Genomic DNA, 72089 nt, shown 5'->3' with positions numbered 1-72089 from the left:
AACAGCCAGGGCAACCGATCCTACGCGGACCACACCTCGAGCCCCGCTACAACAAGAGCCCTGCTACTTACCCGTGGGAGGGTCTTTTGTACTGCACAGAGGAAGCGGAACCCAGCAGAGTTCACGTGACACCACATGACTCTGCTCCAGTCCTGCTTCCTCTGTGCAGTACCAGAGAACGCAGAGAGAGGCCACGCCCCCTGCTTAAGTCTGTGAGCGGCATCGAGGAGCTGCAGTGCAGGTAAGGGGGTGGAGAGGGTGTTTGAATCAGTATGCGTGATTGAGGGAATTAATCCGTGAATGAATGAGTATATGAATAAATTAGTGTGTGTGTGATAACATGGATGTGTAAGTGCTGGAACCAAGTCTCAGCCAGTACATGCTGAAACCTGGCTAGAGGCCCCCCTTATGTATTGATGCTGCCAGCAGTATGGGGTCTGCACATCACTTACAGCCACCCCGTACCAGCATGTACTGGCTGACTTGGCATGATAGGAGTGTGATTGCTTACAGCAAGCACAGCCCCATCATGCCTAGGTACCAGCATTTGCTGGTTGCCTGGGTATGATGAGCGTGATTGTTGTTAGCAATTACACTCCTATCATGCCAAGTCATATTGCTAATTTTTTTTGTCCAATTGTGGTGTGTTACCTACTTTTATTAAAAATGTGAGGTTTTTATTATAATTTTTAAAGGTAGGGGGTCATTTTTGGTTTTGGCTAAGTGAACCGTGAATGTTTTGGTCCAGAATTTTCATTTTGGTAGATCCTGAAGATAAATAGAACTATTTCATTTTTAATTATCCAGAATCCTGAATTTGTAGTCACAAAACTTTCTAGGCCCAGAAATCAGTGAGAGTAAAAGTAAAGGTTTTGTTTTATTTACTTTATTTTATTCTGCATATTTTATTAAAGGCCATATTTTCTCACAGAGAAAAATGAGTGCAGCCCTCGCACTTATACAATTCTGATGAAGTGGCCCACTGCAGAAAAAACTTGGACGCCCCTGCACTATACACTACAGCGAACACTTTGTTTTTTCTGAATCAGGCAATAACACAAACCAATGTATGTCATCTAAATCCACACAAAGGTTTGACCAATAAACGGTTACATAGTTAGATAGGCTGAAAAAAAAGACATGCGTCCATCAAGTTCAGCCTTTCACATATCTGTTTATTTCTTGCGGTTGATCCAAAAGAAGGCAAAAACACTCAGTTGCGGCTCTTTACAATTTTGCACAAACTAGAGGAAAAAAATCCTTCTTGACCCCAGAATCTTGTGTATTGATGCTGCCAGCAGTATGGGGTCTGCACTTACAGCAATAAGCATTATGGGGCAATAAGTACAGGTAGCATTTTGCTATTTCAAAGCCATTTTTTCCAAATCTGGTAATTCTTCCCCCCCATGTGCCATTTCGGGTATCTTTGAAGCCGGCCAATGCAATTTACCCCATCAAGTCATAGATTTTTGAAAACTAGACAGCCCAGGGTATTCCAAATGCTAGTATTTTAACCCTTTCCAAGCACTAATTCTACCATCAGCCTTTGTGAAACTTTATGGTAGTAATTTTTTTTGCATTTGTTTTTTCACACACATTTTACTTCAGGTATGAATAAACAGGTTCTGGTATATGTCACTATCATAAAACACCCGATATGTGTTCAGCAACATCTCCTGAGTACAGCGATACCTCACATGAATGATTTTGCCTGGCTGTTTGGGGGCAAAAGGGCCACATTTGGGGCATGCGCATTTTCAATATTGAACTTTGGCGTTTGGTGATCAACTGCCCATGCCCTATTTGGTACATCTTTGAGCCGGGCCATTTCAGTGTGCCCAATAAAGCCATATATTTTTTGAAAACTAGACACCCCAGAGTATTTCAAATGCTAGTATTTTAACTCTTTCCATGCACCATATCTACCACCAGTCTTTGTCAAACTTTGTGGTAGTATTCTTTTGTGTGTATTTTTCCCCCCACACACCTACTTTATGTATGAATTTACAGCGCCTGGTATATGCCGCTGTCACACGACACCCCAATATGTGTTCAGCAACATCTCCTGAGTACAGTGATATCCCGCATGCATGGGTTTGTCATTTTTTGGGGGAACTAAAAAGGCCTCTTTCCATGCGAGAATTGTTTTAAGCTAATGTGCTAATTTTAGGACTTGCTCACAAAAATATATTTTTTCTATATATATTTTATTTTTTTTGCCTTTTTAAAAAAAATTTTTTAAAAAAATTTTCAGCTTGAAGGTTCCCCTGATAGTGACATCAGTCAGAAATTATTTTTACATTTTACTGTTTTTTTTTACTATTTTTTTCCCAGGGAGGGGCCAGATCACGGATCGATTTTTTCACCCGTTTTAACAAATGACGGTCCTGGCACGTCGTTTGTCGTAAACGACTTGTTTTTCCGTGACGTGCCCGGACCGGCAATTGTCATCAAGGGGTTAAAGGCCATATTTTCTCTCAGTGAAAAATGAGTGCGGCCCTCGCACGTATACAATTTTGATGAAGTGGCCCACTGCAGAAAAAACTTGGACACCCCTGGATTAGGGTGTAGGTTGCTTGTGCATTCCTTACCCCGAAGTGCATAACTTTGCGTTTATCTACATTAAATTTTGCCTGCCATTTGTATGCTCAGTCCCCCAGTCTAAATCCCTCTGCAGCAAAGTAATATCCTGCTCACAATGTATTACTTTACAGAGTTTAGTGTCATCTGCAAACGCGGAAAGATGACTTTCAACGTCTACTGCAAGGTCATTTACAAATATGATGAATAAAATTGGTCCCAGAACAGAACCCTGAGGGACACCACTTACCACTTGTGTCCAGCTTGAAAATGTACCATTTATGACAACTCTCTGTACTCTATCACATTCTTATAATTATCAATAGTCCTCAAGTCACTTGTGATCTCCACAATGTTTCAGGCTGGTCTCTAGGAGCAGCAGTGCTACATTTTATATTAAAAGTGACCGTGTACAAGTGTGTTCCTACACCTCTCTAAAATAGTTCCTTTTATAACATCAAATGAAAAGAGGTAGTTGCATAAGCTTGTGGGACATCAGAGTTCTCATCCTCATCTAAAGAGTCTTTTGTGACATCTCTTTCAGTGCTGGCACAATAAAGCATCATCTACGATTAAAGATTCTATCTCGGAGCAATGTGGTTATATCCATTTTCACCATTATATAGAATAACTGCTCCTACAACATCAGGAGGATACGTAATGCTCGATTCTGTACACGTGGTACATATTTTCTGTAAATTGACACACACACTTTCACAATACTCGTAATATTCCGAGGCCCAACCGGAGTCTGTTTGGTGCTTTTGAAAAGTCTATACAGTACATTGAGCAATATAAGCTTGGAGGCCTCCAGCCACCCATAAATATGACATGCTCTCTGCAAGTTAATTTAACATGGAATGTCAAGGGGCAACTGTTTTGAGCCATATAGTAAAATAATTCTACACGCCAAATATACGGCCATGTTCAAATAAAATAAAATAATTGTACTGTTCACAGAATTTTGTGTTTTATATGCAAATATAAAAACGTACGCAACAATCGTAATTCAGACACAGCTACCTGGCCTTTTTGAAACCCACTTTTCGTACCTAAATCTAAAAGATATTATTTAGAACCAGGGATATTTTTATAATACTAACCTCTCAAGGTAAGCTGGCCTGAGGTCCACACGAGCTTCATAACATATTGAATCGTTGGTTATTGGCAGTAGATTCTGCATTTGACTACGTACATTTGGACACTGCTCTTATATCGCCATAACCCACGGGCAGCTGGAGCTATAAAGTATTAGTGTCTGTCTATTGTAAGATATTTCTAATTAGGTTTTTTCATTCCAACAGTTACTATATTGACCCCTTCTTTACCGAGGAAGTTTTGTGCCCAAAAATCTGAGACTTTCAGCATCTTACCCCATTTCCTTAGCAATGATACTTCTATGTTTTGTGCATCCACATAAATTATATATAGCTTCTGAAGTAGATAAAACAGTATATAAAAAAAGCTCTAACATGTTTAGTCCAACATTAAGCATTAATAAAACATTTTTTTTGGGGGGGGGCTTTTTCAAATATTTTACTATGAAAATGGTCTCCAAAGCATGTAATGTAAGTGTCCTGAATTTGAGAAAATTAACATTTTTTAAAAAATGTTTTTTGGAGGTTACAGGGCATAAAATGATGCCAAGCTCAAAAATAACTCCCGAAAACGTATGTATTTTTTGGAAAGAAGACCATTGTGCAACCATTTGTTCACCGATCACTAGCAAAGGGAGCCATAACATTAAATTTTCTTCCTTTTTTCCCCAAAACCAGCCATGTTTCTTAGAATTGTTTTTGCAATTGTAGATAACAGAAATACCCGACATGTTTTTGTTTTTTTTTCTTTTTAAATCGGTTTTGCAATATACAGGGCACACTACATGCTACATTTCGATGTGCAACAGAACACAGGGCAAGGTAGGCACACAGAAAATAGAGAATTAATGGACATATTAATTTGGTTGGTGGCCTTTTAATCAAAGTAGTGATATGTTTTGTTTTTTTGTTACCTGACAAGTATCTATGCCTCCACCTTCGAATCCAGCACATATCATATTATTAGTAATAATGCCATTATATGATCTTGTTCCATTACAAACTGATGAAGCAATTAGCTCCGTTTGTGCTTCTTGCAAAATGTCGGCTGCTGGACCTATAATTAATGCGTAAAAGTAGAAATGGAAGCTTAAACCATAAAACGTATAAAATAATAATATAAGGTTCAATGAGTTAAAAGTATTCGTTCTCATTGGTAGAACAGATCTTGGACTCCACCACTAGCAGATTTGGTGGAACACATCGATAGAAGAATAAAAATTACCTCCTTCCATAATTGTGCCCCATCCAGTTATAAAGCACAGTGATAAGGGGTCAACTGATAAGGTTCGTGTTGCTAAACAGATTGGTCGGATATAATCATTGTAGTTTATATAACTCATCAGTTTTAGTATGGCAATGTCATGCTCATGCGTGGATCCATTATAGTTTGCATGAATAACAATATATTCAATAAGGGAGATTACAGATGTACTGCTGGGGTTGAGCAGATCGATAAATCCAAACACAGCTCTCCAATTATTAGGATTGCTAGAAAACAAAATACATTTCAAAACAAGCGTTGCAGGCATACAATATGTATTCTTAAAACAATATTGTTTTGTTTGTGCAAAGATTTTTTCCTACTAATGTAAGCACACACTAGATCAAATAATACATATCTAAGCTATAAAGTAGAGTTAAGGGTATTCAGGGTATTATCGGAATATGCGAGTCAAAATTAAGGAAATCTCACACACAAGTGTATTTTGTGCTATCTAGTACAGGACACACATTTTTTAACCCCTTGGCTGCTAAGCCATTTCCCACCCTGGTGCTAAGCTGGTTTTCGGCATTTTGGTGCATCTCACGTTTAAATGCGTTTAGAAGTAAATTTCTTGGGAATAAACTATACAAACCATATATTGTTTTTTTCAGCACACCCAGCAGATTCCAAATATACCATTTTTATATGTGTATGTCTCATTAGGTTTGAAAAATAAAGCCAAAAATGGGAAAAAAGTGTAATTTTTCACTTCCGACTCAATAAAAACTAGTTTGTAATGTTATTTTTCTAAACTCTAATATCAAGAGCTGTGTTGCTAAATATATGAAGTAGGTAACCGGTCTAAAATAAACAGAAATTGGGAACAGTAGACTGTGTTTTTTTAATATTTTATAGCTAAAAGTTAAATTTATTAGACTATCACAAAAGACATTTTTAAATTTAATGCATGGTTGCCGTCAATTAAACAGCTCTAGCTGCCCGGGATGTTAAAATATGCCAACAAAACTATATATTTTTAGAAACTACACCCCCAGCCGCAGCAAATGAGGTCTTAGTTGTATTTGTATCACAAATCTGACGTGCACAACAAATAAGTGAATATCACACTTCTAAAAATAAAAAAAAATTAAATTAAAAGCGACAAGTTCATTTATGTCTTGCGCACTCCAGTCTTGTGCTACGAATACATGCAGCCCCTCATTTGATGCGCCAAGGGGTGTAGTTTCTGAAAATATATACTTTATGTACCATAATTTAACTTTCCAGCTGTCTAGAGCTGTCTAAATGCAGGCATCACCCCTAAATGTTTTAAGACAATTTTTTGACAAAGATTCTCCAATCTGCCATATCTGAAGTTAAAGTGGTCTAGACATCTGTGAAGTTAAATTAGAGTACATAAAGTACATATGTCAAGAAACTACACCCGTTGGAGCTTCAAATGAGGGGTTACATGTATTTCTAGGACAAAAGTTGAGTGCACAAATAATGATGGAATATGTCGCTTTGGCTAGAAAATGTTTTTTCTAACCATAGCGACATGTTCATTTGTGTCTTGCGCACTCCAGGTTTGTACTAGAAACACATGCAGCCCCTCGTTTGATGCACCAAGGGGTGTAGTTTTTGCAAATATGTACTTTTTGTGCCATAATTTAACTTCTTACGTGAGCAGTAATGCCACGTCAAGGCTTCAACCCTAATTACTGACCATTCACACGCCTTTCATATCTCCATTCACTCGCAGAAGCACACACCATACTTTACATACATTCACTCACAGAAGCACACACACCATTCTTTCTCCTTACAATCCCAAAGAAATGATGGTAAAGGGAGGAAGAAAAAAAAAAAATAAAAAAAAAAATCACTTTTACAGCAAAAATAAGTTTTGCAGTAAAAATGTAAGGCGCTCCAGGGATGAGATGGTTACTCATGTACCGCACAGGCTAAATGGCTGATTTTAATAATATTTGCAGTTCATCAGGATTTCAAAAATTGCCTTCCTCTACCATTGGCTAAATTTAACCCCATGATCAAAGGGATCATGGGGTTAAAATTTAGTATCGGCCATTTTTAAAAAGGGAATGTGACTTTTTCATAGCTATATGATTATATATCCTGTCCTCCGATGACCTTCCGGGTTACGTCAGCAGTGACGCAACCCGGAAGAGAATGCCCGATCGGGCAGTTTACAGTGTAACAGCTTACCGGCTTTCATGCCGGAAGCTGTTACAGGCGATCGGACAGCAGAAAGCCGGCTTCTGCTGTCCAGTGGGGAGTCCAGGCTGTCAAACAGCCTGGTCTCCCGTGCAGCGGCAGGGATGTGTCCCTGACGCTGCACGAAGGGCTGGACGTACCGGGACGTCCATAGGGGTTTCTTTGTGGGCGTTTTTTGGACGTCCCGGTACGTCTATAGGGGAGCGAAGGGGTTAAGCATCCCTAAAATTATGTCATGTGTTATAGTAAACATTACCTTGCAAAGTCCCAAGTAAGAGTTATTTATATGCAGTCTATAAGAACGTGCAACGCCAGGGATACGTAAAGCAAGAGTGTCCAACATTTTTTCAATGGAACGAGGTGCACAATACAATTAGGTACCGTACCTTTTTTGTACAAAGCAGTGTGCGGCTGACAGCACCCACACATTGTGAATTAGAGAGCCGCCACATAAATGCTTATACACAATTAATCGTTTGGAGTACTGCATGCTGACTTGCCACGGCCACGCTCCTAGAAGCGCATCCTGACCACCTACGATTCGCGATCCGGCTGTGTCTACCAAAGGGCGCTCTCCACAAACTAGGGAAAAAAAGACAGAACAAAAGACTTTGTATTCGGTCACCAAAGGGGAGATCAGGCTCATGATTTGCAGAGATCAGTGAAGCAAACAATATTTACTCTTTCCCTTTCTAAGTGATCCACTGTGTTCCTCTCACCCGGAGGCTTCCACCTCATATTTGCTCCTTGACCCATCGTTGCCGTCAGCTCACTAGGCTGCGAGACATGCTAGGGTCCGGGTTCATGCAAAGGGAATGGGATTAGCTAAAAAAGCATAGCGCTTCTCTTCAATTTGGTATAGGGGAGGGAAAATCATTGGTCCTTTTAAAGAGTACTTTCCAACAATCCTTGCATTTTACTAATCACATTCTGTCCAACCCCATAACTCTTGTGGCGCCCATAAAACGTGTGTAGCATTCATTCAAGTGCAACGCCGGAGTAGCACCAACATATACAGAGGCGACATCTCCTGAAAGCTCCTATATTTTACAGCTGGTTATCTGACACCAGCGAATGTATCTTACATCCACCAAACCTATTGCAGCATCATTGATGTTACTTTTATTATACTTTACAGTTGCCATAATGCTCAGCCGCACTCCATTCACTTAACGCTCATAGAAGTGTATCGTGGGAATTGTAGTTTAGCCAGAAATGGGGAACTACATGATTTCTTTTTTTAAAATATATGTATCTCTATAGAACGGCATTAACCAAATGGCTTTATTCGAAAGTAAGGATTTCAAAGCGAGGGAAATATGTATAGCCATAGAACATAAAAAAAAGTTGCATTTACTTTCAGGACCACCAAGGTCTCAAATGAAAGTATATGAAGAGCCCACCTAGGTCCCGCTAGCAAATATATAATTTAAACCCTTAATGACAATTGCCGGTTCTGGCACGACACGGAAAAACAAGTCATTTACGACAAATGACGTGCCAGAACCGGCACGTCTTTAAATGGGTGCAGAAAGGGATCTACGTTCGCTTTCTGCACCCAAACGGCGTTGCTGTAATGCCTCGACCTCAAGGCATTCAGCAACGCCACAATCGGCACCAGGGCATCTCTGGCCCCTCCCAGGGGCGTCAACAACAGCCATACATTGTATGGCGGCGGATGCCCGTTTTAAAAGCGTTTAGGAGGCGATCAACAATCACCTCCTAAACTTAAATGGTGTCGCTGGAATGCCTCGATCAGGAGCCATCCAGCGACACCAAACACTTACCTCTAGATGGACTGTGACCGCTCCGGAGAGGGGTCACAGTCGCAGCTGCCGGTGATCTTCGCCATCTGCAAGATTACGGCGGCCCGGGAAAAAAAATAATAAAGATGAAAAAGTTCGCTAGACGGTCTCCAGACCCTCTAGAGAACTCTGGCTCCACTTGCAGGTTGAATACAGGTACTGCATTCAACCATGCAAGTCAATGGAGCCCAGCTTTCTAATCACAGTGTGATTAGTAAAAATAAAAAATAAAATTAATAATAATTAGAAAAAAATAGTAAAAAAAACAGTAAAATGTAAAAATAATTTCACACTGATGTCACTATCAGGGGAACCTTCAAAATTTTTTACATTTTTTTTTTAAAAAAAAGGCAAAAAAAATAAAATATATAAAAAAAATATATTTTTGTGAGCAAGTCCTAAAATTAGCACATTAGCTTAAAACAATTCTCGCATGGAAAGAGTTAAAATACTGGCATATTAAATGCCCATGGGGTGTCTACTTTTAAAAAATGTATGATTTTATGGGGTAAATTGAATTGTCCGGGTTCAACAATGTCCCAAATAACACGGTGGGAAGGATGGCCACACATCTAATTTCCAATTAGAAAAATGCACACGTACCAAATGTGGCCTTTTAGTTCCCCCCAAAAATGACAAACCCATGCATGTGGGGTATCACTGTACTCAGGAGATGTTGCTGAACACATATTGGGGTGTCGTGTGACAGCGGCATATACCAGGCGCTGTAAATTCATACATAAAGTAGGTGTGTGGGGGGAAAAATACACACAAAAGAATACTACCACAAAGTTTGACAAAGACTGGTGGTAGATATGGTGCATGGAAAGAGTTAAAATACTAGCATTTGAAATACTCTGGGGTGTCTAGTTTTCAAAAATATATGGTTTTGTTGGGCACACTGAAATGGTCCGGCTCAAAGATGTACCAAATAGGGCATGGGCAGTGGATCCCCATATGCCAAAGTTCAACATTGAAAAATGCGCATGTCCCAAATGTGTCCCTTTTGCCCCCAAACAGCCAGGCAAAATCATTCATGTGAGGTATCGCTGTACTCAGGAGATGTTGCTAAACACATATTGGGGTGTTTTATGATAGTGACATATACCAGAACCTGTTTATTCATACCTGAAGTAAAATGTGTGTGAAAAAACAAATGCAAAAAAAATTACTACCATAAAGTTTGACAAAGGCTGATGGTAGAATAAGTGCTTGGAAAGGGTTAAAATACTAGCATTTGGAATACCCTGGGCTGTCTAGTTTTCAAAAATATATGACTTGATGGGTAAATTGCATTGGCCGGCTTCAAAGATACCCGAAATAGCACATGGGGGGGAGAATTACCAGATTTGGAAAAAATGGCTTTGAAATAGCAAGACGCTACCTGTACTTATTGCCCCATAATGTGTAGAAAAAAAGCAAAAAAACATAAAAACATTGGATATTTCTAAACTCAGGACAAATAGTAGAATCTATTTAGCAGGTTTTTTCATTACCTTTTATAGATGAGTAAAAGATTTTTCAACTAAAAGTTAGAAAGTCATTTTTTTCTAAATTTTTCACCATATTTTATACTTTTTTTAACAGTAAATAATAATACAATCAAAACAATGTCATCTAAAGAAAGCCCTTCTTGTCCCGAAAAAAACAATATCTAATGTGTGTGGGTTCAGTAAACGGGAAATTAGAAAATTACAGCTAAACACAAGCAGCGCAGAAATGTTAAAACGGCCATTGTCACGAAGGGTACAAAAAGTAAAATCAGCCTTTGTCACGAAGGGGTTAAAGATGCTTAAAAGGTGATAAACACTGAAACGAAGGGTGTAAACCCGTTATCACCCTACATAGTAAGCTTGAGTACAGCCCTCATTGTTTATAAATTGTTATGTGATGTACCACTTGTTGTTTACATATTATACAGTGCTAAGGTATATGATAGCGCTATATAAAAAAAAAATATAATACAGGGAGTGTAAGTGTGAGGAATCCAAACACCCGCCATCAACCGAATATCCGCAACTTTATTAGCATTACAAAACGCCCATTCCCTCTCCAGCCTAATTATATATAACCGGTAAGGTTTGAAATATGTATATATATATATTTCAAACCTTACCGGTAAGTTAGTGTAACAGCGTAACAAACACGACGTGCTCAGCGAACGCATGAACCCCACACAATTCTTTAGCACGAGTGTCGTGGCATTTAATAAACCACCTCGCCAGCCCGTTATTCATGATAGATATTACGCGCTGTTTGCGAGGTGATGATGGGTTTTTTCTTTGCGTACCTTCAACGGTATGTACAATACCACTCGCCACACAACACAGGAGCAGCGCTGTGCACACCGCCGACTCCATCCGTCAACCTCAGGTCCCATAGGCACCCGGACTAAGCGCACCACGGCAAACAGCCATGTGACGTCACGGGGGGGGGGGGCTGTTCCACTCATCAAGACGTTCGCTAATACACTGAGAACCTGAGGTATATTTTCCCGCCTTATTTATTGTCATTTGGGAAGACGAACAGTAGGAAATTTGTCTGTGTTTAGTGGTTATTTAATACCTTAAAGTGTATGCAATACACTACATAACACAATGACTCACTATATACCCACTGAATAAGGAACAATTTGCTTTTTTCTAACATTTTGGAGGGAAGTCAAAAATTCCTTTCACTGTATGCAATATAAAAGGCATGCATGTATGTATATCTATGTATAGATACATACATGCCTTAAATATGTGTAAGGCCTACCTCTGCAAGCTGACTGCATCGCTTTATGGCCTGAAAAGACAATAATCTAATGTATTGTATGAATGGCTCAGAGCCTCGTCCTTTGGTTCTTAATGATACTCTGCCCTTCACATTAAAACGTTATATTAATTAACCTGAATCTATATATTTTAATGTGATCATTTTACACTGGAATTGTTGGTGTTCCTCCAGAAAAAAATATAGTTTTTGGGAGGATTTTGAACAAAATATGTTTGCAGTACTTTCATAAAAATATTTAAAAAAGATCCATAATCTAGAATTTTTACATGGAAGCAAGCAACTCCCCTTTCATCTTTTAGGATAATTAAATGGTACATTATTATTATTTATTGTTTTATATAGTGCCATCAAATTCTGTAGTGCTGATACATGAGCATATCTGGGAACTCTCCGGGTTTGACTGCCCACCGACGTCAGTGTGCAGTCCTGGCCACGTCCCGCAAGGGATGGCTCCGGGTATGTACATGAGTAATTAGACCAGAAAACAGTACACCGCATATTTAATTATTCTAATACATAAAGGGCCACCTTGTGTTGAAACAGTCACGTAAACTACTGGCGGACCAGCGTTGAGGTGAAAAACGTCACGTGGTCATGTTAAATGCGGCATGAACGGATAGCTCTCCTCTTAGGAGGAATAACTCAGAGGGGTCTCTCATACTCTAGTATGTCTGTTGAAGCTCCGTTCGGGACTGAATATTGAGTCACCCAGCCTCCTGACACTTGTGTTAAACGCATTGCAGGGCACTTACACCCCGCAGCCAGACTGGGTATTAAAATTGTCTCTGGTACTTTAAGGCCAGTGGCCGATAAGTGATGTACACATGGCCGCTGCCTCTGCAATAGAGTTATGTGGGAGATGCCATCGGCCCACCAGGAATTTACCTGGTGTGTTTGATCGCCATTTTGTGCCTGTCCTAGCCCGTCTAGAAATGTGTCGTATGAAAGACACAGATGAGGTGGCAGCTGTGTTCTATACTGAACCTAGCTGCATAGGGACAGCCTAAATTCTTGCTCCGGATCCCTATGGACTCAGCTGCAACGGGAGATTGGGAACTCGTGCTGTCGGCCTGTGCATATAAAACAGCTCCCCGATAGAATGAGTTTAAATTAGAATGCGTTACATGCAGCTGGGGAGGTTACTTACACACTTATGCAACCAGGTTATTGTGAGGGTTTTTTTTTAAATTCCCCCTCTCAAAGATTTCAGCTTGTTTTGCAATTGAATTGTTCACCTTATAGGTCACATTAAAGGTGGAAAAAGTTCTGACATGATTTATCTTTGTCTCATTCTTTAAAATCACAAGAACCTGCCATTTTAACAGGGGTGTGTAGACTTTTTTTATATCCACTGTACATGAAAGACAGAAACATGAGGAAAATACAATAAACAATGTTGGTAAGACTTTGGAGAACTCTTTGGATAATGTTGTAATTCAGCTACAACGAGAGAAATACCTGCTGAATGAGCCGTCAACACCTTCCTTCTGATGTGGAAATATATGGCTGCAGACGACGCATGCATAAAAGGTATAATTAATAGGCTGTGAACCCTAATTATCGACTGGACTTCACAAACATGCCTTAGTCAGTAAGATGCTGTATAAAAAAGTGTGGCTTCTTCTGTGATGTCATATAGGGAGCTTTAATCATCACAAATCATGACAACGCAGCCAGAAACAAGAATGGTGACAGCTGAAGGAATTTAATTAAACTATGTTAAGCCCAAGCATATTAAAAGGGGGCACATCTTTTCACACCATAAGACAAAGGGGTTAACAAAATGCCAGGCGGTCGGGTCTCTTAGAATTGTACTGTTGGGGCCCCCAAATCTGTATATCTGTATATCTGTGTGAATTCATCTCTTCTGTATCTCTGCTATTATTCTATGTTTGCGACTTTGTTGGCTACAGTTTATAGTTTCACTCACTTCTTGCACTTCTAGTTTGAGGATCTGGTCGCTGATGTTTCTGTTTTGACATCAGCAAGGCTTTTTCAATACAAGTTTTTCTGCTCCTTTCATTATTAGACCCTTCACCTAAACCATAGAAAGTGACAGCAGATAAGAACCATTTGGCCCAATGTTTGTCTATAGCCGGTTACCCAAAGTTTACCACCTGGTCCTGACTCCAGAACCTCCTCGTGGCCACTGGGAGGTGAGGTACTGTATGTATGGCATTGGAATACCCAGATTCTTAATTGAAGAGGGAAAGCAGACAGACGATCACCCAACCAGTGACTGTGGACTGTGGTCTTTACCTAAGCGCCTGTTTAGAGACTAGCCATTACAGGCAGGCTGTGCAGACTCTACAGAACTAATTGATAAGAGTTGTTGGTGATGCCTCACAGGCGCTTTCTGAAAAATACATATTCATTATTTAACTCTTTATAGTCACATTGTTTACCAGGTATTTATTGATAAAATTAATATAGTAGTTTTTACGAAGCAGAATATAGTATACATAATTATAGAAGCCAATATGCTTACAGAAGGCTAAAAAGCAAAAATCAACAGTTAAGAAAAAAATAGGCAATGGGATGTGGTTTTTTTTTAATTATTATCATTATTATCTTTTTTATATATATTTTTTATTTTATTTTTTTTAAATGGTTAGAGGCCCTCCCCGCGATTCCCCTGCACCGATAACACTGTGATCTCTATGCAAGTCCCCACAGACTTGCAGAGATCACAGCGTCTGTGCCTCATTGGAGGACAGGATATCCCCTGCAGGGGATATCCTGACTTCCGGGTGACGTCTGCAGTGACGCAAGACCGAAAAATGCCCGCTCACACGATCGGCATTTAAAAATGTTACATCAGATCGGACACTGTCAGGGGAGAGTCCAGGCTGTCAAAGGAGAATGTGTCCCTGCCACTGCAAGGAGGGCAGGACGTACCGGTACGTCCATAGGGAATTCATGGGTATGCGTTTTTTGGACGTACCAGTAGGCCTATAGGGGACTGAAAGGGTTAATCTGCTGCACTTACAGTACAGAAGAAAATGTACGTAAAAATGAGCAACATTTTTGTATAGGTTGTCTTCATCTATTGTCACTAATAATTATGTTTTATGTATTTCTATGATTTTAAAAGAAGGCCCTACTTCTCCTGAACAAAACGATGTATAATTTGTGCGGGTTCATTAAATATGTGAGAGAAATCATGCTTTAGCACACAGATGGAAATGGTGGCGTCCCTCCAACTAAAATTTGTTCTATAAACCTCTGGAAGCTTTGTACAAGGCCACCCGTACATTCAAATTATTTCACAGCATAACCAATTATATGTGGTCGCGCTGGGCTCCATTTGAAAGGAGCAATGATATGACGCAGTTTGACTTCTGAAAATCCAGCATTTTCTAGGAATTTCCACGTTTCCTTAGTAAGTTTACAGCCGTCTCCTATGTATTTCGAGGTTGGTTCCAAGATTTTCTGGAAAAAATAGTACCAAGAGGTAGGATCTGCTATTACATGCTCCAGGAAATAGAATGCTCCACCCTGCAATGAAACATCAAACGATGAGTAGTTCTGAAAGCGACAGATCCGCATTAACGTAGGGTCACCCAATGGTCTATAATCGGGTACATTGAGATGACAAACTAGATTCCAGTTTCGGCCTGGTATAGTATAGTGATGGGAAGTTCGGATCATTAAAGTGAATCGGATCATTTCGATTCGTTCACTGAAATGATCCGATTCATGATCCGGATCTTCGGATCACTCAGTGTGCCTGCACGGAGTTACTGTTTTCCAGTAACTCCGTGCAGGCACACTAACGATTGGCCCCGCCCCTTTCATTATGAATCCTCCCCCCTGCCTCCAGTGATGTCAATGAAGGCAGAGAGTCGTTCAAAGATTCGGATCTTACAGGGATCCGAATCTTACAGTGATCCGGATCCCTGTAAGATCCGGATCTTTGAACGACTCTCTGCCTTCATTGGCATTCTAATCATTCAGAGAATGTCACCATACATTAATAATCACTGCCCCCAGGATTTACATTCCCCTTTACCTGCAACTGCACCTTAAGCTAACTTTATTAAATTAATTAAATTAACCCTCACCATTAAATTAACCCTAAACACCCCATCAACCATGACTGCCCCTAAAATTAACCCTTAACACCCCATTAACCATAACTGCCCCCAAATTAACCCTAAACACCCCATTAAGCATAACTGCCCCTAAATTAACCCTAAACACCCCGTTAAGCATAACTGCCCCCAAATTAACCCTAAACACCTCATTAAGCATAAATGCCCCTAAATTAACACTAAAGACCCCATTAAGCATAACTACCCTCAAATTAACCCTAAACACCTCATTAAGCATAACTGCCCCTAAATTAACATGCAATTAATTTAGGGGCAGTTATGGTTAATGGAGTATTTAGGGTTAATTTCAGGGGCCGTTATGGTTAATGGGATCTTTACGGTTAATTTCAGGGGCAGTTATGGTTGATGGGGTATAAGGGTTAATTTAATAAAGTTAACTGTAGGTGCAGTTATAGGTAAAGGGGGGCAAACTCAGGGGAATCTAAATCCTGGGGGCAGTGTGAACATTATTAATGTATTTATTTATAAAAGTATGGTATCAGTAATATTCTCTGAATGATTCGAATCCCTGTAAGATTCGGATCCCTGTAAGATTCGGATCATTCGACTCTTCGGATCATTCGACTCTTCGGATCATTCGACTCTTCGGATCATTCGACTCTTCGGATCATTCGACTCTTCGGATCATTCGACTCTTCGGATCATTCGACTCTTCGGATCATTCGACTCTTCGGATCATTCGACTCTTCGGATCATTCGACTCTTCGGATCATTCGACTCTTCGGATCATTCGACTCTTCGGATCATTCGACTCTTCGAACGACTCTCTAAGTCATCGTTCCTGTGTGAATTAATGAGCTGTAACCTGACCCCAGAGTCTGTGTCTGAGTGCTCTGCAGATGACTCACAGCTCTAGGATCAGGTTACAGCTGCATGATTCACAGACTGAACCGCTACAAATGAATCGTTCAGTCTAGTGAACCGATTCATCCGGATCACTAAAAAGAACCGGATCAAATGAACGATTCGTTCATGATCCGGACATCACTAGTATAGTATAGTCTAGTCTACCACTCAAGAGGTTTAGATGCTATTCAGATGGTTCCAGATGAACCCAAGTATTTGACTGTATCCAACCTAAACAGGCAGGGTTATTGTGAGAAGGAATCCACAGTAGTCAGCATGCCTCAAATCCTGTGGATCCCAGGTCCGGCAAGGGCAATGCACTAAATAGGAACTACACTTATTATAACACATCATTGCATAGACACGGTTTTAATTATAATGTTACAGTGCAGAATGAAATATGAAGATAAAAACTCTAAGGATCCTGCAATCAGAGTCATAACTGTTTATTATATGTCCCATGAGTGATGGTTGTCGGTTAGAAGTCACTTGGTCAAAAGTGTAAACGCACGCTACATACAGTAAAAAGAGCTCTGTGAAGCTTTTGAGGTTATTTATGCTGCTTTTTTTTCAGGTTCGATTTGCTGATTTGACCATGGTTTGATTCAATGCAGGCATTTTCCTTCCAGTTTGATTTGTTCTAAAAAGTTTATTGGTATGGTCCAAGTACAGAATTCAAATAACTTGGACATTTCATGCGTATTATGGCAGTGGCGCCTTTGCATTTTTTGTTAATTAATCTTTTAATTACAAGTGAAATGAAACACCACATGTACAAAATATGGATTACCCACTAAAACTTATTTTTCCACTGTTCTGCTATGTACAAACCTTATCAGCCCCCTTCAAGAACTACTGGCAAGGTTCTGGTACAACCAACAAACCAATGGAAAAGTAAAAAAAAAAGATGTTAGGGGTGACATGGCTGTTACTTTTTGTTGGTGGTAATCACAGGAATAGTAGGACAGTCTAATAATCCTTTCCATAGGGCGTTGGAAGCACTGACAACAAATAAAATGGCTACTGTTCATCAAGGGGTTAAGTGGTAATTTGAATTTTTTGTGTGTGTGAAATAAACAATTTTAATGTCACTTACTGGTCTTAATACTCTCTTTACTTCTGACAGCACCCCAGCTATGTTGTCCACTGAACACAGCACCAGGGTGCAGACCACCACATCCAAGGAGCCACTGGCCACCTGGGACATGTCCTCCCCAGGGGCCACCAGGAAGCGGTCGAACTTCACATGCTCATTCTCAGCCAGACTCTTGCATAGGAACTTCTTAAAGTTAGGGTTGGGGTCCACACAAGTCACTTTGCACCCTGGAGGGTAAAACTGGAAATTAGCCCCTGTGCCACAGCCAAGTTCAAGGACTTTGAGCTCCCCAAAATTGCCTTTAAAGTCACTCATGTTGCTGAATAGATCTTTCTTCTCTTCTTTCATATGCTTGTTGTAAGTCTTGGTCACCCATTCTACTAAATAAGGAAGCAGCTTCTTGCCTATGGGTTGCCAGAGGCCAAGGAATGCCAGGACGTGTACTGGCAGTGCCACTATAGCAACACATATTTGCAGGAATACTATGTGCAGAGCCATGTCCTGCGACCACAAAGCGTCAGAGCTGCTCAGCCTGCCCAGCCCCAGCAGCGACGTGCAGATCAGGGCGGGTGTGACAGGGAGCGGGGCTGCCTTCCTGGTACTGGGTCAGAGTGCAAGCGATTGTAATCAGCAACCTAAACACCCGTCCATACTGATCACTTCCACCGTCACAACACAGCTTCTTCTAGGGACTACAATTCCCATCACCCCGTGCGAGTACAAAGCGGAAGCTGATAAAGGTTGATGAGTGATGCAGGAACAATTTAACTGTTTATTTCCCGCATGTATTTGGCAGCTGTCATGTTGGGCTGTGAGATGCTGTGTTTGCATAGGATTCACTCATTTAGCTATAAATAATTATTATTATTAATAAATAATCACTGAGCTCAGGGTAAATATTAACTGTGTTATAGTGTATACAACCCAGTATTTGTCCTTTGAGAATCTTATTCAACCATACAGACTCTAGGGAAAGTTACTTTGCTAATTACTTTTACTAACGGGGTGGTAAATAAGTGGAAAAGCCTCCCGTAGAAGTGGTAGAGGCTAATACTGCTAGGGAAATGAACCATGCACAGCATAAGCATATGGTTATCCTAAACACAAAAACACAAGGCCAACGACTCATTCACCCCTTCAGTCCTGGGCGTTCTCATAACCAAAGTGTCCTTTGTCATTCCAGATTTGATGAACCCGCAAATTATACATGATTTTGTTCAGCAGAAGTCAGACCTTGTTGAGAAATCATAGAAATACATAAAACATCATATCTAAGACTCCCGATTTTTTGTTTTGCTAACAGTATGTTATTGTTCACACCTCTTTTTGAATGCAGGCGACTCAATTAAGAATATCTTTAAATAGTCTTTAGGTTTTCATAATGACAGGTATTAGAGCCATTTGTTTAAGACATTTGGTGAGTCACTACATATAATATTCACAATGATCTATTAAAGGGTTAATATTTCAAAAGTCTCAGGATCAGCTCACAGTTATGGAAGGGGGTATCAATTCTTCCAGCGTTATCATTCTTTGCCAGCAGATGGTGATACGATAACGTGTGAACACACAAAAGGGCCTTATATTTGTAGGCATAAATTCTATTAGCAATGCTGCCAATCAGATACATGTCTTGGATATTTCTGAGATGGTGTAAAACAAATAACATAGTGTAATAAACTACCGGTAAGTGGTAATGTGGTGGTTGTATGATGCTTTCCATGGATTTTGTAGAATTTGGGGACCGAGGCATGATATAATTGTTGTTTTTTTAAACAAAATAAAAAAGTAAACTGATTTTTAAATGATCTCCCAGCCCCTAGATCAGTGGTTCTCAACTCATGGGTCGTGACCCAAAAGTGGGTTGTGACCCTGTCTTCAGTGGGTCGTAGAGGGTCAGGGCCGGACTGGAGGCATACTGGGAAAATTTCACTTTCCTGGGGCTGCCTTACACATTCTAGCGGCAATCCGCGAGCAGCAGGCTGTCAGGACCGAGGCCAAAACAATCAGGGCCATCAGGCAGCCTCCGGTCCGGCATGTACTTTAGTATTACTTCCCGACCGCAAAGCAAGTTGCTTGATTGGTTTGCGGTCGCTGTCTGCTCCTAGTGGGAGCTGAATAAAGTTTTTCTCTGATTGCTCCTCCCCTCTTCCTGTTGCAGCCCGCGGACAGCCTTTCCACTCCCTCATCTTTTCTGAGGTTATTTTTGGGTCACGACTTAATGACCAAAGACAAATGTGGGTCCTGAGGATACACGGGTTGAGAACCACTCCTCTAAAGCATATAGTGATCAGGAAGTAGGGCTGACTATTAGGACCTATAGGATCTCTGGGGTCCCTAAAGAGAAAGTTGGCAAGAGATTTTGCAGGAAAGCTGTCATTTCAACAACCCACTTCATTATACATTATAAAAGGATAACCCCTGTGAGCTTCTGCTGTCTGGTCATCCCTGTATACTGTATAGCTAAATAAGAACGATTGCTTCTTTCCTATAAACGTATTTACTATTACAAATGCATTATACAGTGCCGGCTCAGCTAGCTGAAGGAATCTGCCAGTGTGGATCCTTCATAATGACTCCCAGTTGGACTCCCAGTTGCTACCAGTATGTTATGGTTGATATCCCTGCTTGAATGCAGGTGACCCAATTAAGTCTATCTATAAATAATGACTGTCATTTAACACATCTGGCAAGTCATTACATAGAATCTGCATGATGGTCATTAAAGGGTTAATATTTGAAGAGTCTCAGGTTTGGAAGCTTTCCAGGTATTGTTAGACATTATGTATATGTTATTGTGTAACTTTTTCCTTTTGCTGTAATCATTTACCCTGGCTGTGTACTGATTGTAACACTACGTAAATTGAGTCCGTAACGCTCTGTTTTTCCGGAACACTTTATCAGTAGCCGCTAATAAGCTTATTTGGCAACTGCTGCAGATATAACTGGTTCTGGCTTCATGGGTTTAGTCTTCTCTTAATGGAAACACCTTAAGAAGGTAGTGTGTGGCTAGTCATTTTAGTAATATACAACATTGTATGTTGAGCACTGCCTTAGAAGATCTCTAGTTGCTCCAAGTGTCACCTGTAGTCCTCACTGCTGAGTACCAGGTCATATCTTGCACCTACTCCCTAGTAAAAATGGGGTGATCATATATCTCCCATGTGACCAAGTGGCATTGAGGAGCCAAATCACACAGCAGGGTCACTGATTTTGCAACAGAGGGGCTTCTGCTCTCCGCTATCTTGACCTAGACAGGAATACGCCAATGGCAACATCTGTACAATTCTGCACAGCTCCTGTTCCAGGAACTAAACAGTATTTGTTTTCCTCCATCTTAGGACCAGTTTCATACCACTGTTTCTGTGGTTTATCAGAAAATAACTGCTGTCTCTCTTCTACCAAGTTTATTCACTCCATGGGACGCTGAATCCAAGATGGACTTCTTGGTCTACCTTGTCTTAATCCGGACCTGCCTCCAGTGTGCGTCAGCCAGTTTAAATCCAGCTTGTACCCACAGTGTGCTCCAGCCTTGTGCAGTTTTATTTGGGCTAAACTTGTTTTAAATGGTTTCTGGACTGACTTTGTTTTACTGTTTAAGTAATTTAGTATTGATAGAATGACGTATAAAAGGAGGGAGGGGGAGAGAGAGAGAGAGAGATTGCTGCTAAGTTATTGATTGCTGCTACTATATGTAACGGATAAGCCGTCCAACCACAGTTAGTTTGGAGAGCTTTGTTTAGTTAGTGCACATAAGAGCAAGGATTTGGTTTTTTGATTTGCTTTGCTCTTAAAAAATAAAAACAGGCCCAGCCTTTTAGTTAACCCTCCTTGTGTCTGAGCCGTCTCTGCATCTTGGACGACTGTGTGTGAGCAAAGATTCCTGGACAGAATACCAAGTTAAGGGGTATTGATTTCAGATTTAATATATTTAGATTATAATGTACATACAATCATTACCAGACATGAGTAGTTTCAGATAATTAACCCCTCTATTACCAGGCATGAGCAGATTCATAGGATTAACCTCTCTATTGCAAGACATTAAATAGACACACAAACACAGTCACATAAACACATACCTGGTGGTGGCTGCAGCTTACACCGAGCTTGGTGTGAAGGAAGGACCCAGTCTATCAGGCTTCTGAAATCTCAGCCAATCAGGAGAGTTGATCAATTTCTCTTGATTGGTTGATATCGCCTTCATTCTCATTCCGGGCCAACGCATTGTCCCGTATTGAGGATGTCCGGGGCCCATGACTTAAAAGTCCCATTGTGGGACTGTCCTGGGCAATCTGTGACATGTGGTCACCCTATTCCTCATGTCCTACCCCACTGATTAGGTGGATCCAGGCCCGGACTGGCCATCGGGCACACCGGGCGTTTGCCCGGTGGGCCGGGCCACGGCAGGGCCGCATTGATTTAGGGGCTGATGGAGCTGCAGCTCCAGGCCCCTACCCTACCTACGGCCGCATTAACGCAGGGCATAAGGGGCACCTGCCCCTTAAGCCCGCCGCAACTGCGACCGGGTCCGCCACTCTAAGGGGCCGGGAAGTCCCCACCAAGGCCGGCCTTACGGGTCTGCGGCCGCACAGGGTTTAAATTAAAACATCTGGGTTTTTTTACTTTATTTAACATCCTCCATGTTAAATAAAGTTTTTTTTAACTTTATTTAACATGGAGGATGTTAAATAAAGTTGAAAAAAAACCCCGATGTTTTAATTTAAACCCTGTGCGGCCGAAAACCCCTAAGGCCGGCCCTGGTGGGGGCTTCCCGGCCCCTTAGAGCAGGACCGGCCTTTGGGGTGTGCGACCGCACAGGGCGTCACACTCTAGGGGGCGGTCCGCACCGGGTGCCGCTCATCAGGGGGTGCCAACTTGAGGCACCCGGCACCCCTCCAGAGACGGACAGTAATGTCCGCCGCTGGAGGAGCAGGCTCGCAAGGGAGCGGTATCGGAGGTCTTTAACAGACCTCCGGTTCCCTTGAGTGATTTTAAGCCGGGTTCAACCCGGCTTAAAATCACTCAAGGGAGCCGGAGGTCTGCTAAAGACCTCCGATACCGCTCCCTTGTGATCCGCGCGGCAACAGCTGCTGTGCGCCGGGGTTTGTTGTTAGATCCCGGCGCACAACACTGAAGCCGCGCCCACCGCTGTCCGTGCCCTCTAAACCGGAAGAAGACAGAGAAGACAGAAGAACTGAAGAAGAGGAGCGAAGAGGAGGAAAAGGAGCTGTAAGGAGAAAAGAGGAAAGGTAGGAAAATATTCAGTGAGAGTGGATTAGTATATATGTGTGGATTGGTATATATGTGTGGATTGGTATATATGTGTGGATTGGTGTATGTGTGGATTGGTATATATGTGTGGATTGGTATATACGTGTGGATTGGTATATACGTGTGGATTGGTATATACGTGTGGATTGGTATATACGTGTGGATTGGTATATACGTGTGGATTGGTATATAGGTGTGGATTGGTATATATGTGTGGATTGGTAAGTGTGTGAGAGTGATGGGTGTTATGCTGTACCATTTCCAATGTCTTTTTCATGATCTAATTATGCTCTAAAAGTACATCATAACTCCCATCACTCTATACTGTTCCATACAGTGGCAGAGCTGGGAGGCAGAGGCCTTGCACCCTCACCGCAGGACTCCAGAAAGGTAAGTGAACTTCAAAGAGGGAGAAGGTAGATAGTTAGGAGGGGGTAGATAGGGAGAAGGGCGTGAGACGGGGGAAAGGGGGTAGATAGGGGAGAAGGTAGTGAGAAGGGGTAGATGGGGCAGAAGGAGTGAGAAGGGGTAGATAGGGCAATCATACTCCTATCATGCCAAGTCTGCGAGTACATCCTGGAATCTGGGTATGCCTGGGCATGATAGGAATGTGATTGCTGTTAACAATCATATATATATACATATAATATTGTTTTTTAATTGTTTTGTCCTATTTTGGTGTGTTACTTACTTGAAATAAAAGGGTTTTTTTTATGGTGTGGGGAGGTCATATTCGGTTTCGGACAGGTAAATGCTGCATTTTCGGTTTCAGTCCAGAATTCGTTTCGGTGCATCCCTACTACTAAGCCAGACAATGAAGTGGTAGGCCTACACCACAACAATGTTTGGCGTAGTATATAGTGATTGGGGTTATGCTGCACTATTGTCAATGTCTGGCTCAATGTATAGTGATAGGGATTACGCTGTACCACTGTCAATGTGTGCCTCAGTATATAGTGATAGGTGTTATGCTGTACCACCGTCATTGTCTGCCTCAGTATATAGTGGTAGGTGTTATGCTGTACCACCGTCAATTTCTGCCTCAGTATATAGTGATAAGTATTATGCTGTACCACCGTCAATGTCTGCCTCAGTATATAATGATAACAGTGAGAAGAGGCAGAGGTTTTTTGGGATGGGGGGGCACCAGAGGAGTAGTCCGCACAGGGCGCCAGAACACCTAAGGCCGGCAATGCCTTAGAGTGGCGGACCCGGTTGCAGTTGCGGCGGGCTTAAGGGGCTCTGCCTTAATGCGGCCATATAGGCCCAGTCAGTCCGGTCCTGACTGGGCCTATTTTAAGGTAGGAGCCTGGAGCTGCAGCTCCATCAGCCCCTAAGTCAATCCTGCCCTGCCACAGGCGCGGTCGCAGTTGCTGCTTGCTCTGGCAACAAGGTAAATAGGGTGAGGGAAGGGGCTGCAGTGAGAAGGGGCAGAGGGGGGTTAGGTAGTGAGAAAGGGGGAGAGGGGATAGATAGAGGCGGTACATATTGAGAAGTGGGGAAGGGGGTTACATAGTGAAAAGGGGGAACATAGTGAGAAGGGGCAGATAAGATGATGAGAGGGGGTAGTGTGAATGCGTATGAGAATGAATGAATAAATGTGTGGATGAATTGTGTGAATGCGTATGACAATTAATGAATTCATGTGTGGATGAATTGCTTGAATGATTTGTGAGACTGAATTAATGAATGTGTTAATGATTTGTGTGAATGATTAAATGTAAAGATGGTACATGAAGGGTGGGCTTTAACAATAAATAAATAAATAAATATGGGCTGCTCAGGCTTAAATGCCCGGGCCTATTTTTTGTCCCAGTCCGGGCCTGGGTGGATCATTGCTCATCTAAGAAGATTGAGTGCTGGTTTCTGGTGAGCTGCCCTGACAGCCTGCTAACAGAATGCCCGAAAAGATACCACTAGCTAAAGATGAAGAGTTGGAATATCACACAGAAGAGACCAACCATGGCCAAGACAGGCATTTTACACTGAAATGTTATCTGGGTTATTAAGCCATATACACAAAACACTTTTTTTCCTCAACAATTTGCTTATGTTAAAGAGGAACTGTCAAATCTAAGAGAAAACCATATTTGAAAACCAGTTTAGTTATTCTCATTTATGTTTTCCGGCTTTAATATAAATTCTCCATCATTCATTCATTTCCTATGATCCCTTTAAAATATAATTTTAACCATACTGTCAGCCCTAACCAAGAAGCTGTATCATGCTTCCTGCAGCCGTATTCCTTTTAGCAGACTGTGCTTATTAGAGGTTGTTTACAACTGTTTAGTTCCTCTGAATACCTGTTTAGTTCACATATTTTAAGCCAAGGTAAGATTTAAAATACAATGTGTCTGGCAGTCAGCAGTTTATGGTATAGACAACAAAACACTTACATAAAGAAGAACAAAGTGCAATATGCAGTGATGCCCCAGATGCCCCCTCTTCATCTGCCATGCTTACTGCAGAAAGCCAGGATATGTCAACATATCGTGGTGTGTCATAAATGAGAGCAGTGCCTTGTAATCATACCTGGGAACATCCATCCTACAGCTGCCCCGCGCCCCCCCTTTTTGGGATGCAAATAGGTTGTCTGACTTTGGTGGGCAGTTTGGCGTTGGGGTGGGCCATCTGGGGACCTGGAGAAACAATGCTTTACCTGTAGTCTACTGGCGAAACATGGAGAGTTCCTGGATGTGCAACATTTGAATGGGACGATTGGGGAGATCCTACTGATACGTATTGTCAAAAAAACCATTCTCCTAGTGGAGTACATACCCTATTTTGTCTATCCCCTTTCTCCCATATTATGAGCCGGTTAAGGTATTGGAGCATGCCCAGATTCCTTTATTTTAGTGATAATGCCCAATACCCACCTAGAGGTAACCCATATTTTCACTGTTTACATACACTAAGGCCCAGAATGTTTTTTTTGTAATACATGTTGCCCTTATGCTTTGCAGACAGTATATATGGGGTGACGTTTTAGGAAAGTGTCACGGGATATATTATGTCATCTATCAGGGAAAAGACATTTGGATCCCCCCGGCTGCCTAGACTCACTAAGCACAACTAGCAAGATAACATGGCACCTCTTCTTGCCCCATCTGAATAAAGGCTACCACCTCTGGGTAAATAGCTACTATACCAGCCCAGAGTTATTTAGGTTTTTAAATCTTTTTGACACCTTAGCCTGTGGCGCAGTAAGAAAAAAACATTAAGGTTCCCCCAAGAGCACAAGTGCATTGCGCAGTGATGAAATATATGAGATATACTGATAAAAAGGGCGTATATGTTATTTCCTCCGTACACAATGAACAAGTGGTGCATATATATATATATATATATATATATATATATATATATATATATATATATATATATATATGCACCACTTGTTCATAGTGGGTCAGGTAGATGGCAACAGTTTTAGGAACCTCTGCATCACCCTCTCCTCCCATATATATATATATGAGGAGAGGGTGATGCAGAGGTTCCTAAAACTGTTGCCATCTACCTGACCCAGGTTGCCATGTTCAACATGTATGTGCTGTACAAGAAATGTGGAACTCAAAAGTCCTACATTTTCTTGGAATCCCAATTAAGCATTTTACAAGAAATGCTCTTTGAAGCATCCACTCCGAATTTGCAATATTAAGCTGTCCTGCGTCTTACCGGCAGGAATTTTCCCCCTACTGGTGCCAAACAAAGGCAAAAAAAATGATTCGGAATGAGTCGGAATTAGTCACAAGGGAAAAGGGGTATTTTGAATTGACACATAACCTGGACAAAAATCCTATTTTTGCCCTGTAAATTCCAAAAAAACATAAAATAACCTAGGCATATTTGGTAAAAAAAAACAAACAAAAAAAAAACTGCAGGAAATTATTTGTACAGGTAACTTTGGCAGTGATTGGTGGCCAAATGGCTGTATAAAAAGCATCCAAAGGCTAGTGAAATGCCCTAGTCTGCTTTACAGAAATAAATATTTTTTTTAGAGCATGTTGTCCTGGGAGACTGCAAAGCTGCTTCACATATAGCGTAGGCGTAACAAAGCAAGCTGACCCAATATACTGGCATGTTTTAAATTGTTCCCTATAATTTCCAGGAATCATAAGCAAACCTATGCATGTGGGGTATTTCTGAGATCGGGAGATGCAGCTGAACAAGCTTGGCTGGGTTTCTCTGCCATAACACATAACCTGTGCACGAAAAATCCTACCAACACAGCGCAGAAAAGAAATTTAACGGCTACATTTCACAGAGATTGGTGAACAAATGGCTGCGCGAAAAGTGTCCAAACGCTCCTAACGTACTCTGGAAACTCAGCATGTTAAATGTAAAAATTCAACAGTTTTGAAACCATAATGTATACCTTAAAATATCTGCCCTATAACTGCTGGGAAAGTATGAAAATTCTAGATAACTAAGATATTTTAAATATCAGGACACCTGAGTTGTTACATTTTTCTGCGAATTTAACTAATTTTGTGAGGATTTGGTTTTCAGTTTTTCTATTTTTCTCTAGTTTTTACTAAGTTACTCAAACTGCATTTTCGGCTAATCGTGTAACTATCGTATCAAAAGAAAGCTCTATCTATACACCGGTACACTATTCACAGGAAAGGAGAATAATGGTTGAACTGACGTATCGCAAAGATGGCAAAATAGCTCCGATATTTGAGGTACGAAAAACCCCTGGTACTGAAGGGGTTAAAGGGATGCTTTATTAAGATGTACCAGTACATCCTGGAAACATTCAGTTTGAGACATCATTTTTATTACATGCCACTTAAAAATACCTAGAAGCTTTGGATACATTTATCTGCAATATTTCTGGACATATTGTGTAGAACAGTCAATCAAAGTGTAACAGCAGCAAAATTGGTGGTAAATTTGGTCAGAAAATTTTTAAAAAATATTAAAAGATCAGCATCTTAGCATCTAAGAAGGTTACATAAATGACCCACTTATCCATTCTACGTCCACCACACATATTGTATACATTTTGTTCATTTTTGATGGAAACAGAGCCCAATTCACCACCAAAATTCTGCACATACTTATTTCACAGCATATCCAACTACATGAGGGATTATGGGTTTTAAAACACTTGGAGCTTGTATGTGGCGCAGTTTTAGCTCAGAAAACTTGGCATTTTCAAGGTCTTTCCAAGTTGTCTTTCTTAGGCTACATCCATCAAAACACAGCCTCCACGTAGGGTTCAGAACTTTCTGGAGGAAGCTAATCCAACTGGAATCATCCTGTGCGGCTACGTGCTCCAAGAAGTAGAAGGCTCCACCCTAGAAAGTGAAAGATACCAGAGAATCAAAAATAATCCATTCGCATTGTTAAATGTCTATATATTTTATGTAAAGGTGAATATCAAGTCACTCGTTCCCTTTCTCCGACTTTGGCACCCAGCCTCCTATATGATGCAAAGTGCACTTTGCAGGAACGTTACACCAGGTTGAACTTGAGTCTGTCTTCATAGCTGTGACAAAGATTTTGGTACATACTCCGTCCAATTGAAATATGGGCAGCCTCCCAGTGGAAGACCTGGAGCTTTCTCTGTGTATGCTATGGGCCAATGAATCCTGTTATTTGCAACTGTGTACAGGATTGCACCTTACCTTTACCTATCATTAGCCTCCCGAATCACCTAGTATAACCAGATAATGGAAGAGGACAGGCAGCTATGCAGAATATTACAGAAAATATTTATACTAAGTGATGAGTGCCCTTTGTCATAAAGTGGTTAAATTCCAGTACTCATCCTTTACTAGCTCTGCCAGAAGGCTGTACCATCTACCAACCTCTCAGTAAAAAAACAAAAAAATCCTTATATACCGTAATGTGTAAGCCTCTGGCCCTCTAATTACATACTTGCCAACCTTTGCTTCAGGGGTCCCAGGAAATAAAGGGAGGGGAACCTAAAGTAAACAGGGTTATGTGGCCGCTGTGTGGCTCTATTTACTTTAAGCACAACCTCCTTATGTCCCCAACTGTCTGGAGCTCATTTACCAGCATTTAGGCTCTGAAACATACACAGCAATGCTGCCGGTGCACAGTGTAATGCATTGTGCATAGGCAGTATTTTTACGCCGGGACAGACCCAAATTTGGTGGAAGAAACAACAAAACGGGACTGTCTCTGCAAATTCAGGACTGTTGGCAGATATGTAGTTATAGACTAACAGCTTCTTCAAGCATTTCTCCTCCTTTGAAATCTACTTCCCTCTTGAAAATTCCAGCATATTTCTCTCTGGTGAAACATTACATAAACATCTATTAAAAAGAAACAAAAGGGTTAATGTGAATTCCTGCTTAGCTACTAGCAGAAGGCACAAGAAGAATATGAAGTCTTGTCTGGTGCCAGAATCCTGTAATAACTTTTGGCAACAGCACAGCAGTGCAATGACCGATCCCTCTTGAGCCAAAACAGTACAGAAGGACAAATTGCAAAGCCCCATCACCAGGTTCTTGCACTTTACCTTTAACCCTTTGAGTGCCATGGATCAACATTAAAAACTGCTTACATATTAACTAGGGAAACTTTTATTTTTTAAACTTCTAGCAATATAGGTAGATGTTTAAACTATTTATAGATACCTAGTTTGAGGGAATCTTGCATCTCATCACATTGTAATTGTAAAACTACCAAACAAAATGATAAAATAATAAATACTTTTATTAAATGTTCCGGTAGTGAATTTAACAATTACATGTAGATTCACATACGCGCACAAAGTCCATATAGGCGACAGTATGCACCATATTGCAGTTTGGCACACATAAGAAGGGGTTAAATTACGGTAAAGAAACAATATGGGTAAAAAAAAAAAATACCCCTTTCCATAACTATGCCATTCTATTTGCACCCCTAGTACACTACCATTTGTAGGCTTTTACTGCCATCATAATCCTTCTGGTTCAGAGTGATGGGAATTATTTATCATAACAGTTAATCAGTTTACCTTTTTATTTTATATATATATATATATATATATATATATATATATATATATATATATATATAAAATGTTCCTGTGTTTATTTTTTGTGTAATGGGGGAATGTGTGACATCACAGTAACCTATCTGGCAGGGGCAGTTAACAGAGATCAGACATATTACTTTCCAGGAAGCTTACAAGCTGGCTACACGCTGCCTTTTTTCCCTGTTAAATACATTTGTTTTCATGGTAGCAAGAAGCCATACTAGGCCCCACGGACAGATATCTGCCTATGAAAAGCTATTGAGAATAGACATGATATGTTATAAACAGGTTTTTGTTGCGTTGTATTTTGTTATAAATAAAGTTATTTGTTTCCGAGGATTAGAGTAGATACATGTATCACCCCCTCCCCCAGACACGACGTGGGCCTTTGTCCAGCCCTACTTAACTCTTTCCGAGACTCCTGCACTTCGCACAAATCAGTCATATATGATTCCTGAAAATAGGTACTCAGGACGTGTCTTATTATTTTAATGCAGGAAGCTGTTGGAGAGAATAAATACGTTTGTTCAAAGTCAGAGACCGGCAGCCACAGTTCAAGGACAAAGCACTTTAACAGCTTATATTGCAGTGCATCCTGTGGATTAACCGCTCCAAGTCAACAATACATTTTACACGGCAGCAGATTGCGTGAGACTTACTGGTCTGAGCACCCTCTGCACTTCCTTCAGCACTTTTGGCGTGTTTGGCACCGAGCACACCAACAAGGTACAGACAACCACATCCATAGAGTTATCAGCCACTTGGCTCATGTTGTCCGCGGACGCTACCAGAAAACGATCAAATTTAAGGTGATCACACTTTGCTTGGCTTTCACTCAAAAACGACTGGAAATTTGGGTTAAGGTCCATACAGGTCACTCTACAGCCATCTGGGTAGAATTTGAAGTTGGCCCCAGTACCGCAGCCAATCTCAAGTAGTGTGAGTTCCTTCAAAGAACTGGCGAAATCACTGACATTACTGAAGAGGTCCTTTTTAATTTGTTCCATAGATTTGTTATACATATCAGTTAGTTTACACAGCAAGTAAGGAAATATCTTCTTGACCATCTTGTCCCAAATCCCAAGACAGTTAAGGACATAGATTGGCAACGCCAGGAGAAATAGGCACGACTGTAAAAGGAGTATGGCCACAGCCATTGTTCTGCGACCGCTGCTTGCAGTGACTATAGAGACTGACCGCGTTACTTCGAGTGTTAAGTTCAGGGAGAGTTCTCTAATTAAGATCCTCCCACCCTCAGGGTAGAGCCAACATGCAAGGATCGGTTTACAAGGAGTTTGCTGCAAACAATGTGGCTGCATGTTTATCCATTGGCGTGACCACGGGGGTCGCAGCCTCTATGGGGCCCGGTGCAACCCCTTCTTCCTGTCTCCTCGTGCCGGTATAACATTGTTTAGAAAGGGCCCTTCCGACCCAGGCAGCACCGATCCAGGTCGGAAGGGCCTTTTCTAAACTATTTTGAACTGGCACGGTGAGACAGGAGCGTATCGGGGGTCATGTGACCCCGCGGTGAAACAGGCAGCTCGCACAGTAAGCCTCAGGAGCGGTGAGAGGTAAGCGGGGGCGTTAGGGAGGTGGGATGTATGTATACACATGGGTGTGTGTGTGTGTGTGTGCGCGCGCGCGTGTGTGTGAGCATACATGGATGTGTACTTGTGTGTGTGAGAGCATACATGGATGTTTACTTGTGTGTGTGTGTGAGCGAGCATGACATGTGTACTTGTGTGTATGAGAGCATGGATGTGTACTTGTGTGTGTGAGCATACATGGATGTATATTTGTGTGTGTGAGCGAGCATGGATGTGTACTTGTGTGTGTGAGCATACATGGATGTATATTTGTGTGTGTGAGCGAGCATGGATATGTACTTGTGTGCGTGTGAGCATAGATGTGTACTTGTGTGTGTGTGAGCATAGATGTGTACTGTGTGTACGTATGGATGTGTAAGTGGGGTGAGATGGAGTGTGTGTTAGTATGAGTAAGTGTGTGCAATTTGTGCGTTTAAATATGTTTTATGTTGGAAGGAGGGGGGGCAAGGTTCAAAGAAGGCACAGACTAGCTGTTAAAGTTGGGGCCCCCTGGGGTTTGCGGTAACTGGAATGAGTCCTTTACATCGCTGTGGAGGAATTTCAGCCCACTCTTTATGGAAGAATTGTTTTAATTTAACCACATTATAGATTTTTGAGCAAGAACTGACTAGGCCACTCCAAACCCAGAGTTCTGTTTCTTTTGAGCCATTGAGTGGTGGACTTGCTTGTGTGCTTCGGATGATTGTCCTGCTGCGTAACCCAACTGCGCTTAAGCTTTAGGTCACAGACTGATGGCCGGACATTCCCCTTCAGCATTTTCTGGTAGAGAGCAGAAATAATGGTTCTATTAAATATTTCAAGTCACTTAGGTCCTTGTGGGTTCTTCGTTGACCTCCTGGATAAGTCTTCGATGTAGGTCGTCCATTCCTGGGAAGGTTCACCACTGTTCCAATTTTTCTCCATTTCTAGATAATGGCTCTGACTGTGGTTTGCTGGAGACCCAGAGCCTTAGAAATGGCTTTAAACTCCAGACTGATAGATGTTAATGACTGTTTCTCATCGGTTCTTGAATTTCTTTGAATCGTTGCATCATGAGTTGCATTTTCACTTTGGAAGTCAGGTTCTATTTAATTGATGTTTAGATTCAGCAGAGCTGGCAGTAAACATAGCTGGGTTTGTATAGTGAAATGTAATCTAAGTACCAATTACATTTGGTTAATTGGTTGATTTAGGAGGCAATTACTTTTTAAAATAGGGCCAGGTAGGGTTGGATAGCATCTTATCCTTCTATACATGAAATCATAATTTAAAAACTGCATTGGTTGTTTACTATGGTTATCTTTTAATATTGAAATAAGTTTAATGATCTGAAGCACTTAAGCGTGACAAATTTGCAAAAAGTAGAATATATATATATGTGTGTGTGTAAAATGCATTGCCTGAATTTGTATGCACGCTATTTGAACAAAAGTATTGGGACACCTGGCCAGGGACTTTTATGACATCGCATCTTAAATACATAGACATTAATATGCAGTTGCCCCCCATTTGCAGCTATAACAGCTTCCACTCTTCTGGGAAGGCTTTCCACAAGATTTGGGAGTGTTTCTTTCAGCTGCATAATTTTACATAAAATATTAATACAATATGTATTAAATAATATGCAAGGTTACATACATATTAACCTGTTAAAACCTTCATGACATTCTATGCCAGGGCCCACCGCTACCCAACAGTTCCCAGTTCCTTGTAAACCGGCATTTATATTCCACGCACCGGAAGTCTGAGATCAAGCGAGACTTCCATTATGAATGGATTCCTTGCATTCTTAATGAACGTGAGGCTCGTGTTTTGAGTATTATCTAACAGCTGGCTGGATCGCTGTGAAGGATGGTTTCCCATGCAGGGGACTGCCATTCATACTCCCCCACATCTTAACATGGCAACGTTATCTTGCAAGATTTTCTTTATGAATGGATGCCTCGCGTTCTCAATGAACACAATGGTGCATTCATGCCTCAGAAAAAGTAAAATAAATTAAATAATAAAATAAGCTTAAAAAATGTACCAACAGGTTGACATCTGATCTATATATAAGCTGGCTGGCACACTGAAAAATGGATCCCTGCTGTCATGCAGGGATCAGAAATTATTGCACAGCGGGGGCGTGGCTAGCACTCGATGGAACTGCACGTGTAGCTGCTGAGCTCCGAGGCTTTCTTTCTTTTAAACTCCTAAAAGGGTGCCGATTTCCAGCATGGGCAAGCAATCGAGGACCGCGTCTACTCCTAAACCCTCCGGGACTAAGGAGAAGCACTCTAACACCTCGGTCCGGTCGTTTTTCAACACTTTTACGGAGGCAGACAATCGGGGCCTACCTGACAAGATGGCGTCGCCGCCGCTGAGTCCGCGGAGTGCTCGCTCCGGATCGCCCTCCGTGGCCGATTCAGATACCCTACTGCCCTCGCAAGTACATACCTCATGGCAGGATGCGGTGAAGGATCTGCCTACTAAAGCGGAGATGTCTGATTTGTTCCGCTCGGCACTTTCTGGTGTCCGCGAAGACCTGCATGATATAAAAGAAAACCTTTCGCAACTTGGCGACCGCGTGGTCGCTTTGGAGGACGAGCGGGAGAAAGTTCACACTACACTAGATGAGATCTCAGCAACGGTCTCCCATCAGCACGACACAATTTCGAGGCTGCTACGACAGATGGAAGACCTTGAAAGACAGGGGCCGGAGGTCTAACCTTCGTATCAGGGGCCTCCCGGAGTCTTCTTCCTGCGGACATAATGTCCACGCTCACATCCATTTTCAACAAGCTTCTGGACAGATCGGAGGACTCTGCAATTGTGCTTGACCGGGCTCATAGGGCGCTCCGACCCAGAGGCCCTGACGCACAACCGCCACGAGACATAATTTGTTGCTTCCATGAATATCGTACCAAGGAGCTGATTCTCCAAAAATGCAGATCGAAGACACCTATCCAGTATGAGGGCCATAACATCTCTATTTTCCAGGATTTATCACCCATCACACTACAGACGAGACGGATGTTGCGCCCACTTACCTCCCTGCTCCACGAAGGGTCCATTCCTTATCAGTGGGGATTTCCTTTCGCCCTGATAGCCCGTAAGGGTACTCAGACGGTGATCTTACGCCATCCTGTGGATTTACCCGGCTTCCTGACCTCGCAGGACCTCCCTCCTCTGGACCTGCCGGAGTGGTCGTCTTCACTGCGTGGACCGTCCATCTCGCTGCTGCCGAAATCCGGCTGGTCATCTCTGCCGCAACGCCGCCAACATCGCAGAAGGGTCTCCCAGATGGACGGGGGAAAGGACTGACCGCTGCTGCCTGTGTTAGCTGGTATTTTTGCTTCCCTGTGCCAGGCGGCTTGACCCGCTGTCGCTCCTCCATGAGGACTGTTGAGTATTCTCTGCTGAACTTTCCGACGCCTTTTCGTTTTGCTTTGAGTGTTCGTTTGCCCTTTTTTTTTTTTTTTTTTTTTTGTTCAAGGGTCTGTGGGCTCATGCCCTATCATGCACTTACTCCGTGCCTTATGGTCACTTACCTTACACACTCCTACACACATTCACTTAGGATTCGTTCGACCCTATAGCTACTCACCCTTCTTTCGTGTTTTTTTTTTCACTCGAAAGCCTCCCTCGGGGCGCACGTATCTTTGCACCACTACATCTTTTTATTGTTTTCTAATACACCGTTTTGTTATTTTACTGATATCTGATGAAGATGCATGTTTTGTGGTTTGGTAGTCTCCCCCCAGAGCCTACCACACAGGGCTCCTTTGGACCCTGCTGTGTGGTCTATGTCCATTTTGTTGGTCATGTTGCTCATTGGTCGATGCTACAGCATCCAGCTCTTATTATCTTAATAAGAGATTGTTTTCGTTTATTACTTGTTGATTTGTTTTTTGCTCCAATACTATTGCTCCTGCTGCTCTTTACTATTGGTTATCTTGTGATGCTCTTACCCTTCCACGGTCCTGCCAGTCTCAATACATATGGCGCTTGATCCTATTACATTGATTTCCCTCAATATTAGGGGCCTTAACAAACCCGAACAGAGGTCCAAACTATTTGCTGAACTCCGTCGCACTAAATCCAGAATAGCTTTTATTCAAGAAACACATTTCAAGGTCACTAAGGAACCCAAATTGACTAACAATCACTTCACCACCTCATTTACATCTAGTAGCCCGGATTCTAAATCCAAAGGGGTGGCTATCCTCTTGCACAAACACTTGCCCTTTCGCATGTTGGATCGCTGGCAGGACTCTGAAGGCAGGTGTATTTTTATTAAGGGGTTTTTGGGTACTCATAAGGTTACCTTCGCAAACATTTATGCCCCGAATTGTTGCCAATCTAAATTTATGGTTCTGGTCTTGAAGAAATTGATGGACTTCCAGGAGGGTTTGACGGTTTTAGGGGGCGACTTCAACATGACTTTCCTCCCGTTACTTGACAATTCCTCTGGTACTTCGTCTATCCCCCATACTCAGATTAACCGGGTCAAGCGGCTGTTACATATGGCGCAGCTTATTGACGCTTGGCGGACACAACACCCTACTACTAGGGACTACACATATTATTCTGCCCTACATGACCGTTATACCCGTATTGACTCCCTTTTCCTCTCCCATCACCACCTCCCCACCCTTCACACCACATCTATTGGCCCTCGTGTGCTCAGCGATCATGCAGATCGTTATGACCATTAAACTGGCTTCGTTCCCTGTTCGGCCCTGGTTGTGGCGTCTGAACGAAAATATTCTTTCTGACCCGGCGCTTTCCTCGGAGGTGGCTGACCATTTACGCCTTTATTTTTCCGAAAACTCTACCCCTGGGATGCCCTTGCCCACCATCTGGGAAGCCCATAAGGCCGTGGTGCGTGGGAAGTTTATACAACTCGGCTCTCGGCTTAAAAGGAACGCGTTAGCCGCCACTCTTGACTTAATTAGGAAAATAGCGGAGCTAGAAACACTGCATAAGTCCCTTCGTGACCCCGCTCTTCTGACCCAACTTGATTCTCTGCGGGCCCAATTGGCTTCTCTTACAAATCATCGCCTTAAGCGGCAGTTTCTTTTGACTAAGCGGCATTTCTATGAATACGGGGATAAGCCCGGAAAGCTGTTGGCTAGGGCGCTTAGAGTGCAGACTGCTAAACATTTTATAGCTCGGGTACGCACGTCCGCTGGTACTCATGTTTCCTCCACACCTGAGATCGCGGAATGCTTCCGCAAGTATTACCAGGATCTCTACAATTTGCCTTCCGTCCGGGACTCCTGTCCTGACTTTCAGACGGTCCTTGATAGTTATTTAGATAAACACTTACCGTGCCCCTTACGTCCAGAGGAATCAGACCTTCTCAACTCTCCTATTACACTGGAAGAGGTCAGGGTTGCTATTAAGTCTACCAAGCAAGGTAGATGTCCGGGACAGGATGGCTTGCCGATTACTTATTATAAAAAATTTCTCCCTATCCTAGGCCCGCATTTGGTAACTACATTTAACTCCCTTACTTCGGGCTCCCACTTTGATCCTCGGTCTAACATGGCGCATATTTCTCTGATTCTGAAGCCAAATAAACCCGCTGACGCCTGTGGTAGCTATCGCCCCATTTCATTACTTAACTCAGATGTTAAATTACTGGCAAAAATCTTGGCAATGCGGTTGTCGCCCTACGTGCCCCGCTTTATTCATAGGGATCAGGTGGGCTTCGTCCCCGGGAGGGAGGCCAGGGATAACACCACAAAGGTCATTGACCTTATTAATTTCGCTAACCGTAATAATCTCCCTCTTACCCTGGCTTCGCTCGACGCCGAGAAAGCTTTCGACAGGGTGTCCTGGCCTTACCTCTTTCGTGTCCTGGAACGTCTGAGACTTGGCGTCACTTTCTCGGTTGGGTTAGGGCCCTATATCATGACCCTACGGCGTTGATTAAGGTTAACGGGCTCGTGTCACGCCAGGTCACTCTGTCGAATGGCACTAGGCAGGGCTGCCCACTCTCGCCTCTGCTCTTTGTGCTGGGGATGGAGCCCTTGGCAAACGCTATCCGGGCAAACGCTTCCATCTCGGGCGTTTCTGTGGCTGGGGTTCAACATAAACTGGCAGTTTACGCAGACGATATGCTGTGTATCAATACTGACCCTATGGCTTCCCTCTCCCACTTGCTACAGGAGTTGCGAACCTTTGGTTCGCTCTCCAATTATAAAATCAATCTCGCTAAATCGGAGATGCTGTGTTGCAATGTCCCGGCGGACTTGCTGGCGGATTTGTCGCATCATTTTCCGTTCAGGGTGTGTGCCCGTGCCCTTCTTACCTGGGTTTGCAGATTCCTGGGGACCTTTCCCTTCTTTTTTCGCTGAACTTTGCCCCTTTACTTACCTCTGTTTCGTCCGACATGCGGAGGTGGGATTACACACACGTCTCTTGGTTCGGTAGGGTGGCCGTTGTTAAAATGAATATTCTCCCCAGATTCCTATACCTCTTCCAGACCCTGCCCATTTTTCTCCCTCGTTCGTTTTTTAAGACCTGTCACCAGGTTTTTCGCTCTTATGTTTGGTGCTCTTGGTCTCCTAGACTCTCCCATGCCCACTTAATTAGACCAAAACTCAAAGGGGGTTTGGGGTTGCCGGATTTGGAGAAATATTGGCAGGCGGCCCACCTCCGCAGGATTGTGGAGTGGTCCCTTACGGTGCCTAAACAATGGCTGGAGATTGAGGAGTCGTTGGTGGGTATCTCTCTTTCTTGCCTTCCTTGGTTGCTAGATCCCAAAAAGCATTTTGTGGCTGGGGTGTCGCTTGCTGTCGGCGCTACTCTGCGAGTGTTTACCAGGATTTTGAAGGAGGGCGGTTTGTCCTCCAATCCTGGTCCCCTCTATCCGATTGTCCCTAACCCTGACTTTCCTCTCAGTATGTCTGTCCACCGGTCCCCTTTGCAGCCCTCCCTCCCGTGGTGTGATGTGGGTGGCAGGTTTGTATCCGCCGAGATTTTTTATGGTAAACAATCACTATCTCCGGCCGAACTCCTGTTTTATATTCAAGCCCGCCACTTTGTGTTGTCTATCCCCAAGACTCCCCTTTTGTCCCGGCCGTTGTCTGCTTTCGAGACACTTTGCACCTCCTCTAAAGAAGCCCCGCACCTGCTTTCTGTACTCTATGCCTTGCTGTTGGACTCGGCCTCCAGATCGAAACCCTATTTTTTGAGCTTGTGGGAGGGGGATCTTTCGGTTGCGCCATCCCCCCAAGACTGGGATGGGGTTTTTTTTGCCACTCATCGGGGCTCCATCTCCAGCAGAATACAGGAGTGTTCATACAAGCTTTTAACGAGGTGGTATAGGACTCCCGTGGACCTTCACAGGTTCTTCCCCTCAGTCTCTGACGTTTGTTGGAGGTGCGGTTCCGACAGGGGGACGTTGTACCACATATGGTGGCTGTGTCCAGCGATTCAACCCTTCTGGCAGGTGGTGTTACGGGTAGTGGAGCGTGTGGGTGGCATGGATCTGTTGGCTAAGCCGGAAGCAGCCCTGTTGCATCTTACCTCGCTCTCACCGCAGGCTTATAAACGCACACTCACCGTACATCTCCTCAATGCGGCCAAGGCCGTGATACCCGTATTTTGGCGTACCCCCACCCCTCCTTCGATCGCGTTGTGGCTCCAGAGGGTGCAGTTTCTTGAACACATGGAGGACTTGGTGTGGTCATCCAGGGGTAGGGGTTACCAGCATGCCCGGCGTTGGTTTTGGTGGCATGAATTTGTTGCCTCCGCAGACTTTAGGGTCATTCTGGGTCAGTGCCTTCCAGCTACTCCTCCCCCCCAGTTCTCCTCCCTAGTGTCTGTTCCCTTCCATTGCCATGGTGACAGGTAGGGCTGGTTGACGTTTTGGGGTCCCGGGTTTACTTTTCGGTTTCTTTCTTTCTACACGGAATATCTTCTCTCGGTCTTCATGTGTTCTAGATAACGGCAAGTCAGTTCCACATTGTTTCTGCTGTCCCACTGTGCTATGGTTTTGTCGCCTCCTCGCTTTAGGTGCATATACTTACCCAGAGCAACTGTTTGCGGAGCTGTTTGGTTTGGTTTGAATTTGTTTTCTCTCTGTATTTTTTCTTTTCCTTGGCTCCGTTTCTTCGATGTCCTTAACTCATATTGCCACCTATTCTTATGCCTTGTTTTACGCACCGCTCTACCTCTGGTTGCTGAGCTGGACATGCCAGGTGGCACCCCTGCTTTTCTCTATTCAGAATCGGAGAACTCCTGTTACGGTCTAGTCTGTATCATTTGCGCCACTTTAATGTTTTTACTGTGAACCTTTGTACCTTTGCGTGGTGCGCTACTTACTGTCATTTATTGTATATGCTTGTGTATCGTACATGTTCTCTGTATTTTACACTGTTTAATAAACGGAGAATGGTTAAGAAATTATTGCACAGCCAGCCAACCCCCCTCCACCTGCAGGAAAAATCAATACAATAAATCACAAATAAAACACAAATAAGAAAAAGTACCCCACACCCACATTTTCTTTAAGAAATAGGCTGATGAATGGGAATTACAACTCACATCACCCTCAGCCAAACTGATAAGGGGGTTGGGAGCTATGGCTCACAAAAGTGAGTCCGAGAGAAAAGCAAAAGGCTGGCATACTTGTATCTTTTTCCTCTAAACTGTGTTTGTATAGTATATCATCATTGAACTGTGCTGTCGCGAGTGAAATGAGCGCGTCATATAAAAAAAACAACTATATAAAAACCTATGCATGTGGGTTATTTCTGTAATCTAGAGTTGCAGCAGAATACATTTTGTTTGGTTTTTCTGCAGTTACATGTAATCTATGCAAACAATCCTATATTAAACTGTATATGATGGCTAAGGTGTCCCTTTAAGTGTGTCACTAAGACCAAACTAAAAGGCCATTTAATTGCTCCCAGGGTCCAGTTAGTCTCTTAAGACAAATTACAGAATTGTACAACATATTACCCACAGACTGATTTTCTTTTTGTGAACATATACACCGTAAATCTTGGTGTGGCAACCCTTGTGTGATGGCGTCCTGCTGCAGCGGTTATGGTTTTATTTTCTGAGGGGCCCCTTGGACTAATGGTAGATTATATAACGTAATAATGCGGAGTTCATGCTGTGAATTACAATATGGGATATTCCTTATTCCCGGATAAAAAGATTGCCTGTTCCATTCATAGACTCAATGCTTACTTCTGTTCTGCTTTTTTGAATTTAACCATTTGGAACTCTGTGGGCTGAAGTATCTGGATGTTAAAGAAAAAATATCAAAGAAGAATAACATGAGTTCGCAAGGCAACAGATGGTATAAAACTTACCGGTCTGAGCACTCTTTGTACTTCCTCCAACACCTTTGGTGTGTTTGGCACTGAGCATACCAACAAGGTACAGACAACCACATCCACGGAGTTATCTGCCACTTGGCTCATGTCGTCCGCGGACGCTACCAGAAAACGATCAAACTTAAGGTGATCACACTTTGCCTGGCTTTTGCTCAGAAACGACTGGAAATTTGGATTCAGGTCCACGCAGGTCACTCTACATCCATCTGGATAGAATTTGAAGTTAGCACCAGTACCGCAGCCAATCTCAAGAAGAGTGAGCTTCTTTGAGGAGCTTGAGAAGTCACTAAGGTTACTGAAGAGGTCCTTTTTAATCTCCTCGGTGGATTTGTTATACAAGTCAGTAAACCAAGCCATAAAATAAGGAAACATTTTCTTAACTATGGATTCCCAAATTCCGAGACAGTTAAGGACATAGATAGGCAATGCCAGAAGAAATACCAAGAGCTGTAGAAGGAGTATAGCTACAGACATGGTTTTGGGAGGCAGGTACCGCTGCTTGCGGTGACTTGGCAGACTGATCACAGATCTGTTTATCGAGTAGATTCTTTTTTCCAGTTCTCTGTGGAGGATCCACCCACACGCTAACGTATTGCAGAGAAGAGCAAAAGTTTTAAAAAATAGTAACCCTGTAGTTACTACAGGGCCCTCTTCTCCTTTTGTACCAATTTGTCTTTGTTATTTTAAATTTATCCTACCGACTCCGATTGTTGGGGCTACATAAATAAATGTAATGTAATTGCTGTTGAATTCTACGTTTCTGTGTTTTTAATAATCAAGCCTCTTGAGCACACATTCATACGTGCAAATACATGTGTATAAAAACATATCATATGCAGTTATTATGTAATGTATTACATGTAATGTATTTCATTTGTTTTTAGGTGAAAAATAGAGTTATGGGCATAGATGTATATGCACATACACAACACGTGTAAGCATTTACACATGTACAAACTATAGCCAAATACACATATATATGAGCATATGCATGCATACAAATACACGTATGGATGCATATATGATGCACCTAATAGTATTGACACAGAACAGATTCTTGGAAACTGTCACAGTTATCAGATAACCTAACACATAGGGTGTGCAAGGGTTAACAATATCACTCACTAACACTCCACAAATACCACACCAGACTGGTAATACGCTTCCACCACCAAGCAGGGGAGGGCTGGCTGCCTACGCCCTGGGGGGCAAGTCTAGTCAGGTGGCCCATTGCGCCACCGAATCAGCCCGCCATCCATGCCCATCTTTTCCTAATTTCCTAACACATGTTGATGTGATGGGATTGGGAGTACGTCAGTACACTAAAAAAAAGTAATCATACACGGGACGCCTGAAGCCACAATTTAACACAACTAATCCTTTTTAATAAAATATGCAGATTGAAATAGATTAAATAACACAAAACCTTCACTTTTCTGCTGACTGATTTCTGGGCCTAGAAAATTTTGTGACTATAGTTCAATTTATTCCTACAGAAAGTAAAGTGCGAGGAAACAGATGATCAAATACACACCAGGACAGGCTCTGCCACACCGACACCCAAACACACACACACCAGTACAAGCTCTGCCATACCGACACACCAAACACACACACCAGGACAGGCTCTGCCACACCGACACCCAAACACACACACACACACACACACACCAGGACAGGCTCTGCCACACCGACACCTGAACACACACATACCAGGACAGGCTCTGCCACACCGACACCCAAACACACACCCACAACAGGACAGGCTCTGACACACCGACACACATATACACACCAGGACAGGCCCTGTCACACTGATACCCAGACACACACACCAGGACAGGCTCTGACACCCATCAGACGGGCTAAGCTACAACAATAATAAAAAAAAGTATTTTCCACACTGCTTTGTCATTGACCCACCTTTTAGTGTTTTTGCCCCGTTTTGTGTAAAGGCCCAGTTGCTACCCTTGTGTATTGATGACACCAGGATAGAAAAAATGCTGCCCTGCAGTATGGGGGATGTATATCTGACTAGTTTGTTCCTTCCATGAGTCTATAAATCCCCCATACTGCAGGGCAGCATTTTATCTGGGCGGGTCAGCAGAATCTAAAAGCTATATGCGTTCTGGAAAACATGGCCAATGCAGTCACCTTAATGCGCCCACACCCTTGGTATTGCCCCCAGCTAGCCCCACATTGTATATGTATCCCACCGCCCAGCCCCCCCTTCAGTTTAGATTTATGTGATGCCCCCAGCCAGCACCCTCTCGTGAATTAATGCCCCCCCCTTAGCACCCAGATTCCACTCACAGGATCTGCCCAACACCCATAATGGAAGCATAGGACTTCCCACCTTTGCCCCCAAACAACCTGCCTGTGGTATCCTCAAACAGCCTCCCTGTGCAATGCTTTCCCTCCACTTACACATCCATGCAATCACACACGTATTCATTAATTATTCACATTAATTAATTTCCTCATTTACAGATGCTAATAATTTAGAGATACTCATTCATTCACTCATTGACAGATACTAATTCATTTCCTCAATCACGCATTCTTATTCATACCACCTCCCCCACCCCTTTACATGAACTGCAGATCACTCTGTGACTCTGCTGGTTTCCTGCGTGTCCTTGGTGGAACAAGAGACGCTGCTCGCACAGCGAGCAACGCACAGGTAAGTGCCAGGGCCCCTGTGCAAGTGATCGCGGGGGTTGCGACCCCTGCGATCACGGTTAATGCAGGCTTTTGTCCTGCAACGTTTTATTAACATTTAGGGCGGCCTGGGGGGCAATTGCCCCCGGCCCAGCCCGGCCCTGAGCATGGATGTGTAAGTGGGGTGAGATGGAGTGTGTGTTAATGAGCATGAGTAAGTGTGTGGCACAGACTAGCTGTTGAAGTTGGGGGCCCGGGTAATTTTTGCATCTAGTTACGCCCCTTCATTCATCCACTCTATAATGTCTGTTAAGCAACTTTTGATGAGGTATGTCTGGTCTATAGTATCTGGGGCAAAGAGAGATGTAGAGTTGTGTGTCATCTGCGTAGCAATGATATCTTATGCTATGTCGCCTAATGACGCCCCTTAGTGGTAGCAAGTAGATTGCGAATAGCATGGGAGACAAGATGTAACTTTTTAGAACTTCTGCAGGCTAATTCTTTTGGAACCGATGAGCATGATCCAGATGTTGCTCTCTGTAATCTATCAGTGTGGAAAGATTTAAATCAGTTGACTGTGACTCTTGCACCACAGATGTAGTTTAAGCGCTCTATTACAATCCCATGGTCAATGATGTGTATCTGTTTTATCAATCGTTAATTAAAAAACACATTGATGATTCAATTTAGTTTCTTATTAACTATTAAAATTGATCATTTCTGGTAAGAAATGCTTCAATTTGTACTGATTTGTTATTTGTTCTATATGTTTGCATATTTTTCCTTTTCTTCCAAAAGTAAAAAAGCCATTCTGCATCTCTCGGTTTTTGTATTTCATAGTTTTCTGTGTGTGATTGGCCACTGTCAAGATGTTGTCCTTTAAAAGGTATATGAATTTAGATTTCTTTTTGTTAGATTTTTGTAGGCCAGTTTTTTTCTGCACAAAATATGTTCAGCTATGCCAGTACGTTTTCTGCTTACTCACTCACACTAAGCAGTTGTATTTGCACTAAGTGACATGCTGAAACACGATTATCAAGCAATAAAAAATATTCTGAATGTTTGTCTTAAAGGGACAGTCTGATGTCCCATACAGCTCCTCCAATGAAAGATGCATATTAAAGTACATTGCAAATACCTTAATATGCATTTGTTAACCTGTAAAAAAATAAATAAAAACACTTATCTTTAGGAGGATCATCTAAAGGGCTACAGCTCACCTCCTCATTCAGAGCTTAACCCTTTCAGTATGAGGATTTTTTCCGTACTTCAAATACCAGAGCAATTTTACTACCGTGTTTCCCCGATAGTAAGACACCCCCGATTGTAAGACGTATCGGGAGTTTCAGAGGGGTCGGCTAATATAAGCCGTACCCCGAAAGTAAGACATATGTCTTACTTTCGGGGAAACACGGGGGATTTGCCTACGGCCTACGGCCGCATTAACGCAGGGCATAAGGGGCGCCTGCCCCTTAGGCCCGCCGCACCTGCGACCGGGTCCGCCACTCTAAGGGGCCGGGAAGTCCCCACCAAGGCCGGCCTTACGTGTCTGCGGCCGCACAGGATTTAAATTAAAACATCGGGGTTTTTTTTTAACTTTATTTAACATCCTCCATGTTAAATAAAGTTAAAAAAACTTTATTTAACATGGAGGATGTTAAATAAAGTTTTTTTTAACTTTATTTAACATGGAGGATGTTAAATAAAGTTGAAAAAAACCCCCGATGTTTTTATTTAAACCCTGTGCGGCCGCAGACCCCTAAGGCCGGCCCCTTAGAGCAGGGCCGACCTTTGGGGTGTGCGACCGCACAGGGCGCCACACTCCAGGGGGTGCCAACCTGCGGCACCCGGCACCCCTCCAGAGACGGACAGTAATGTCCGCCGCTGGAGGAGCAGGCTCGCAAGGGAGCGGTATCGGAGGTCTTTAACAGACCTCCGGCTCCCTTGAGTGATTTTAAGCCGGGTTCAACCCGGCTTAAGATCACTCAAGGGAGCCGGAGGTCTGTTAATGACCTCCGATACCGCTCCCTTGTGATCACCGCGGCAACAGCTGTTGTGCGCCGGGGTTTCTTGTCAGATCCCGGCGCACAACACTGAAGCCGCGCCCACCGCTGTCCGTGCCCTCTGACCCGGAAGGAGACAAGAACTGAAGAAGAGGAGCGAAGAGGAGGAAAAGAAGCTGAAAGAAGAAAGGAAAGGTAGGAAAGCATTAAGTGAGAGTGGATTGGTGTATATGTGTGTGGATTAGTGTATATGTGTGTGGATTAGTGTATATGTGTGTGGATTTGTGTATACGTGTGGATTGGTGTATATGTTAATTTTATGGTTAAAAAAAAAATTGGACAATTTTTTCCCAATATAGGACATACCCCGAAAGTAAGACATAGTGGGGCTTTTAGGGATAAAAAGAAAGTAAGACACTGTCTTACTTTCGGGGAAACACGGTATATTTAGGTTCCTGTGTATAGTGTACCCATGTAAACGATATATTGTTTTTTTCAAGGAGACATTGACTTTTGATACCATAGTTACACGCTTAGCCTAAAATGTTCTATGAGTTATTTGGTATAAACTAGTAAAACAGAAAAAAATCCATATTTTTCATATATTTTCTTCTGAAAAATAGTTAAATTGGCAGAAAATATAAAAATTCAGGTGTTTTGAATATTCCTTAGTTATATACAATTTTCATACTTCCTTATGAATTGTAAATTACAGTTTCAGAACTGTTGAATTTTTACATTTAGTATGCTGAGTTTGCAACTCCAATTGTGAACCAAAAACCCCAAAAATAATACCCACAAAAGTATATATTTTTGTAAAGCAGAGAACGCAGGGTATTTCATCAGGAGCATTTGGACACTAATCACTGCCAGAGATGGCCACAGAAATATTTTGGGGCGCTTTTTTTTTTTTTTTTTTATACACACTGTTCTGCTCAGGATTTTTTGCATAGGTTATGTGTTATGGCAGAGGAATCCAGCCTAATTCGTTCAGCTGTATATTAATATCAACAAATATAAAATATGAATAAGACATGTCAAAAGTGAGAGACCGCATGTGACATAATAAAAGGCAGAAATGTCAATATATTAATCCTTGTTTTCCTACTATTAACAATAAAATAACCAATTAAATATAAACATATTAGACTAATAGATTTAAATATGTGCAAATGACAGCCTTAAATCAGTGTCAAATTAAACACCATCTTTATTCAACTTAACTTACCCACCAGAAATTGGCCAGGATGCCTCCATATGAGGCGACAGCTAAATTAATGCCCAGGACAACAGAAAAGGAATGGCTGAATTACCTCCCAAGTTTTTTTTTTGCCAGTTTTGTTAGCAAAGTTTCAATTTGTCATAGGGGCCACGATGCAAAAAAACCTAATTTTCTAAAATAAAACCTACCAAGACACGCAATTTTAGGCTGCCATTTTGTTTGTGTAGTTTAGGCACCCACTTGATCACTAATGCTCTACGGAGTCTCCAGTTGAAGATATCATATGGAAATTGAGACACATAAGCTTTTGAGACCTCATATGTTTCTTCTTCAGATGAAATAGTACACCCCCCCCACCAAACACACTAATATATCCCAGGCCCATGGCCAGTCTTAGACCAAGTGGCATAAAACAAAGATGCAGAGAAAACAATCCAACACTGCAGGGAACGAAACTGCCAAACTGAACACAGCCTCTGATTAAGAGCCACAACCCTCGAAATGTGTTAGGCAAGTCTTCCACACCCTGCTGATTGCCCCCCCATGTTTGTTGCTACCTAGTCCTTTTTGCTAATGGATTCTTGTTGCATAGACTGTGTTCAGCTTGGTGGCCTCGTTCACTGCAGCGTTGGATCATTTTCCCCACATCTTTTTTCTTTATTGCTTTTGGCTTGGACGCTAGATCCTAAGTCTGATGATCGCATAAGCCTGCCCCCCTGTATTTGGAGCTATATACATTGTTTTACATAGCTTGCTACTGTGTTTTTTTTAAGTCTGTGGCACCTCAGCCCCTACTCTATGTAGCTTCTTCGCTGCTCAGTGCTCTGCTGCCTGCACGTCACTCTGCAAACACTACCTCCCTGGTTCATACTGTCAGAACTGTGCTGGGAGCGTATGGCAGAGACTGCAGTCACCCAGAGTCAGGTAGTTCATAAGCCACAAGCAAAGTCAATAATCTGTCCAGAGGGTCAACGCAGACAGAACAGGTTAACAAGCCAGAGCAGGTGACAGGATAATCGATAGAGCAAAGGTAAAAATTCCGGGAGATCAAACAAGGTCAGCAAGCTGTGGCAAGTTCCACAAGGGAGAATAATGACATTCTAAGACATCACAGCTTTGCAATGCACAAGCCCAGACTTTGGTGAGTGCAGGGTTTATATAGGGCTGTACGCTTGAAGCCTCTCCAACTCCCACCAGAGTGCTACCTCCCTCAGAGACTCAGAGCAGGTCTGTCATGATCTAACCCCCCTCCTCAACACCCGGGATCCTCACATCATATGGAAACACACATTCTAACACCATACAATACATTCTGTTTGTGGACATTCCACCCAATCTCATTCTGTATACTGACAAACACATTCATCATAACACCATACATTGACACCCAACAGTCTTACACTATCCACTGATACCCTTCATACAGGCTCAAACACCGTACACCAACACGCCACACTGTGCACTAATACACACTCACTCGAACACCGTGTTAGCCTCCCTCCCAGGACCCTTACACACTGCCTTTACACACATCTGCCCATAAAGACTGCCTTTACACACCCCTGCCCATAAACACACAAATACACATACATTGCCTTTACACACGCCTGTCCATACACACTGCCTTTACACACACCTGCCCATAAACACACATATTGTCAGACACTTGCTGGTGTCTGTATTAGCAGGGTAGAAGGAGCCCAGAATGCAGGAATACTGGAGGTAACAGGAACAGTCCAGAGTAGTAGAGATAGGGCACGATAACTAAATCAGGTAGAGGCAGGACGCCAAATAGCGTAGACAGGTCACAGGCAAGGGTCAGGTCCAGGCAGCAATCAAATAGCGTAATCAGGTCACAGGCAAGGGTCAGGTCCAGGCAGCAATCAAATAGCGTAATCAGGTCACAGGCAAGGGTCAGGTAACAGCTCAATCAGGATACAAATAGGTAGAGGAACACAGTACTGGGGACGCTGAGTAGGGCACAGAGCGTCTCAGAATATCTGAGCGCCGACATAAGGGAGCTTGAGGGTTTTATAGAGATCCCAGACGTGGCGTCGGACGTCACGTCTAGATCTCCACCCACTGTTCCGCCCCCAACCACCTCTTCCCTGTGAGACGGCACAAGAGGTGCCGCCCCTCCAGGGGAAGCCTCTACCCCCACTCCTCCCCCTCCCTCCTGCACACCGTTAGCAGGAGGAGAGGAACTTAGGGCGGCGTGCTGGAGCACCGCCCCCTTCATGGGGACCTGAATTGCGTCGCCGGCGTGTTCCCCGGCTCCCCGCGTGGACGCGGGGAGTGAAGAACACACCGCCCGAGACGGCGGCAGGAACTGGGAACCTGCCGCGAGCAGACGCGGTCTGCCACGGAAGGTAAGTCCCGGACCTCGAACGGCACGTACCGTACGCCGGACGGTACGTGCCTTACACATATACACATACACTGCCCTTACATACACTTGCCCATAAACACACCTATACACATACATTGCCCTTACACACACACATATATACACATACACTGCCCTTACACACACACACACACACACACACATATACACGTGCGCTGCCCTTACACGCACATATATACACGTTCACTGCCCTTACACACACACGTACACTTATACACACACCTGCCTTTATACACATACACAGCCTTTACACACACATATACACATACGCTGCCTTTTCACACAAATATATACACATACACTGTCCTTACACACACCTGCCTTTACACACATACATATACACATACACTGCCTTTACACACACCTGCCTTTACACACACATACACTGCCCTTACACACTAGCTTACAAATACCTATACTGCAGTTACACACACCTGCCCATACATACACACAAGCTTACAAACACACACATACACTGCCCTTACACCCCTTTCTCCTCATCTCTTACCTTTCCTCCATCCTGTCATGGGAGCGTGAGGTCTGACCTCGCTTTACTGCTCCCTCATCACTACGCGCCAGGCTTTTGATAAAGAGCGCGGTACGACGTCATATCTCCGCGCTCGGCATTATTTGCTGGCGGGTTGTGATTAGAGAGCAGTAAAGCGAGGTCTTAAGTGACAGACCTCGTGTTCCCTAATTTTGAGCCGACTAGAGGGAGATTGTGATCTCCTAACTAGTCCTGCTGGCTGCAGCTGCTGATCAGGCGGCTGTGCGCCCCCTGGCAGCTGTGCGTCCGAGGTGAGTACTGCTCTCGCTTTACCCTACCTCTGCCCCTGCAAATCGGGACAGAGGTAGGGATAGGCGGGACAGAGTCCCAAAATCGGCACTGTCCCGCTCAAATTGGGACAGTTGGGGGGCATGCTCTTACCTTTTTCCCTCGCCTTTTGCTTCTTCAATACGGTGGCAGGAGGATGATGATGTTGAGTGTTTTTTTTTTTTGAACTCTGCTTAAGTGTTCCCTTCCTGTGCGCGCAGCTTTAATCACCGGCACACAGTGCTATGGCGAATTGAAGAAGAGGTCTGAAGAGACAAACTTCTGTGCTCCCTTATTTGAGCCGTTTAGAAGGAGATCCATGATCTCTCCTAACCGATGATTTCTCGGGACATGTACCAGTACACTAAAAGTATCCAAACAAGCTCACAAATTCTTAGACTGCGGGTCATTTAGTATTACCTATCGCTGCCAAAACGTTACGCGTTATGGCAGGAAATCTAGCCAGACTTGTTTGGCTGCATATTTAGATTATGGAAATACCCCACATGCATAGGTTTTCTTTAGTTTTCTGGACATTGCAGAGTCCTTCCTGATACCTTTGTTATAGCAGACTATGCATCTTTTTTGTGACTCTTGTTTGGCAGTAAGGGGAATTGTGCAAGAACAATGCCTGCCAGTAAATTACAGGTTATTTAAAGGCAAATTTGGAGTGGACGCCTCAATTAGTATTCCTCCTAAGATTTTTAATTGGAATAGCAAGAAGTGTAGGTTCTTGTAGAGCATGTACCCAAGAGCCAGAATTTGATCATTGCGCAAAGCACTAGTTGTGCCAAGCACTTATTGTTTGGAGAAAACCTTTACATTTTTTTTGCGTACTGTGCTACAAACGGAGATCTCAAAAATATATAGAAACCTAAGTATCTGGATTGCTATAGTTGTTATATAGCCAGAGGAGGTAATCTTTATTCAGCTGGGGCAAGAAGTCCCACACTATCTTGCTACTTGTTGTTAACGAGTCTGGGCAGCCAGATAACAATAGACAAGCCAGATATTGGCTCAATATCTGATGCTGTAAGTGTGGCTTCTTTTCCTAAGCTACACTGACCCCAATTCTCCCTAACCACCCACCAGTCTAAAACTAAACTGCAGCTAAAATGATTTATTTTTTGGAGTGGGGTTGCTGTGGGTGGAAGGGTAAAAACTAGACTTGTGATTTCGTCTTCGGGCGAACATGAAAACGAACACGAAGTGTGCGTTTTCGTGTTCGTTCCGAAGACAGCGGCGGTAAAACGTAGGCGAAGACGAAGACACACACCACGAAGATCTTCGTGATCGTCTTCGTCTACCACTCTCCCCGGTCCCTTTCCCTTCTAGCTTACCTTGGCATCGCGGCAGTTCACGGGAGTGGAAATCCGCAGGTTCGCCGTCACGGGTTACAGGGCAGTGCGAATGAGCCTATTGGTCGCCTACAGGGACCTCCTCTGGCATCAACCAAGACCCTGCAGGTGACCAATAGGCTCACTCGCACGGCCTTTGTAACCCCTGACAGCGAACCTATGGATTTCCGCTCCATAGGTTAAAGGGCCGTGCAAGCAACCAATAGGCTCACTCGCACGGCCCCTTAACCCCTTAAGGTGCAACAAGTGCACCAGGAGCCTAAAAGTCTGTACGAGCGACCAACAGAGTTGCTCGTACAGACTTTAAAAAGTTAACCCCTAATGAAGCAACTTGTCCGGCAGATCCCACTGGTCTCCCTGTTCTATCAGTTAAATGTCCGTACGAGCGACTTTATTGGTGGCTCGTACGGGCATTTAACTGATAGAACAGGGAGACCAGTGGGATGTGCCGGGTAAGTTGCAGCGTTGCGGTTTTAAAAGTCTGTACGAGCGACTCTGTTGGTCGCTCGTACAGACTTTTAAAACCCCAATGCTGCATGATAGAATGATAGAACAGGGAGACCAATGGTATCTGCCGGACAAGTTACGGCACCAGGATTTTAACAGTCTGTACGAGCGACCCTATTGGTCGCCAGCAGGGGGCTCGTCTGCCATCAACCAATGGCAGATGAGCCCCCTGCTGACGACCAATAGAGTTGCTCATACGGACATTTAAACTCCTGGCGCCAGAGCTGCTTCGGTACGCGTTAACCCCGTATTAACCCCTTAACCGGAAAAAACGAAGAAAAATTGAACACGAAGAATGTCCACGAATATTTGCCCGAAGAGAAGACAGGAACAGGCAAATATCCGCGGAATACGAAGATTTTTTTTCCCCCCGAAGACGAGCACGAAGACGAACACGAAGAGCCCGCTGGTGCCCAAGTCTAGTAAAAACGGAGAATGAGATATATATAACACGACTCCTCCGTCAACTTCTTGCTTCTTGCAGGACTGCCTCAATTGTGAGGCGTTCCTGTGCAGCGAGAACAAGCCCGGTGCAGTGTGCATCGGAGCATGCCTCTGTATTTTTTATAAAACACACTGGTATGTCCAATATCTTTTGTGGATGTACTGGTACCTCCATAGGGTAAGGGATGGGTTGAAGCAGCCAATCACTGGCAAGAAAGCACTTCCATTAAAATCAAGTTGAGATACTTTCTGCGCATGCATATGAGATTCTTGCTAGACCACTTGGTAGTCTCCCAAGAGCCAGTGCTGTTATTGGAGGTAGGGAAGGTGAGCAGGACGTAGGAACACTGAGACAGATGGGAATAAGGAAGGTGGGCAGGAATTGGGAAACACAAGCATGTGGATGGGTATTAGGGAAACGCAGGCAGCTGAGGAATCATCAAAGGGTATACAAAACGGAACAGTAAAAAGGGTTCCAATTTAAATATTTTAGAGCTTGCACATGCTCCAGTATGGGTTCATAGAAGATGCTGTGACTGCTGGAGCCACTAGGGGGAGAGCTATCTGTAGCTGCCTTGGCATCCAGGCAGTGCCCATGTGCCTGCCACTATCTGCCAGTGGACTGGTGAGACACGTGGGACAGAGACCTATTGGGCAGTGGGTAAGGGTTTAGGGTTCCAGTGTGACTAATTGTGCCTCACCCCTATACAGCTTGAAAATAGCACAGATTGACTTTGCTATGCATTTTACATACTGGGATATAGTAGGAAGATGAGAGTATAGTTCTGTGATTGTCATCTCAGGCATTCATGCCAAAGGTAACGCCAGACAGTGCAGAGGCCATAAGCTAATCAATCTAGACAAGGAAGTTGCTGATATATTGATGTGAATGTGATTCACATTCACTTGATTAAGCAAGTGAAATTTGTGTTTTTGTAGAAAAGTATTTATATTAGGCCTGGACATAGGAAACTTGGGGGTAGGGGATTCACCTCTCCCATTTTCGTAGGGAACCCAGAGTTCCCTCCTATGTTCAAACCTCAGCTACAGAAAGAGTAGAAACTATTTCTTGTTGATGGCGAACTGAAAATAATTCAGATCAGGGCATACATTACTACAGATCTGCCAGGACCTAAAAGCAGAACATGTACAGCACTGCAGAATAGGATGGTGTTATCTAAAAAAAAAATCAATAATGATAATAATGCACTGGAATTAGAGTTTCTTAAGGACAAATCTATTGTTTAGATGCGCCAATACATATAGTATTACCTTGCAGTGTGTGGAATCTTAAAACTCACAGAAGAAAGTTTGGATACTTTCAGGTCTTTACAGCCCCCTAATGCTGTGGATCACTTGTTTGTCAGCTTTAACAAATGCAATACATAGGGCTGAATTATTACTTTACTTACCACTGGTGACCAAGAAGCTACTGCTCAATCAATTCAAAGTAATGGTTGCCATACCAAGGGTTTAACACAAGGTACACACCATTGGTAAGCCACAAGTATAAGAAGAACAGGTTAGACTTTGCTAGAAAATCATTTAATATGCCTGTCCAGTTCTGGAACAATATTCTTTGGAGACATTAGCCTACACCAGAATGATGAGAGGAGAAGAGTATAGCGAAGGGAAGGAACGGCTCATGGTTTGTAGCATACTACGAAGATATTGTTTAACCCCTTAACGTCCATTGCCAGGTCAGGCACGTCATGCAAAAACGGTCACTTAACGACCTATGACGTGCCTGACACGTCATCAGACTTAAACAAGCTTAGAAGGTGATCAACGATCACTTTCTAAGCTTAAACGGTGTTGCTGTAATGCCTGTAATTCAGCAACACCGAGATCGGCATGATGGGCCATCTCTGGCCCCTCCCCGGGGCGTCAACATCCGCCATACATTGTATGGTGGCGGACGCCCGTTTTAAAAGCGTTTAGGAGGCGATCAACGATCACCTCCTAAACTTCAATGGTGTCGCTGGAATGCCTCGATCAGGAGGCATCCAGCGACACTAAATACTTACCCCAGGGCGGGCTGTGACCGCTCCGGAGAGCGGTCACAGCCGCAGCTGCACGCAGTCTTCGCCATCCGCAAGATGGCGGCGGCCCGGGAAAAAAAATAATAAAGTTGAAAAAGTTCGCTAGACGGTCTCCAGACCCTCTAGAGAACTATGGCTCCACTTGCAGGTTGAATACAGGTACTGCATTCAAACATACAAGTCAATGGAGCCCAGCTTTCTAATCACTATGTGATTAGTAAAATATATAAAAAAAAAAAAAAAAAATTTAAAAAAAAAAAGGAAAAAAGAAAAAGCTTAAAAAAAACATGGTAACATTTAAAAATTATTATGCTTTAGAGGAACTATCCAGTTCCAGCAAAATGTAAAAAAAAAAAGTCCAAAAAGAGTAAAATAAATAAAATAAAAAAATAAAGTTTATTATTATGAGCAAGTGCTAAAATTAGCGCTGTATCTTCCCAAAAATCCTGACGTGGAAAAATTTAAATAAAAGCATTTCAAATACCCAAGGGGTGTCTAATTTAAAAAAATGAATGGTTTGATGGGGTAAATTGGAGTGGCCGGGCTCAAAGATAGGGCATAGGCACAGACTGACCGAAATGGGGGAAAAAAAAGCGCACTTCCAAAATGTGGCATTTTAACCCCAAACAGCAGTCAAACCCATGCATGGGTGGTATCACTGTACTCGAGAGATGTTGTTGAACACATATTAGGGTGTTGTTTGATAGTGACGTATACCTGGAGCTATAAATGTATACCCAAAGTACAATTTGTGTAAAAAAAAATACTAACACAAAGTGTGGCAAAGGCTGGTGGTAGAATCTCATGCATGGAAAGGGTTAAAATACTAGCATTTGAAATACCTTGGGGTGTCTAGTTTTCAAAAATATATGGTTTGATGGGGTAAATTGAATTAGCCGGCTTAAAAAATGGTCCTATTAGGACATGGGGGCAGAATGACCAGATGTAAAAGTTCCAAGTTAAAAAATGTGCACTTCCTAAATGTGGCGTTTTACCTCCCAAACAACCCGACAAACCCATGCATGGGGGGTATGACTGTACTCGGGAGATGTTGCTGAACACATATTGGGGTGTTGTTTGAAAGTGTTGTATAACAGGAGCTGTAAATCCATACCTGAAGAGCAATTTTATCGATAAAAAACACAAAATAAATTACTGCCACAAAGTTTGACAAAGACTGGTGGTAGAATTAGTGCATGGAAAGAGTTAAAATTCTAGCATTTGAAATACCTTGGGGTGTCTAGTTTTCAAAAATATATGATTTGATGGGGTAAATTGCATTGGCCGGCTTCAAAGATACCCGAAATGGCACATGGGGGGAAGAATTACCAGATTTGGAAAAAATGGCTTTGAAATAGCAAAACGCTACTTGTACTTAATGCTCCATAACGTGCAGAAAAAAGCAAAAAAACATAAAAACATTGGGTATTTCTAAACTCAGGACAAATAGTAGAATATATTTAGTAGGTTTTTTCATTACCTTTTATAGATGAGTAAAAGATTTTTCAACTAAAAGTTAGAAACAGTCATTTTTTTCTAATTTTTTTACCATATTTTATACTTTTTTTAATAGTAAATAATATGATACAATCAAAACAATGTCATCTAAAGAAAGCCCTTCTTGTCCTGAAAAAAACAATATCTAATGTGTGTGGGTTCAGTAAACGGGAAAGAAGAAAATTACAACTAAACACGAGCAGCGCAGAAATGTTAAAACGGCCATTGTCACGAAGGGTACAAAAAGTAAAATCAGCCTTTGTCACGAAGGGGTTAAAGGTAAAAATAAAAAAGTCACCTTTATGGTTTTTATAATGCCATTCACTGTACACAAAAATGTTTACACTGTTTTATAGCACAAAAAAAGACAATTGCAATGGACATTGGGCTTTGTCTACTTCTATCATAAGAATTCCCAAAAACATTTTTGCAGATTGAAGAAAAGTTTCACAATTATACAGTAATACACAGCAATGATTTCCTCAACGCTATGTAAATATAGTTCCAAATGTGACAGGTCACTGCTGTAGGAATCAAGTCATGATTAAATAGCTGTATAATGTGCAGTGCAAATTGTTACCACTAGATGGCAAACTATTCTTTCCTTTGTCAACTTCCCCTCTGCTTCTTGCCACAAGTTTTAAGGTTGTACAGGTACCTAAAGGGACGTTTAATGGGTTTAATTGAATGGTTATGTATGGTTTATTTCTTTATTTCAACACTTATTTAAACAGAAGTTTAGTTTGGGAGCTGTCCCAGGGCCTGCCGATGTTTCCCCAGTTTTCTGTTTTGGGGGTCGTGTCCCTGCCTCTGTTTGGGGCAGAGATTTTATTACAAGTGGTTTGTCAATATCCAAGCCATGGAGTCATTGCCTTTGTTTGGGACGGTGATTAAATTATTTAATACTTTGGAACAGCAGTGTCTATTATACTCACTGAAACGCCATGTTGAGGAAGGCTCACAGCTAAGCCTAAGTGTTGGGATATATATAAAGGTTTGTCTTTTCACCTCTGTACTCATTTGGACTTTGGTTTGGATGTTCCTGGCCAGGGTCATGTTTTTGAAGATAGAGTAAGTGAGACATTGTGTTGCTATTATTGCAATTACTTCTGTGGGTTTTTTATTATATTTATTATTGTTGGCACTTTTCGTGGAATCTGTATTTACCGTATTTGCTCGATTATAAGATGAGGTTTTTTTCAGAGCAAATGCTTTAAAAAATAATGACCGTCTTTTATTCAAGGTCTTATAATCAGACCTCAGATAGAGGTCTGACTACAAGACAAAGATCCAGATCCCTGCAGTGCCAGCATCACATGACTTTACGGTGCTCAGTCATAGAAGCCCCGGTGGACGTTCCGGCATCAGCGGAGGTTGTCTGCGCGCATCTCGCAGACCTCCAACGGCTGCCCCCACTACACACCAAGGAATCTGAAGCATGGGGGACAAGCCTAGGGATGCACTGGTAAGTGGCATATAGGGAAGCAGAGTGGCATATAGGGGGGTATAAGGCATATCTGGGGGGCAGATGTGCATAACTGGGGGCAGGTTGGCAAATAAAAGGAAATAAAAACAAAACCTTTTTTTTCATAGTTCTTATTAAATATGAAAAAATAGTTTACATTAGAATAATAATAATAATAGAATTAATATTTACTAATAAAACTTTTTTTCTTATAGGGTAGTCCTAAATTAATATTCAAATTTTGGGGGGGTCGTCTTATAATCAAGCAAATACTTAAATATGTATTCATTGTTTGCATATATTTAAGATACTGGTATCTCAATCAGCTTGTGATTTTTTGATATGATGACATTTTATAATGAAATGCAATAAAATATATAATAATAATTTTTATTTATATTGAGTCACAATATTTTTTTTTTATAAGAACATTTTTATTGAAGAGAGATAGATCACAATATATAGATAGATGTGCCGTGGATCTTCCAGACATAAGCAAACAAGGATAGAGCACAAAACAGGTTAACAGACATAAAACTTCAACAACATTGTATAAACTGAGGGAATATCCTTGGCATTCACCGTCAAACGTGTGATCCCTCAAATGGTATTTAAGTATAAGTTCTCTCTTACATTTTTATCTGTACATAACAAATAGAAAAGAACAGCAACAGGAGATGAATTAGTGCATATGAATTATAGCAGGTTACAGCATAGAACCAACAATAGAAATCTCATAAACCAAAACCAAAAATGCAGACCACCTTCCAACTGAGAAGCCAGGATAACGTAGAACTAGAACGTCCAAAATTGAAGATACAGAAAAAGCACAATAGCTTTGCATTGGGTACAATAGCTTTGTTTTCAAAACGACAGGGTAGGAGGCGTGGGGGGGCATTGTGATACAAGTCTGCCCCTGGGGACCCACACTTACTGCAACGTTCATCAGATTTAAACTCCATCTTGTATAATCTTGCAAGAGAGTAATGGGCAATTTTAAGACATATATCAGAATACATGGAAGTTGGCAGAGCTCGACAAGTGGCACTCACTGCCTCATAGACATCAGCGATCTCCAGGCATATGTTGAATCCACTTCTTAACCCCTTCTGTTAAGTCAGGTAAGTATTTGTCTTTCCTCAACAACTTATATAAAATCACAGTGGAATGACGTTCCCCATGTGTGGTTCAGATTAGAAAGTCTAGGGGGTTCTCCCAGTCCTGAGTCATAAACCCCTGAACTTGTGAGGCGGCATAACTACAGGCCTGCAAATAAGTAAAGTGTTTTACATGTAGGTCAGGGAAAACCTACTGAAAGTCCGCCAAGGTCACCAAAGATCTGGCGGATTTATTCAGTAGCACATCTATAGTGTGTACATGGGACCTGCTCCAGTGCTTAAACACCTGACCAGCCCTACCACCCTAAAAGCCTGGGTTATCAATCCATGGTTGAAACGGTGAAATATCCCGTTGTAACCGAAGACGCAGCCTCGCCTGTTTTCACGCCTGTTATAAAGAAGCAACAGACCGCAAAGCAATAAAAAAGGAAACCATATATTAGGTCTTGATGTAGAAAAGGCCTTCAATAGGCTAGATTGGAGATACTTGAGAGTGGTCTTAGATGCTTTTGGCCTACAAGGCCCTTTTAAAACTTGCTTATTGGCTTTATAAACTACGCCTCAGGCAAAAGTAACTGTCCCTTCTTTGAATTCTGAATTTTTTAATATTCAGAATGGGACGAGACAAGGTTGCCCCTCAGCTCTGATCTTATATGTGCTTTCTATAGGACCACTAGCTGCATGGATTTGAGCTTCCACTAGGACAAACGTTGGGGAAAAGAAAAACATAAGATCATTGAAGAATTTAGTAACTACTCTAATTATAAGTTAAACTTGAAAAAAACCCACGAGTAATTTCCTCATATTTGGCTACCAAGTAGGGCAGAATTCTTTCCAGTAAAAATAAGCAATATGTATAAATTTAGGAAAAAAATTCAAGGTCGGACATTTCATTACTACAGCTTCCCCACTAGAGGTTTTAAAATTTTACATCAGAGGCCTAAACCTTGCACATTTGAAATCCCTAATGCTTAATTAATATTTCAGATCTCAATGAGAATATTATTGCTTTAACCTTCCCAGATATCCAACTAAAATATGAAGTCTTACTTATTTTATAGAATTAAAAATTACTTGAGACATTATGAGCCTGTATGCCATTCTTTATTAGATGATTTTATTTACAAACATTTTAATCAGAAATTGATGTCCAATGTAATAAATCTCTTAAATTGTCTTACCAAGAATGATAAGACTACTTCAATGATTAAATGAGAGAACGATATAGGCAAAACCTTTTCTCTAGATATGTGGTTTCAATCTTGTTTGATACAAAGAAAGCTATCCACTGTGTTAAGTTACAAGAACATTTCTTTAAACTCCTTAATCGCTGGTATATGGTCCCCACTCAGGTCAATACATTTTATCCGCTGGTATCGGAGTCCTGCTGGAAATACCATAAACGCGAAGGTTCCATGTTCCTTATTTGTTGGGAGTGCAATAAATTACAAGAAATTAAGAATAGCATAATAGATATCTTTAAAAAATATCTTTCTTTTCAACTTGATTTTGTTTAAAAAGACAGATCACAATATCAATACTATATGGAAAGATACTTTTTTAAATCAGAATTCAGCTCTAGATAAATACTAAGAAAAATCTAGAAAAATACTATCTGCACACCTGCATATCTTTAACGTCTATGGCAACCCAAAATCATCTTCATAGACGAGGGAATGTTACATCATCTAAAGTTTAAACCCAATGGGATTTTCCCTATAATGTCCATTTTTGAAACCTGATCCTGATCCAATTTTTCTATAGAACCATAACTAGGCTGTCTATATACACTCACTGGCCACTTTATTAGGTACACCTTGCTAGTACAGTGTTGGATCTTGTTTTGCCTTCATTCTTTGTGGCATATTTTCTACAAGGTGCTGGAAACATTCCTCAGAGATTTTGGTCCATATGGACATGATGGCATCACGCAGTTGCTGCAGATTTGTCGACTGATCTGTGTTTGAATTTAATGTTTAGTTTATTAGTAATTCAGTAAGCAGGGTTTAGCGTTAGGACCCACCGAATATTGGAGTACTTTGGCGTAGTGGTGGGCTAAGCATACTATGCCTCTCTCTCCTCCCCATGTCCCAGTTAAGATGTTCTATCCTTGCTTAAAGGAGAAGCGTCTGAGAATTCTGGCTCCTCACTCCATCCCCTGTGTTCCTTGCCTTGTTCCCTGTCCTTTGTTGTGCCCTGTATCATGTATGTCTTGTCTGGTTATGTTCCTTGCTTGGTCTCCCTGTTCCTTGCTTGGTCTCCCTTGCTTGCTCTGTCCTCCTTGCTTGCTATGTTTCCGTTATATACTCTGCTTAGCTTTCTGTACATGCCTGCTACAGGGTCCCTGCAGGATACCTCCAAGTTCTGCTTTGTTCTGGACCACATCAGCTGCTATGTCGGGGTGCTGGTATGTGGCTGCACAACCGTAGATGCCCACCTGGGTGAGTGCAGTCGCCCTGCACCAAGCCCTGTCCAACTCCACTACTGCGCAATTACTCCTGCACTCCATCTTTGGGCGCTCTGGGTCATTACAGTCGTCTGTATGGACCCAGTTCCTGACATGCACAAATTATAGAAGACCATGCCTGCTTTTATCCTTGGACCACCTGCACTACATTTTCCTGATGAATTCATCTCAGCAACCAAAATTCTCTATAATTTTTTGATCTGGTTTTCTTTCCAAGCCTTTCCAGATTACAAATGGCACAAGACAAGGATGTCCATTATCACCCCCTTGTGTTTGCGCTTGTGATGGAACCATTAAGCACAACCCTGACATACAAGGCTTTCACATGCATACCATGGAGACCAAAATTTGTCTTCGTGCGGATGACATCATGATGACAAAGACTAACCCGATCACAACTCTCCCGAACATACACTCAGGATGGAGGCTTTTGGTCGCATATCTTATCTTATTACAAGGTCAACTGGAGTAAATCACAAGCATTAAACATAGGTCACGTGGCCCCAACAATTGAAGCTATTTGTTCTTCCTTTAATTATAAGTGGAGGAGAGATTCTATCACTTATCTTTTTTGCATCACAAAATCACCAGCACTACTGTTTAAAACAAATTATCATCATATGTGGGCCAAAATTTGTAAAGACATGAGCAGATGGTCCAAGTATGAGATTTTCTGGCTCAGGAGGATCGCATCTTTCAAGATGAACTCTCTACCTAAGTTATTATATCTTTTCTGTACGTTACCGATAGGTATACCAAATTCTTGTTCACGTCCAGTCACGTTTGAAGAGGGTTTGGTTTTATAAACATCGAAGGTTGTCCTTGAAGCTATTACAGCATCCAAAACTGGGTGTTCCCAGCATAAAGAGCTACTATCTGGCAGCATATCCCGTCCAAACCCTCACGCTGTTTTCTGACCGCCGCCTGGTGTCCTGGGTAGACCAAGAGAACCTTTTTGCGCATTCACATCTTTTCCTAGATTTTCTATGGCTGCCACAGGATCATAGCCCCAAACTGCCTTCATTTTTGCAAACAACTAAACTTGCGCTGAAAATCTGGGACAAACACCACATCATGATGGTATTCATTCTCTGTTCTAGACCTACACCATGGCATACCAAATCTCTCAGTACCTGCTGAACCCCCCTCCTTCTTTTCTTTCTCTCCTGTCTCTTTCTCGTGCCTACTCTTCTTTCTGACTTTTCTTCCTTTAATGCACTTTTGGAGGCCTACTCCCTGTAGTTCTATTGATATACACATGTGAAAACAATCTTTTTGAGGTGTCCTGTAACCAGGGGAGGGCTAGCAGCCTAAGGCCCGGGGGGCAAGTCGAGTGAAGTGGCCCATTGTGCCACGAATTCCTGATTTTCCTGAACGCATATTCATTATAAAAATACAAATATGATTCAAATGTGGTTCAACATAAGTAAATTTAATAGCAACAAAGGATGGTGGAAAAAAAGCAAAACCTAATGTCCCCCTGGTGCTCAGCCAGTTAAAGGCCCCCATGATACTGGCTGGGGATTATGGGAAGTACAGTACACAGCAGCAGGAAAATTGTAAAGGCTAATATGAGTACCCTACCAGGATCATACCTTAAAGTGGGCTGATTGGGGACAGGGGGACAGAGCTGACACTGAAGAGCTGAATGGGGACAGAGGTGACACTGGAAGGGTCTGATTGTGGACAGAGGTGACACTGGGAGGAGCTGATTGGGGACAGAGGTGGCACTGTAGAGCTGAATGGGGACAGCAATGACATGGGGGCTGAAATGGGGACAGTGGTGACACTGGGAGGGTCTGATTGGGGACAGAGGTGACACTGGGGAGCTGAATGGGGACAGCAATGACATGGGGGGTCGAAAGGGACAGAGGTGACACTGGGAGGAGCTGATTGGGGACAGAAGTGACACTGGGGAGCTGAGCTTGTGAACACATACAGACACAGAGATTTCTTTTTTTTGTTTAATAATTTAAAAAAAGCATTATGTTGTTTGTCCCCCACGGACACACTTACACACACACATACCTATTTTTTTGTTTTTAACGAATACAAAAAAAATATTACATAGCTTGGGGGGTTTCGTCTAGACCTCCTGTCACCCGCTCCCGTGGATCCGCTGTCCCCCGTCGTCCTGCGTCCGTCCGGCTCCCGGCTCACCGCTACACTTACCTCGTGGCGAGGTCAGGAGGAAGCATCGGCCGGGTGTTCGGCATTGCGGTCGTGCTCCCCCTGCTGGACACGCGCGTTACTGCAGCTAGGTTTAGCCGCAGCTGCCGCGTTTTGGCAGGTAGGGGGCGCGTGTGACGTCAGCGTTGGGGGCGTCGTGGCTACCTGCGCCAAATTTAAAAATCCGGAAGCCCTGTTACCGGTACCCTGGTGTGGTCTTTTGCTGGTTACCTGTCTAGTGCGTTCTATGAGTTATCTGACCCTTTGGCTTGTCCTGACTACCCTCTGCTCTGCGATTTGGCTGTGTTTGTTCCTCTACGTGTATGACCTGGATCGTCTGACTACCCGTCTTGGATCTGACCCACCTTCTGGCTGACTACCAGTCCTGTGTATGACCTGGATCGTCTGACTACCCACTTTGGATCTGACCCACCTTCTGGCTGACTACCCGTCCCGTGTATGACCCCTGGCTCGTCTGTCTCTGCGTTTGTTTTGCTCTCCTCCTACACTATTTCGGTGGAGATCTCTCCAGCTGTACCCAGAGACTATCTACCTCTCCATATCTACCTACTCCGGGGCCTCCTCACTGTTGGGATCATCGAATACCTGGGGGTTGCGTCTCTGCGCACTCCTCCAGGAGAAGAACTTCCGCGGTGAGTGCTCTGGCTTGTGGTAGACGTGACATTACACCAGGGTCATGGATCCCTCTGAGTACGGCAAGGTCCTCTCTGCCCAGGGGCAGGCGATTCAAGCTCACGAAGCACATCCGTATAGTCCTTCAGCGTCTTCGGCAGAATAACTTATATGCTAAACTCGAGAAATGTCAATTTGCAGTTCCACGCATCTCGTTTCTGGGATACATTATTTCTGCTTCAGGGTTCGAGATGGATCCAGCTAAGCTCTCAGCCATAGCAGAATGGCCCCAACCGGCGGCCTTAAAACCTCTACAACGTTTTTTAAATTCATAAAAATTTTTTCCAAGATCGTCGCTCCCCTTACCACCCTTACCAAGAAAGGGGCCAATTGTAAAATTTGGTCCGAAGATGCCGAACGGGCGTTTTCTCTCCTGAAACAGGCATTTTCCTTTGCTCCTGTGTTAGTACACCCAGACGTCACTAAACCCTTTATTATCGAAGTCGATGCCTCCGAGATCGGGGTTGGGGCTGTACTTTCACAACGCAAAGAATTTCACAGTCGTCTACAACCCTGCGCCTATTTTTCCCGGAAATTCTCCCCTACCGAAGCTAATTATGACGTCGGTAACTGGGAGTTGCCTGGTATTATTTGGGCTCTACAAGAATGGCCACATCTTCTCGAGGGGGCTCGTAATCCCATCACTATCCTCACTGATCATAGGAACCTGGAATATCTCAGCACGGCGAAACGCCTAAACCCTAGACAAGCCCGATGGACTCTGTTCTTGTCTAGGTTTAATTTTATTATCTCCTACAGACCGGGATCTAAAAATGTTAAGGCCGACGCACTTTCCAGACAGTTTATTTCTACCTCTGAGGACAATCTGGCTCCTGAACCCATTATCCCTCCAGCTCGTATAATTTCTGCTATTACCACGCAACTCGATTCTTCATTGACGAAGCGCATATTGAAGGCTCAGTCTTGTTCTCCGGTTCACAGTGCTTGGCCCATGGGTACTCTATTTGTACCTGAATCCGAAAGGCGTAAAGTGCTATACTGGGCTCATTCATCACTTACTGCTGGACATCCCAATGCTCGGCGCACGGCAGACATCATCTCTAGGGACTTTTGGTGGCCTGAGCTTCGATCCGACTGTCATGATTTTGTAATCACGTGTCTTCAATGTACTACTGCCAAAGCTTCTCACTCCCGTCCTGCCGGATTGTTACTCCCTCTGCCTGTTCCTGTTCGTCCTTGGTCCCATATCGCTATGGATTTTATGGTGGACTTACCTGTTTCTGAAGGTTGTACCGTTATTTTTGTCGTCGTTGATAGGTTTTCGAAGATGGCACATTTCATCCCTTTGCCCAAACTCCACTCTGCACCCGAATTGGTACCTGTTTTTGTACGAGAAATCGTTAGACTACATGGTCTCCCGACGCAGATTGTGTCTGATAGAGGAGTTCAGTTCACTGCCACCTTCTGGAGAACATTCTGTAAAGCACTAGGGATTTCTCTAGCCCTCTCATCTGCTTACCATCCTCAAACTAATGGGTGCACCGAGAGAACCAATCAATCCCTAGAACAGATCCTTCGCTGTTTTATTGGAGACCATCACTCCGACTGGGCCAGATTGCTCCCGTGGGCTGAATTTGCGAGAAATAATGTCACGCATGAAGCCTCTAAAGTTTCTCCTTTTTTTTGCAACTACGGCTTTCACCCTGCCACCTTGCCCTCAGTGTTTCCAGAGACTCCTATTCCCGCTGTTGATCATTATTTACTTCAACTCCCTTCCATTTGGGCCAAGGCACGTCAATGTTTATCTACAGCGTCTGAAACCTATAAACGCCAGGTCAATGGGCATCGTCGGTTGGGTCCGTCTTATATGGCAGGAGATCGTGTCTGGCTTTCCACAAAGAACATCAAGCTCAAAGTCGCCTCCTCCAAACTGGCTCCTCGTTTTATTGGTCCGTTTCGTGTTCTTCGGAGAATTAATCCTGTTGCTTATGAACTTCAACTTCCCGCTAGTCTTCGCATTCCTAGAGTTTTTCATGTATCCTTACTAAAGCCCCTTGTTTGCAATCGCTATGCCAAGAGTATCCCGCGTCCTCGTCCTGTATTAATTGATACTCACCTTGAATATGAGATCCAATCGATCCTGGATTCTGGTAGATTCCGGAATACTATTCAATTAAGGGGGTGTCAGAAGGGGTCAAGGAAGGTAGTTAAAAGGATAGATTGGAAAATTTATAGGTCGTTTTGTTACATAATTTATTTTCTGCTGATCGTCCTAGGTCTAGGGTTTCAGCCTAGGTTTTCTTTTAGTAATTCTAATAAAAGTTATGGGGGTTTTTTATATTTTAGGGAGATAGGGTTATTTTGTTCAGTCTCATATGCTAGTGAAGAAGGGCTTTCATATCTTTATTACTGTATCTCTATTAATCATTTTAGAAGGACACATTTCCAGTAGTACATTGGGTCTTCATCAAGAATATCACTCAATCATTCAAGGGAAATATTATGTGAAATTTTATGAGCTGTTTAATTTTAAAGTAAATCTATTGCTATAAAGGGTTGTAGACACTACTAATTTCTTGCTTAATATCTTGTATAGGGACTGGAATGTTCTCCATTAGACCTTTCACCTCCCCATAATCTGGTATACCTGTATGTGTTAGATGTTTTGGCCATCCCAGCATTGTACTGATGTACAAATCAAAATATTGTATATTTCATTATTATTATTTTTTATTTATATAGCACCAACAATTTACGCAGTTCTTCTTACAATACTCAAGGGGTATGACAAGACTATAATTGACAGTCTAAGACAAACTGATACATTAGTTAGAGACGGCCCTGCTTGCAAACTTGCAATCTACAGGGAATGGGGTGAGGAAAACATGACTGTTATTGGGAAAAAAACAAGGATTCATTTTTAATTGATTTAATTCTAGATAGTGGGTATGCATTCTGTTTGGTGCTTTGAAGATTCGGGTTTTGAAGTATATTCGAATATAATGCGCACATAGGTTTTACATGAGCTTAAAATAAATAAAAAAATTGTTGTCTTAAGGCAAGGGGAATGGAACATAATCATAAGGTATGCCAGTCAACAGAGAAAACAGATGTGAGAGAATTTACAAGACGGTATTAGTTAACCAATCATTCCCAATATGACCACTATGATTTCAACCCCTTGCTATTGCTGACTTTCTGGTGACATCTCTACCTCCAAAAATGCAGTATTTATTGTAAAATCCATAAATATAGTTACCATCATACTGTGTGGATAAACATCTTACAGACTCAATAAAGTACAGCAGATGGTAAAAGACCTAATGTACACAGTCCTCCAGAACAATAGTTCATGGTTATGTAACATGTTAAAATAGGCATGCTAAGTAGTAATGGATCTGGACAAAGCTGCATAGTTGTACAAAGCTGCTAGATTTGTCAATAGCTAGGGATTACATCATGCATAGCAGTAATGACATGTGTAGCTTAAACGTTAGTCATTGCCATCTTTAATGTACCTAATAACCAGGAGAAAGCTCATGATTTGCCTATGAATGTTGAGAATGAAGGCATTTGGGTGGTTCTAGTGGAGTGCTTTGTTAGGAAGGTAGAGAAATCCACTCTTATATCATTAGATTTACCAGTACTGATACAAAATCAGATGTTTCACACTATGCAATATTTATGTTACTAATGTATCCATGGGCAGACTATATTTCATTGGGCTGTGCATCTGAAACAGCTAGGAAGTTCCCAGGAGGATTTTAATTGTACATTGAGTAGATGCCTGTATAGAAATGCACTACAGTTCAAAGAAAAAAAGATCAGAATCCAGGGTAGATAGTTATTACATTATGTCCCAATATGAAAAGTCAGCACTTTTACCTATATCCCGTCTTGCAGCCCAGATGTGAAGTGAGTTTTATGATTTAACATAGTCAAAGAAATCCTACCAGCAATTCACCATATACAGTGTTGAGAAAAAGTATTTGCCCCTTCCTGTTTTCTTTTTATTTCTGCTTATTTGTCACACTTAAATGTTTCAGATCAACCAACTAATTTTAATATTGGACAAAGATAACCCGAGTAAACACAAAATGCAGTTCTTAAATTAATTCTACCTGGCCTCCTTAAACTTGTCCTGAATTGGAGCACATCCTATATGCTCAGAATTTGTATCTATTTTGGTTGTTATAGGAAAAATATTACAAGTTCTGCATCAGTTTTTTAAAACTCCATTGGTGGTCCAATTGTGTTCACAGATATCAAAACCACCCCATAGAACCATATGTTGATGCAAACAAGACCCTGGGGTATTTTACTAGGGCCATTTTGACACTTTTTAGGAGACTGTATCTCTTTCAAAGTTAGCAGTAACTCTATTTGTTCCGGTTTTCACTCATTCTTCTTAATTATGTTTTTTATTCTGGTGTTTTATGTCAGGTAAGATACCCTAAGTTAGTTAACTGCACCCCGATTCTAACTATTCTATTCAAAATTTTTGGAAATTTTTGTGGGAAAAATAAAAAATTTTGAAAAATTGAAATGATGAGGAGTGGAGTAAAATGCAGTGTATATAAAAGTTTTATGCTTGAAACAAGAGTACAGCTTTTTCAATACATAATAAACTAAATTTGCTTTTTAAAACTTTATTTTTTGTTACAAATGGAAGAAGTTCTATATATAATAAGAACATTTAAACTATACATGAAAACAGGATGTTGGTCTCACCATTCAACTGTGAATTTTTATTACCAAATGTACTTAAAGGCCTGAATGAGCAATCGGGATCTTCACAAGCAACTTTTTAAAGTTTGTCAACTTCCATTTCCATTTGGTTATATGCGCCTCTCCTCTTGGTCATGAACACAGCCTGTCCTCAACTCTGCTTTTCTCTGCTATTTGCTAGTAGCCACCCTGCAACACCTTTTCCAATATAGAAATGACTATTATATAGATATTAACATATAGTAACTGTGTCACAAGTGTTTGCAGTACTTCAGTATCCGATCTTTCTTTCAAATTTATTGAAGCTGTTTTACAAAGTGGGAACTAAAACACGGCATAATCTGTTAGCACTAGATAAACAGTAATAATAATTTTTCTGAGAGTGGGTAAATTAGTGGTGATCAATTAATTCTTAAAGTGTGCTGTTTGTTCCACATAGGTAGGCTTGTGGTACTGTGTTAAGCCATGATGGCGACAAGGAGTTCATGCTGTGGATCATGGCTAGCAGGGGCGTACCTAGAGTATTTGGCACCTGTATGTGGCACCCCCCCCCCGGATAGCTTCTATCATTATATACTGGCACAGACACTGATGGTGGTACAGCAAGACTGTTATCATTATATACTGAGGCAGACATTGACAGGGGTACAGCATAACACCCATCACTATATACTGAAGCAAACATTGACGGTGGTACAGCGTAATCCCTATCACTATACGTTACGCCAGGCATTAACATTAATGCAGCATAACCCCTATCACTATACACTAAGCCAAACATGAATGTGGTGTAGGCCTACCACTTCAGTGTCTGGCTTAGTATATAGTAGGGATCCACTTAAATGAAAATTCTGGACCGAAACTGAAAATTCAGCATTCAGTAGGCCAAAACCGAAAATGACCCCTACCTTTAAAAAACAAACAAAAAACACTTTTATTAAAAGTAACACACCAAAATCAGACCAAAAAATTCAATAACAATATTAACATATATATATGCTATTGTTATCAACACTCACACTCCTACCATGCCCAGGCATACCCATATTCCAGCACGTACTAGCTGACTTGGCATGATAGGAGTGTGATTGCTGTGATTGAATTTATTTATCCAATTTTGGTGTGTTATTTACTTTTAATAAAAGTGTGGTTAACACACCAAAATTGGACAAAAAAATTAATAACAATATTACCGTATTGGCTCGAATATAGGCCGCACTTTTTTCCCTCACTTTAAGTCTTTAAAGTGGGGGTGCGGCCTATATTCGGGGTCTAGCGCCCGACGCCCGGGACATGCAGTTCCGGGCGCAGGGCAAGCAGCAGGGTTAGGATACAGATCCCCCGCAGCGGCGCAGGGGACCTGCATCCTACTCTCTGATACGCTCAGACAGCCTCCCCTGCCAGCACTTTCAATGGGGGGAGTGCCCGCACGGGAGGTTGTCTAAGCGCATCGTGCAGACGTTCACCGGCAGCGGTGATGCGCGTAAACAGCCTCCGCTGCCGGCACGTCTGCACAATGTGCTTTAACAATCTCCCTTGCCGGGAATTCCCACGGGATTGTTAAAGCACATTGTGCAGACGTGCCAGCAGCGAGAGGTTGTTAACGCTTGCATCGCCGCAGCCGGTGAACATCTGCGCGATGTACGCTAACAATCTTCCTTGCTGGCACTTCCCACGGCAGAAGTGCCAGCACAGGAAGTTGAATAAGCGTACTGCGTAGATGTCCCCCGCCGGCCCTGCAAGTGTTTTTTTTTTTTTACTAAGAAATTTTTTTCTTTAAAAAAGCACCTAACTTTTAGGGTGCGGCCTATATTCGGGTGCAACCTATATTCGAGCCAATACAGTATATATATATATATATATATATATATATAATTGCTAACAGCAATTAAACTCCTATCATGCCCAGGTAGCCAGTACATGCTGGAGTCTGGGCATGATAGGAGTGTGATTACAGCCTCCCTATGCCATGCAAGCCCCCCTTACACATCCATGCTATCACACACACACACTCATTCACAAACATTCATTCACTCATTCATATACTCATACTCATTGTCACAGTCCCGGGTCCCGGCAAGCACGGGCAAGCTAATGCCCGTGCGCGAAGGGCACCACGAGGTGGAGACCCCCAGAGACAAGTACTTACCCGATCTCGGCACATCCATGGTTCCTGAGTAGAAGACGGGGGCGTGTCGTCACAGCATAGCTGGGGGCGTGGTCTTGATGACAGGCTGAAGCTGCATCAGTGACGTCATCCAGTGGGCGGAGCTTAGGTCTGGCACAGGATTTAAAAATCCGGAAATCCTCCTCCCAGTTACCCTGTTGTGGTCTTTGCTGTGTGCACCGTGCTGTTTAGTCTCCTGAGTATTTTGACCCTTTGCTTGCCTGACGTCTCTCTTGCCTGACGTCTCTCTTGCCTGCTGATTTTGTACTGCTACCTTCTCTGATTTGGCTACCGATTTGGCTCGTCTGACTACCCTCTCTGGATTTTGACCCCGGCTTGTTCGACTACCCTCTCTGGATTTTGACCACGGCTTGTATGACTACCCGATTTTGGTGCTCTGACCCAGCTTTCCTGACTACCGTTTTGGCATCATCTCCACCCTGCAGGAACCTTTACCAGATCCTTCTACGCTTTACCAATACCTTGTTGATCCAACTCCGTTCCAATATTACCTACCTCTACCTGGCCTCCATACTGTTGGGATCCTCTAAATCCTGGGGTGCTGCTGCCGGGGGCTTCTCCTTCAGCAGTAGTACTTTGGGTAGAAAAACTTCTGCGGTAAGTGCCAGTGTGGTGGTGGTCGTGACACTCATGTAATGTCTGGCATAGTATATAGTGATGAGAGTTATGATGTACTTTAGCATAACTCCCATAATTATATAATGAATAAGACATTTGCTAATCCACTCTCACTGAATGTTTTCTTATCTTTCCTCTGTCACTGTCACTTTTCCTGCTACAGCTCCTTTTCCTCCTGCTCCTCTTCGTTCTTCATCTTGGCTCTTCTTCTTCTTCTTCTGTCTCCTCCCCAACCCAGCTTGCTCCTCTAGAGATGGACATTACTGTCCGTCTCTGGAGAGGTGCCGGCGTGGTGGCACCCCCCTAATGTTTGGCACCTGGGCGAAACCACCCCCGCCCCCCGCTAGGTATGCTACTGATGGCTAGCGTTCCATTTGCCCCAGTAGATAATCAGAGAAAGTCTTATCTTGCCCCATTGGGATGAGCCTTTCTTGTTCCACTAGGATATGAGGTTAATGTGTCTCTGGAGACATATGCCCAAATGACATTGTGACGGAGACCCGTACTCAGACTGAGTAGCTCCACCGTAAAGATCTTCCTGGAAACATGGAGCTTCCACAGACATCCTACACAGGATCATCCTATGTTCCAGTTTAACTTTGTGGCATCTTCCTTAATGTTCTGCTTTGTTCATCATACATTGTTTCCTTGACTGCTTTCCAGGGTATTTACCCTCGTAATGTCCATCCTGTGTCTTTGCAAAATCCTCAGTCTATAAACATCTCATTCACTGCATTTTCTAATGGCATCATATTTTCTATAGGATATAT

General features: G+C 42.6%; 3 protein-coding genes across 5 annotated transcripts; all 3 read right to left on the bottom strand.

Moving 5' to 3' along the window:
• Positions 1-14963: 14963 nt before the first annotated feature.
• LOC149285259 (thiol S-methyltransferase TMT1B-like) lies at positions 14964-18257 on the bottom strand. 2 transcript variants are annotated; one of them, XM_089495649.1, is made up of 3 exons: positions 17742-18257; positions 15715-15720; positions 14964-15200 (listed from the first exon to the last, which is right to left on the bottom strand). In XM_089495649.1, the coding sequence occupies exons 1-3, from the start codon at positions 18255-18257 to the stop codon at positions 14964-14966; spliced, it is 759 nt and encodes a 252-aa protein (XP_089351775.1). The 2 variants fall into 2 exon arrangements, with proteins under 2 accessions (XP_089351775.1, XP_089351776.1); XM_089495650.1 differs by lacking the exon at positions 15715-15720 and having other exon boundaries at positions 17760-18257.
• A 9839-nt stretch (positions 18258-28096) lies between these two features.
• LOC149285258 (thiol S-methyltransferase TMT1A-like) lies at positions 28097-31187 on the bottom strand. Of its 2 annotated transcripts, none has more exons than XM_089495651.1 (2): positions 30666-31187; positions 28097-28336 (listed from the first exon to the last, which is right to left on the bottom strand). In XM_089495651.1, the coding sequence occupies exons 1-2, from the start codon at positions 31185-31187 to the stop codon at positions 28097-28099; spliced, it is 762 nt and encodes a 253-aa protein (XP_089351777.1). The 2 variants fall into 2 exon arrangements, with proteins under 2 accessions (XP_089351777.1, XP_089351778.1); XM_089495652.1 differs by having other exon boundaries at positions 30690-31187.
• A 6368-nt stretch (positions 31188-37555) lies between these two features.
• On the bottom strand, positions 37556-41431 carry LOC149285257 (thiol S-methyltransferase TMT1B-like). Its single transcript, XM_089495611.1, has 2 exons — positions 40934-41431; positions 37556-37702 (listed from the first exon to the last, which is right to left on the bottom strand). Exons 1-2 carry the CDS (start codon positions 41429-41431, stop codon positions 37556-37558), a joined length of 645 nt encoding a protein of 214 aa, XP_089351737.1.
• Between the last annotated feature and the right edge of the window lie 30658 nt (positions 41432-72089).

The sequence above is a fragment of the Sceloporus occidentalis genome, unplaced genomic scaffold (genome assembly GCF_023333645.1).
Source record: "Sceloporus occidentalis isolate IW3139 unplaced genomic scaffold, rSceOcc1.0.p SCAF_82, whole genome shotgun sequence".
Classification (NCBI taxonomy): Eukaryota; Metazoa; Chordata; class Lepidosauria; order Squamata; family Phrynosomatidae; genus Sceloporus; species Sceloporus occidentalis.
This window is presented reverse-complemented; position numbering and strand designations above follow the sequence as displayed.

Excerpts from the sequence above, each read along its gene's own strand:
- LOC149285259 (XM_089495649.1), bottom strand. The coding sequence starts at position 18,257 with ATGGCTCTGCACATAGTATTCCTGCAAATATGTGTTGCTATAGTGGCA.
- LOC149285258 (XM_089495651.1), bottom strand. The coding sequence starts at position 31,187 with ATGGCTGTGGCCATACTCCTTTTACAGTCGTGCCTATTTCTCCTGGCG. Across the intron at positions 28,337-30,665 it reads GTCTCACGCAATCTGCTGCC|GGTGGAGCCTTCTACTTCTT; the intron begins GTGTAAAATGTA and ends TTCACTTTCTAG.
- LOC149285257 (XM_089495611.1), bottom strand. The coding sequence starts at position 41,431 with ATGTCTGTAGCTATACTCCTTCTACAGCTCTTGGTATTTCTTCTGGCA. Across the intron at positions 37,703-40,933 it reads TACAAAGAGTGCTCAGACCG|TTTATGTTGAACCCCAGCCA; the intron begins GTAAGTTTTATA and ends GTAAACTGCCAG.